The sequence below is a fragment of the Lolium perenne genome, chromosome 5, assembly GCF_019359855.2.
Source record: "Lolium perenne isolate Kyuss_39 chromosome 5, Kyuss_2.0, whole genome shotgun sequence".
Taxonomy (NCBI): domain Eukaryota; kingdom Viridiplantae; phylum Streptophyta; class Magnoliopsida; order Poales; family Poaceae; genus Lolium; species Lolium perenne.
The window spans coordinates 66,618,614-66,690,702 of NC_067248.2; the positions used below are offsets into that span (position 1 = coordinate 66,618,614).

A 72,089-nucleotide genomic window follows, 5' to 3' on the forward strand; every position below is an offset into this window, starting at 1 on the left:
CATCTCACTCTTAAGGCGGTGAAGCCCTTAATAAGAGTCCAGGCTCTGATACCAATTGAAAGTATAGAGATGGTAAACCTAGAGGAGGGGGGGTGAATAGGTTTCTACAAATTTTAATTCTTTCTTTGCAATATTAGGCTTTGCGGAATATAAAGATGAGCCTAATGCAAACTAGGTGAAGCAACCTATATGAGGATACAACTAACTCGAGCACGAAGGCTCTCACAGGCAGTTAAATCACAAGTAAGGAGTTCGGTTAGAGATAACCGATAGCACGCGGAGACGAGGATGTATTCTCGTGTTCCCTTGCTTTGCAACAAGGTACGTCACGTTTGGAGGAATGGAGGTCCCACGAAGGATTCCCCGCGCCACGAAGGCTCACCCTATTCTCCGGAGCCTATCCCACGAAGGAATAGCTCACTCACTTGTGGTAGACTTTGAGGTAGCCTCCAAACCTTCACAATCTTGCCCGGAGCAAATCCACAGCCCGGATGCTTCCGGACTCCTCTTGCCCACCTAGGGTTTCCAAGGAACCCTAGGAAGCAAGCTTCTCAATGAATACAAGGGGGAATGAGATTTGGCTTGGTAGAACGGTAGATCGAGTCCTCCTCTAATGATTCCCCGGAGGGATTTGAGTTTGGGTGGAGGAGGAGGGAGATCTGAGGCTTTTGGTGTTTCTAGCAATGGAGTAAGAGAGAGAGAGCTCAAGAACAGCTTGTAGTATGTTGCCTAACTGTTCAGAGGTAGGAGAAGGCCTATTTATAGTGTTCTTCGAAAAATGGCCGTTGGTCAACTTGCCACATCAGATTTTCTTCGAGGAATCCGGTTGACCGGGTTTGGCGCCGGGCCGGCCGGCGCACAGGCCGGTCAGACCGGGCTCTCGACCGGGCCGGCCGGTTTCAACCGGAGCAGGGACCGGAGCTTGACCGGAGGAGCTTCTGGGCATGCTGGAATGCGCCCGGATGGCACAAGCGCCAAATCCGGTTGGCGCCGGGGCAGCCGGTCGGTAGCCCGGTCCAACCGGGCTGGTGACCGGACGGGCCGGTCCTAACCGGGCTGGTGACCGGGCGGCGACCGGAGGGCTTGCCCCCTTTACTGGATCCTGCCCGGATGGCACAAGCGCCGGAGCCGGTCCTGACCGGGCTGGCCGGTGCCGAGCCGGTCCGGCCAAGACCTTGGCCAGGCGGACACAGAAAATCCTGTTGATTCTTTCGTCGAATTGGGGGGGTCTCCATTGCCTTCTTCTTCCATTGATACACCTTTATACCTCTTTGGCTAATACCTGAGAATCATCTTGTAGCCATGTATTAGTCCAAATACACTAGCACGGTGTCATTGTCACCAAAATAATGGATAAGGGTAAAATACCCTTACAGCGTGCCGATGAGATCCTTGAAGAAGCTATGCAAGAGTTCCACCTTGCCTTCTTGGCTCGTGATTATCTGATCCTCTTTTACAAGGGTGAGCACCATCTTTTTACGCCTTTTGGCAGATGCTTTTGAGTGGAAAAAACTTGTATTTGCGTCGCCTTCCTTGATCCAGTTTAGACGTGCTCTCTATCGCCAATGTGAACGTTGTAGCACGGCGATACCCAACAGGTTGAGTTTGAGCATGTTTCTGAACTGCCGCTCCTGTGCAGTCAAACTTCTACTGTCCATTGCCCTGTCCAGACAGCCAATAAGCTCACTGGTTACTGCTCCTCGAATCTTCAGATCGCCAATTGTACGGCTGCTCCATCTGGTCAGATCTCGGACGAGTCTTGTGAGCTTGCAGTGCAAGATGAGGAAAGGATCATGGCACGGTGTCGGTTGACTCCAGGAAGCGACTACGGTGTCCTGGAAGTCGTCAAAGCCCAGCCAGTAGTTTTCGAAACGAAAATGGCGTGGAGAGTTGCACACAGCGTCCGTAGAGAGCAGCAACGGACAATGGTCCGACAGGTCTGATGATAGGGCCTGAAGGATACAGTTTGGGTGGTCATTGCTCCATCTTTCATTCATGAGTACCCTGTCGAGCTTAACCTTGATTGCATCAGCTTGTTCGCTTGACCAAGTGTACCATCGCCCATGCAAATATAGGTCTTCCAGCTCGAGGTCATTGGTGAACCTTCTGAACGCGGCCATGGTTCTTCTGTTGTAGTTGTTAGTGCTCTTATCGGAAGACTGGAGTATCAGGTTGAAATCGCCAAGCACAGGTGAAGGGGTGTCTGTCGGGCAGTGTGGTCTTAGGTCCTGTAGAAACTGCAACTTCTCCGGGACTGTTTGAGGCCCATAAACCACAGCAAGGTTGAAACGCTCCTCTGATGTTCTCCAACAACAGCTGGCTGCCAGGAAGGAGGGAGCGATAATCGGCTGTCCCACATCAACTTCATCGGGGTTCCAAGCAAGAATAATGCCACCTCTTGTACCGGCTGCCGGCGTGTACCAGAATTCAGACAACATCGGCCCACAGCAGTCTCTGAGAATAACTTGATCAACGACAGCCAATTTAGATTCTTGAAAGCAAACTACAGCAGGGCGATACATTTGGACTACACCTCGAATGACAGTGCGTCGTGCCGGGCTGTTTAGGCCACGCACGATTCCAGACTAAGATATTGTAGCTAGGCATGGAAACTTGATCGACAGGACTGCGGGCGCGGAACTACATCACCCGTCCGGAGCGCCCGTTCTTCTTGCCGTGCCCCGCTTTGGCCAGGGCAGGGCTTCAATCTTGTCGTTGTTCAGCGGGGTGTCGAAAGCTCTAGAGTACTCCTCCAGAGCCTCTTCCTCTTCCTCGTCTCCGGGCTCGGCGAGCGCGAGGCCCTTCTTGCTGATGATGAGCCGGCGGGCGAGCTTCATTGTGTTTCACCCGCCGCCCGTCATCGACTTCTTGGCGCACTTGGCCTAGACGCGGTGGCTGTGTCGAGTGGCAGTAGCAGGGGAGCGCCGTCTCCTTGGCCGTCGTGGAGGTGCCGGCGCAGGAGCGGTCAGCAGCGGTGGAGAAATAGGCTCGCAGACTCGGCCCAGCAGCGAGTCAATGGGGGTGGGCGCAGGAACCGCCTCCGCAGGCCCAACAAGACAAGGCCCAAGGTCTGCGCCGTGGGTGGCCGTGGGCAGCACGTTGGCGACAGAGGGCGTGGGCCATGCCGCCGCAGCAACCGGGCCATCGGGCCCCACCTGATGCAGGTCAGCATGGGGCAGGATGGCAGGAGAAGGTGGAAGACCGTTGTCCACATCCGCTGTCACCTCCTGCGGCTCCAGCGGCCCCGTGCCTCGTGGCTCCAGGAAGGTAGGGGAGGCCGGGACCTCGTCCGTGGTGCCCAACCCTGCAGTGGTCAGCACCAACCCTTTCGGGACATCCTCGGGGAAGGGAGCAGCTTCGTTGACCCGGCCGCTATCGGCCGAAGGAGCGAGCTCCAAAGGGGAGCAGGCAGCTGTCGTGATGTCGTCGTTGCACTTGTCTGTAGCCTGGGCGACGTAGGTGGCCCCTGGCTCCTGGGTGGGCCCCATGTCCCGTGGAGCGCCGCCGCCAGAACTGTCCCGCTCAAGCGGCAAAGGCACGGCGGCGAAGCCCGCCGGAAGCAGCCCGCGTCTATGGCCACCGGAGCCCCTCCGGCCCGAGGGACGGTGCTGGCCGGCCGCCGCTCCAGAGGCGGGCATTATGTTGTTAAATTATTTTCTCTCAAGATTTGCCGGGCATTATTTATCTTTTCTTGTGTTTGGGTAGTTTATCCTGGTGTAATTTTGCAAGTACACAGTATGCCTACTTCGAATCATTCAGTTATCTTGATCAGGATAGGGTTGTAACACCAAAATAAGGAGGAACAACTTGATTGTTCATTTCTAGCCGGATCGGCCTACTTGGTTGCGGCCACCTCTAAACCTAGCCTGTTTTTTTTTTTTCCTGATTTTCGCATCGATTGATGGATGATCTTTCCTTATTTGTGCAAATAATGCGGCGTTCAAGTGAATGGGTTATGAAGTGCAGAGGTGCTCAAATACTTTGGCTTCTCAGTTCAATTGTCAAGTGTGTACCCAAAATATCATTTGCATTTATGAGGCCACCAAAAAGCGTATAGATCGAAAATAAATGACAGTAGCAAAGGACGGCGTGGCAACGCACGCCAGGTCCTTTTAGTTCATCTGTACGTGTTAGAGCATATCCACAGGCGCTCCCGACAGCGGCTCCCGATAGCGATTTAGGGGCCGGGAGTGAAAATGGGCTCTCACCAGTGCGCCTCAAACAGCGCCGGCCAATTTTAGAGTCTAATAGAATCGCCGGTAACCCCGTGTCGGCTCCTTCACCAAGGCGCGAATCAGGCGCGCCGGCGCCTTGCTAGGATGAAAATTTTGGGCGTGGGAGCCTCCTGTCAGTAACGCCAGGCGCCGTGCGGGATATTTTACCGCCACGACGCCTGGCCGAAAACTCTCCCGCCATGGTGCCGCGCGGGAAAGTCTCCCGCCACGACACCATGCGGGATGTTTCCCGTCTCGCCGGCGGTCTATATTATCCCTCCTCCCCCCATTGCTGCAAAAACCCTAGAAAAAAGCACAATGTGGATTCGTGGGACGAGGTGGCACTAGAGGCGGCCGTAGAAGTGTTGGAGGCGAACCCGCAGCTCGCAGAGTACGAGGCGTCGGAGGAGGTGGCGCTAGCGGCGACCGTAGATGCCTACGACACGGGCGAGCGGCAGCGCCAGGAGGCTGAGCGGCGGGAGCAGATGGAGCACGGGGAGGCGCGGAGATGCAGCTCCGGCTACAGAGGCAAGAGTTGGATCACCGTCGGCGGCGGGAGGAGCTGGAGCAGCAGCTGCGTCAGGAGGCGGTGGCCGCGGATAGAGCCGCCTACTTGACGTTCGTGGCGGAGAGAGCAGCGGTGGATCAACGACGGAGGAGCGGGGTAGAGAGCATGGGAGAGAGCTCCGGTTGATCGTCCACCTCCACAGAGCCGGGTGACCAGTAGGTAGTAAGCTAGAGGCTAGAGATAAGCACGTTTCAAATGTCATCCTGGGTCGAGGAGTGAATAATGTTTTACTCGGATTTATCCGAAAATATTATTCATTCCTCGATCCTGAATGACATTAAAATGAAACTCTAAGCATAATATGTAGCTTGTGTAAAAAATCGGATCGCCTGTTTGGGGGCGCCGATGTGGGAACAGCTCCCCAAATAGAGGATGCAGTACCGACGTTCCACAAACGGAGGTGCCGGCACCCCTGCCGGCGTCTATTTGAGGGCTGCTGGGTGGAGATGCTCTTACAACCACGTGAAGTGTTATATACATCCCACCTGCCCGATGGGTACCCATCGGATATAGGAGTGGCCCTTAGGTTCTTGTTTTCGAGGCTACTAGAGATCCTCTAAGAATAAACATAGCGTGATAGCAAAATTACTCTATGTCACATCGTACCGTTCCAAGAGATTAGGCCATAAAATGTAGAAATGTGGAAACATTGTCACATAATTAAGTTGCATCTTTGATATTCTAAGAACAAAACGAACAAAATTCAAGCCCAAAAAATATTCAGAGAATGTACATGACAACTCTGGCATCAGACGGCGTATACACAACAAAGGCCATATATAAACGTCATATGAAATAATCGTATATTGTCTTTGGCATGATGCTTCTTTGGGAGTTTCTTTTTCTACTTTGCCCACGGTCTCAGTGAGAGGACGATGATGAGTATAGCGAGCAGTAGGATGATGATCCCTATGCAGGCACACTTCCGCGAGTTTTTCTGAAGGATCTTCGCCTTCTGGAGGAGGTTTGTTCCAGTCTGAACATGTTCTGCCGCACCTACAACCTGAGTTGCAGAGAAATGATCAGGGAGTCAGGAAAAAAACTGAAGCTAAGAAATAAGTACTAGGATGCTAAAAATAACATATAGAGCGGTACCAGTCATCCGTACCTGCGCTTCGATGTTGTCCAGGATCTCACCTTGCGCCTCAACCAATACGGACAAGTCGAGGAAAATCTGCATTTGGCAGATACCAGGTGAGTTGATGCCCAGGCTTAAAATTTTCAATTTGGGTACAGTGCTCATCCATTTAGTCATTACCTGCTGCAGCTCAAGGAGTTTTGTCTCAATCTCTTTCACAGTGTCATGCCGCTCCTGGATCTCTTGGAGCGTGTCGAGCACCTGCGAGTGCAGGAAGTTCAGGTTAAACCATGCTTTGTTGTTGATACTAGAATACAAATGGCAGAAGAGTTAGCACCCGTCCACGCCCTTGTTCCTGAATGGCTCTTTGGAAAATTTGTTCACTGTCGCCTGTTTCTATCAGCTTGTCAATTGTCTGCAAACAATGGCATGATGTTAGCAACATAGAATATGTGGATTCGCCTAGCGGTCGTGGGTTGAAGAAATGGTAGATGAGTGCTTTTACCTCTTCATCAGCACGCTCGCCAGTTACTGTTCATTGGAAATTTGCAGAGTGAAGGATCAAGATAAGTCAGTTCAGCAAAAATGTAAAAGGGATGGTACTATGGTGAGAGTTAAGGGCAACAGACCAGTGAAAACACGTCGCTCCACGACTTCCCTGTATTCCGTCTGTATTGCTTCTCTTAGTGTCTGGAAAAATATTTCATTGTAAATGACATGCTTATTTACAACAGGCATGTATTATGCTCTTAATAAACCGCCATTTTGAAGCTCCTTTGATGCGTTATCGGACTAAATGTTGGACAGTCCACAAGTACTAAAGCTGGTTGTGTTTACTTTTTGTCTTTTCAGTACAATGCGGAATATATGCCTTTCCTTTAAAGACACGATCCTACTGTATATTTTATAGCAACAGTTATGATCCATTTGGCAGGTAGATTGTGTGCAAGAATTGATGCAATTTGTACCTGAAAGTCTGATATGCGTTCCCTCAACTTCGTGGTCAATGCACTGCAATAAGATTACAAAGTGGACAATCATGCCAGAACTAGAACAGAGGGATGATAAAGACAAGCCATGAATAACAAGAGGGGCATACGAAGTCTTTGAGGTCCGAGACCGGTCCACAGCTGATCCCTTGCCAAAGCCCTGTTTTTCTCTGTTTGCAAGATTCTTGTTGAAGGAAAAGGAGAAGTGTGTGATTATTTATAGTGAAGAAACAATATATCAAATCTATAAGCAATAGTGCAATACCAAGCTCAGTGCAAATTAACTCACATCTTTATTCAATTTCTGTAGTTTTGATTTTCCGAGCCGTGCAACCTTTGTCACCTCGTTAACATCCTTCTCCATGCGCTTTTTGATCTCTGCAATTCAGAAACAAATAAATGTATATGCAAAATAAAGTTGCAGCAAGGCATTGCCGTGGAATGTTTGAAGAGAACAACCAAAATTACATATGGTACCTTTCATAGCGGCAGACTTAGTGACAACTTTTGATTCATCATTTGAGTTCTACATGAAAAAATTACAATGTTGACTTGGAGGCCATAAAATGTTCAAACAATCATTTGATTAAACAAATTTGGGGGAAATAGCATTGTTTAAACAGAATTATATTTCCATTCCATCTAAAGTAGGTGCATACACTCTGAGTGAAAAAGAAAGAGCACTCAGTTTTTGGAGGGAAAAGTAGTAAACTGAGAATATATTTTCATCTAGGCGATATGCGACAGTTGAAAGTATAGACAGCTACAGACTCTGAAGTACTACTGAGTCTGAACTCCTACAAGAGACCGTAATATTTGAGCATAGGTAAGATCAACAGAACTCCAGTTTGTTATTGCTGCTCACCTGAAGATCTTTCAGTAGCTTTGTCAACGTATCAAGCACCTTCTCGATCTCCCTGACCTGAATGTCGTGATGACACAAATATCAACTCACATGAATAAAATCATGTCTCAGGAATGCTCACAGCAAGAAATTTTACGGCTAGGTTGACAGTGAGAGTCTCGAAACATACACAGAAGGGAAAAGAGGCACCTGTTCAAAGAAGCCGTCGAAACCAGGCTGTGCGGAGCTCGCGGTATGGCCTTGCAAACCCAGCTCAATATCAACATTTCCCCGAGCCCGTTCCTCTATGCTGAGCTCAAATGAATCCTGTTAAATTGGGAAATACGAATAAGGCATTACTTTTCAGTTGTTATAGAGTCAGAGATACAAGAAACCTTTTGTATAAAATCTTAGTGAAGCATTTCAATCTGTACCCATATCTGCAAAGCATGGGGACCTAAGTACAGAAAGAAGGTTTCCTTTTGGATTATATCCACACCGAAAAGAAGAGGTTTTGGGATTGAAATAATGGATATTAATTCCAAATTTATGCTGTCTTGAAAAACATGCTACTAGTGTGTAGTAAGAACTCGCAAACAAAAATTAATAGAGCGGACACTTTTTCTTGACCTTGAAGTCTCGACATCGAGAAACTGAACTTTGCAAAAATAGACATTTACAGAACCAAGCAAACATGACTCAACAGTTCATCTAAGATGAGACACGGTTTATGAAGATCGATCCGAGCAAAACGAACTAATCCCAGGGCCCTCCGAAGAAATCCTGCGGGAACTCGAAGTTGGCAAAAAAATAAAACAACAACCGCCAGACCAGGAACTCTGAATTTCATATTTACCCCCTAAGATCACCACAAGAATCACCGACTAATACGAAGATAAACAGCAGGCGGAGAGATCATACGAACCGAGAGAAGGTTGCGCATCCTGGCGAGCGGCGATCGGCCGGCGAGAACGGCGGAATCACGCCACAAAATCCCGGACTTTTTCTTCGCAGGGGGGCAGAGAGACGGGAGAGGTTCTTGGCGGCGACCGGAATAGATTGGGAGACTGAGAATTTTATCGGAAACTTTTGGTTGGAAATGAAGGTTCGCGCCTGGAAGTGAAGGGAAACAATCAACGGAGAACTCGTCCGAGGTTTGAAGACGGTTTATTGGCTGCGGAAGGAAGGGAGAAGGAAGCCGTGTCAGTCAGAGACTCAGAGTAGCCATTCGCTGCAGTTGTGGAAGGTTCTTTTTTTTTTCCTTTTCTTTTTTCTAGTTTTCTTCTGTCGATAGTGATGGACCTGACCAGAGTAACCAGTTGATTCTTAAATTTTCACTTTCACGATCACATTAAGTTAATTAAAATATAATAGGATACACATGTATACGTTCAACCAGTCAATGCTTATCTAGACGTCACAGCTTACTCACAGGGCGACAACTATTTTTAAGAATACGCACAAGAATTACGTGTCTTCTACATTATAAAAGAGAGAAAACAATTTACAAGACCCAGTTTCAGAGCTAAAATCACAGGTGACAACTATAATAAGTTTGGATTCAGATTCACCAAGTTGCGAAAAATACTTGAAAAGAATGGAGGTGGCTTGTTGGGATGAGGAGAAAGACACGGGAACAGTTGAGCACTCTCTAGCCATGTATTTGCATTGACTGGAGACATAGGTAAGGCTATTGCGATGGATCTTTGAAATTGACCAAAGACAAACGCAAGGATTTAATTTGGGATGTACAGTACATTTGAAATCGTATAGAAGTATTTATTTAGGGACGATAGTGAGTTGAAACTCTTTTATTTAGATGTAACAGCAGAATCAACGGAAAAATAGTGGGAGGATCTAGGCTAGAAACCAAAGTCTAAACTAAATTCAGCTAGCAATGTGAGCACCATTTTCGTCCATTCAGCGGAATACTACTCCCTCCAGCTAAAAATAGGTGTCTCACTTTTGTCTAGATAAGGATATCTAGATGCATTTTAATTAGAGGTCATCTATATTTAATAAAGTTGAGACACTTATTTTTAAACGGAGAGGTGTAGAAAACATTGAAAAGGTAGTAGAGTATTGATATTATATGCACAGAGCTGGCCGCCTCTTGTCAAAGCTGTCCATCATCATGTTGTTATCACGCGCCAAACCAACTCCCGTGCCGTGCGCCGCCACCTCGTTAATTAGTTACAATCTTTGGCGGCATACATGCATACTAAACACGCGAGATGACATGGAGTAGTTAGACCAGACTTTGAAGAAGGAATTCAGCAACCACAACAGTGTGGAAGACCGACCACATGGTGTATGTGGTGAGCAACCTAAACAGTGTGGAAGACCGGCCAAGGAAATCAAACATGAGAAAAGTCATTACACGGTTTCCCCTTCAATTTCTTTCACGTAAAAGTCTTGTAAAATTTGTTGGTACGTACGTGTTCCGTTTTGGGGATTTCCTTAGCGGCGAAGGGAGCACATCGTCTCTAGACAGAATGTGGCTCATCTTTCTTGTTCTAACGCAGCGTGAAGGGGGACACCGAAGCAAGCCTCTCATTTCAAGCTGAACATGATTTTTTTTGTGAGCTAGACCTGCCGTGCGCAAAGGGGAAATAGAGTGCACGAGTTTACTTTAGGTTAATCTTCCATATCCCACTCTCACCTTCATCACTACTAACATCTACATCAATGTGTTTGTTAGGTACCAAGTGTTGTTAGTAACTTTAGTCACACCTCGCTAGCGGGAGGGGCTACGGGCAGATTATAAGGGGAAGTAGCCATCCTTCCATCAAGCTGATCTTTTGGAATGAAAAGGGCTCTTCGCTTGTGGGTTGAGCCGGATGCACCAAACCTCTGGAACGCGATATGCACATTTTTTTCGAAATGGGGATATGCTCCGGCTTCTGCATCATGACGATGCACACGACCATTTATTAAATAGAAATTGAATACGGAATTGTTTACAAATCACGCATTGCCAAGGATTGATACAAAAATCAACCAGCGAAAAAAACAACACATACTATGACTACACATCAACATAGCCTTCTAGTATGTCGCCAACCAGTCTGGCACAAAATATCCTGAGCGACCATCAGGAGCCGTGTGCATCCAGAAGCCATGGCATCCCGCTGTCCCTCCGGCGAGAGGAGGGCCCAAAGCTGAACTCAATGTGAGACCATATGGATAACCTGCAAGAAATGAATATAATTTTTTTAAAGATAATATCATTTCTGACACTCCAAATAGACCAACATAAAGCAGAAACCCTAATCCGGATAAAAGACTTAGATTGTCTATCTACTCCATTCTACCAATTATCAAACATATTAGAAATATTGGTTGGAGGCGAACACAAATATGCCTTAGAATTGTAATGGTACCTGGCAAAGACACAATCGGGTGGTGTGTTTTGGCAAATGTCAAAAAATAACGGTGTCCTGTAGCAAATTTTTCCTAAGTGAAATTAACCGTACGCAAAGGAAGCTTAGCTAAAGGACACTCAATAAAAAAGGTGTTGAATTGTCTCTTGTTCCCCACAGAAAACATATTTTGTACACCCATTCCAATGATGTTTAGCTAAATTATTTTTTGTTGACAAAACCTTATTACTCAAAACCCATCTTTATCTTAAGGGGAACTTTAACATTCTAGAGATACTTTCTCAAAAAAAGAGGTATGGTCACTCATAAGATCCTCATACATAGACTTCACCGTAAACAAACCATTAGATGTCAAATCCCAAACAAAACGATCGTTCTCTTCATTCAAGTTTACCATCATGAGTTTACGACATAGTTGTACCCTTTAAGTCCATTTGTTACCACTCAACACCCGTCGGAAAGTAATATTCAGCGGGGTTTGAGTTAACACATGAGCTACTGTTACATTCTTATGGTGTACAATATTATATAAAGACGGATACTATTGAGTAACCAGGTATCTTCCCAGAAGCGGATACTCATACCATTACCCACTTTGAAAAAACCTCTAGAAAAAAACTCATGCTTGACCCCCATCAATCCTTTCCAAAAATGAGAATCGGTAGGCCTAGCCTGCACCTCAGATAAGATCTTCTGCCTTAGGTATTTATTTTGTAGCAGTTCTTGCCACACCTCGTCTTCATTAAGAAGTTTAAAGAGCCATTTACTCAATAAACATCTATTTTTGATTTCGAGAACCTCAATACCTAAGCCCCTTGATCTTTAGGTCAACAAACGGTGTTCCATTTTGTGAGCCGATATTTTCTTTTATTTTCGTCGGACTGCCACGAACCTAGATATATAGAAGTCCAAATATTTCCTTACCCCAACATGTATTTGTAGGAAAGATAACATAAACATCGGTAAGCTAGTTAACACTGAATTGATAAGGACTAGCCTATCACCATAGGATAGTAATTTCCCTTTTCAGCATCCCAATTTACTCTCAAACCGGGTTTCAACCGGATACCAATCAGAATTCGTAAGTTTTCTGTAATGGATCAGAATACCCAAGTATCTAAAGGGAGTGATCCAGCATCACATCCAAAGATCTGCTTGCACTGGTCCTCCTCCTCCTTGGCCTTTCCAAAACAAAAGATCTCACTTTTATGGAAGTTAATCTTAAGTCCCGATAGCTCTTCAAAGAGACATAAAATTAATTTCATATTAACCGCTTTGTGGAGGTCATGTTCCAAAAAAAGAATTGTATCATCAGCATATTGTAGTATGGAGAGACCTCCCTCAACTAGATGGGGAATAAGCCCTCCGACTTGGCCATCCTCTTTTGCTCATTCAATTAAGATGGAAAGCATGTCAACTACAATATTACAAAGCATTGGTGACAGAGGGTCCCCTTGCCTTAGACCTATTTTTGTCTGAAAATAATGACCAATGTCATCATTTACCTTTACCCCCACACTACCCCCTTGAACAAAATGTTGCACTAATCTACCCCATTATAAAGCAAAGCCCTTCATTCGTAAATTTTGTTGTAAAAAGGGTCATTCACTTTATTGTAAGCTTTTTAGAAATCGATTTTAAATAACACCCCATCCATTTTCTTAGTATGGAGCTCATGGATTGTTTCATGAAGGATGACCACCCCTTCTAAAATATTTCTACCTGGCATAAAGGTTGATTGAGTTGGCTTTATAAATCTTGGGGCAATCCCCGAAATGCGATTTGTACCAGCTTTAGTGAAGATTTTAAAACATACATTTAGCAAACAAATAGGTCTATATTGTTGTATCTGGACCGCATCATCTTTCTTGGGTAATAATGTGATGACGCCAAAATTTAGTTTGTAAAGGGGCAAATCCCCTTTGCTAAACTGTAAAAACAACGCCATCAAATCATCTTTTATTACTTCCCAATTTTTTCGATAAAACTTAGCTAGAAAGCCATCCGGTCCAGGAGCTTTATTAAGTTCCATCTGAGAAATTGCCTCAAAAACCTCCTCTTCCGTAAAAGGAGCTGTAAAAATCTCATTCTCCGCCGATGAAATTTGCGAAATATCATGTATACCTACTATGTGGTATTTCCTGCCATTCCAAGCAAATACTTCATGTGCTACCTTTAAACCTTCAAAATGCTTCTCAATTTGTGTTGATGTTTTATAGCTCATGAGGAAGTATGTGGTGTTTATCTTTCAATCTTGTCATTTACTCCTGACAGACTTTCACAATGGACTAGTGGCACATCCGCTTATCCAATAATTTTGCAAAAAGAGCTGGCGCGGGGTTCCCAGCGCCCAATTAATCAACCTTCATTAATAATTCTCTTCACATGTTTTGCTCTGATTCATCAGTAAGCAACTTAATTTTGCAAATAGACACTCCTTCATGGTATGTGAATGTTGGAAGGCACCCGAGGATTCGGTTAGCCATGGCTTGTGTAAGCAAAAGGTTGGGAGGAGTGTCATCCATAAATAATGAAACTAAAGTACATGTGTAAACAAAAGAGAAGAGGGATGATCTACCTTGCTGGTAGAGATAACGTCCTTCATGGTAGCCGCTCTTGAAAGTCTGGTTGATGAGGTAGTTAGAGTGCCCACTACCATTCGTTGACAACAACAAACACCTCTCAAAATTTTACTTTTATACTCTCTATATGATTTCAAAACTTAAAAATCTCTAGCACATGATTTAATCCCTGCTTCCCTCTGCGAAGGGCCATTCTTTTACTTTATGTTGAGTCAGTTTACCTACTTCCTTCCATCTTAGAAGCAAACACTTGTGTCAACTGTGCATTGATTCTTACATACTTGCTTATTTGCATTCATCATATTACTTTGTGTTGACAATTATCCATGAGATATGCATGTTGAAAGTTGAAAGAAACTGCTGAAACTTAAATCTTCCTCTGTGTTGCTTCAATGCCTTTATTTTGAATTTATTGCTTTATGAGTTAACTCTTATGCAACACTTTTTGATACTTGTCTTGAAAGTACTATTCATGAAAAGTTTTGCTATATGTTATCTATTTGTTAGCAACTATAGATCATTGCCTTGAGTCACTGCATTCATCTCATATGCTTTATAATAGGATGATCAAGATTATGTAAGTAGCATGTCACTACAGAAATTACTCTTTTTATCGTTTACCTACTCGAGGGCGAGCAGGAACTAAGCTTGGGGATGCTGATACGTCTCCAACGTACCTATAATTTCTGATGTTCCATGCTTGTTTTATGACAATACTTACATGTTTTGCTTGCACTTTATAATGTTTTTATGCATTTTCCGGAACTAACCTATTAACAAGATGCCGAAGTGCCAGTTCCTGTTTTCTGTTGTTTTTGGTTCCAGAAAGGCTGTTCGGGCTGTAGAGATTCGTTGCATAGAAAACAAAAAATTTCCTACCGCGAGAACGCAATCCAAGCCAAGATGCAATCTAGAAGACGAGAGCAACGAGGGGATGATCAAGACTCACCCTTGAAGATTTCCAAAGCCTATAAGAGTAGGCTCTTATTGCTGCGGTAGACGATCACTTGCCGCTTGCAAAAGCGCGTAGAAGATCTTGATCACGGTGCCACGATCGGGCAGCACCTCCGTACTCGGTCACACGTTCGGTGTTGATGATGACGTCCTTCTCCCCGTTCCAGCGGGCAGCGGAAGTAGTAGATCCTCCTCGGAATCCCGGCAACACGACGGCGTGGTGGCGGTGTCGATGGAGAACTCCAGCAGGGCTTCGCCTAAGCGTATGCGGGAGAAGTGGTGGAGGAGGAGAGGCTAGGGTTTGGGGAGAGGGGGTGGCTAGGGCGCCGGCCATGGGCAGCCCTAGGTGGTGCGGCCAAGAGTGACTGCCCCCTCCCTCTCCTCCTCATTATATAGGTGGAAATACCCAAGAGTTGTAGTCCAAGTCTTCGAATAAGACCCCAACAACAAAACCTCCCATAGGTGGGAAACCTACTCAAGGGGGGAGTCCTACCCAAGGTGGGACTCCCACCTTTCCCTTAGGTGGGGTGGCCGGCCACCTATGGTGGAGTCCACCTGGGACTCCACCCCTTAGGGTTTGGCTGGCCATGCAAGGTGGAGTCCCTTCGGGACTCCACTTTCCAAGGTGATTTCTTCCGGACTTTTCTAGAACCTTCTAGAACCTGCCATAAATGCACCGGATCATTTCCAAACTTGGAATATGACTTCCTATATATGAATCTTATTCTCCGGACCATTCCGGACCTCCTCGTGATGTCCTGGATCCCATCCGAGACTCCGAACAAAACTTCGAACTCCATTCCTTATTCCATATCTACTTAAACGACATCAAACCTTAAGTGTGTCACCCTACGGTTCGCGAACTATGTAGACATGGTCGAGATCTCTCTCCGACCAATAACCAATAGTGGGATCTGGAGATCCATAATGGCTCCCACATATTCAACGATGACTTAGTGATCGAATGAACCATTCACATATGAAACCAATTCCCTTTGTCACGCGATATTTTACTTGTCCGAGGTTTGATCATCGGTATCACTCTATACCTTGTTCAACCTCGTCTCCTGACAAGTACTCTTTACTCGTACCGTGGTATGTGGTCTCTTATGAACTTATTCATATGCTTGCAAGACATTAGACGACATTCCACCGAGAGGGCCCAGAGTATATCTATCCGTCATCGGGATGGACAAATCCCACTGTTGATCCATATGCCTCAACTCATACTTTCCGGATACTTAATCCCACCTTTATAACCACCCATTTACGCAGTGGCGTTTGATGTAATCAAAGTACCTTTCCGGTATAAGTGATTTATATGATCTCATGGTCATAAGGACTAGGTAACTATGTATCGAAAGCTTATAGCAAATAACTTAATGACGTGATCTTATGCTACGCTTAATTGGGTGTGTCCATTACATCATTCACATAATGATATAACCTTGTTATTAATAACATCCAATGTTCATGATTATGAAACTAATCATCTATTAATCAACAAGCTAGTTAAGAGGCTTTACTAGGGACTCATTGTTGTTTACATAACACACATGTATCAATGTTTCGGTTAATACAATTATAGCATGGTATATAAACATTTATCATAAACATAAAGATATATAATAACCACTTTTATTATTGCCTCTTGGGCATATCTCCAACAGTCTCCCACTTGCACTAGAGTCAATAATCTAGATTACATTGTAATGTACCTAACACCCATGGCATTCTGGTGTTGGTCATACTTTGTCCTAGGGAGAGCTTTAGTCAATGGTTCTGACACACTCAGAAACGTATGTATTTTGCAATTCATTTGCGTCTTCACGCATCACTCATTTTCCAAATGAGTCGGCATTAAATATGTTTGGTCTTCTGGTGGAACCTTAATTCCGCGGTCTGAAATATGTCACTAATATTGTCATACACAATATAGCTTCAAAGTTCTGACACTATCGGAACTACACCAAGTTCTCAAAGAACCTCTTGACTTAACATCCTCAGTCATTGTCAAAACAACGACATATTCTGCCTTCGTTTGTAGAATCCGTCACAACATTTAGAACTCTTCTAAATCTAGCATTGTGCTACCTTTTAAACAACACTTAGCCTAATTTTGAGATTGAAATTTTATTTTTATATGTGACAAAACCAATATCGGTGCAACACCTTACAGCGATTTGTTTGTCATTTCTCCATACAAAACTATTTATATATCCTTGGTTCTTCTAAAGTACACAGGGATATTCTTACTGTTTGTCCAATGATTATCACATGAATCATTCTGGTATATGCTCCTAACATTTTAGAGCACAGGACATCTGATTGTGTACATATTAATTGTGATCTAAATCACTCATGTGTTTTTACTCATTGAGTGTCAGATACACTCAAGTTTTGTTAAAACTTCACATGACAAGAACATTTTCTTAATATTTCTATATTGAACTACTTCAATATCCTTTCTATGTACTTTGACTTAAACTTATTATGTGTTTCAATCTATCTTCATAGATCTTGACACTAAATATGTTTCAGTCCATATCCTTTCATTGAAGTTAATTCTCAATGAAACCTTTTATAATCAAGTATATAATTACATCATTTATAACCAACTATATGTATCTACATAAAGTATTATAAATATGTCTCAGCGCTCCCACTTAATTTCTTGCAAATGCAAGCCTCTTCATCGTTTCTGATGAAATCAAAAACTCTTTGACTATTTCATCCGGTGAAGATTCCAACTCCGTGATACTCACTTTATCCAATTGAAGTTCGTATACCTATCTAGTATTCTAAGGACTAGCAAAACAATTGGTTGTATCTTGTATACACTTCTAATACACACTTCTATTAAGTAGTGTATTTTGCCATCCTACTAGCATATCTCATAAAAGAAATATGTAGTGATTACTAGAATAATCCATATAGACTATAAGCATTGCTACGGAAGATCTAATCTTGTCGTAGTCAACTCTTTGAGCTTTGTCGTAAACAACTTTTCGACAAGTTAAGCTTCTTCAAAGATATTTCATCCAAGTCCATCAATTTTATAGATCCATTTACTTTCAAAAAGTATTCATCTATCATGGATTTCATGGCGTATAGCCATTATAACGGAGTCAGGGCCCATCATAACTTCTTTGTTTGTAGTTGGTTTATCATTGTTCAAAATCAATCCGTTGTCCACAAATCATTTATTTGATCACAAAGTAAACCATACCTGCAAGGTTCAATATGTACTTTGATCTTCATGGCTAAAAACACTTTGTAGTCATGGGAGCCATGATCGTCGTGGTCGCTTCCGGAACCAATTCCGATGCTGCGCTACTCTGATCATTATGCTCAGGTTCATAAACCTTATCAAATTATATTGTCCTCCCACTCAAATACTTCACTAGAAACAATTTCTCGGAAATAAGAAACATTGACAAACACTTTTGTCTTTGTCTCGTGGGAAGAATTCCCAATTAAATCTTTGGGATAACCAACAAAGACATCCATCCGATTTTGGTTGTAAACTCTTAGACCAAAATTTAAAGAAAGGACTATAAGGGTTTATACCTATGCCATAACTCGTATGGTGTCATTTTAACAGATCATGATGATGCTCTATTTAGTGTAAAAGCGGTAGTCACTAAAGCATAATCCATAAAAATATAATAGCATCAATATTTTATCTCATCATTGACCCAACAAGGTTTGGATACATCTCTCGGATACTCCATCATCACTATGATACTCCAAGAAACGTGAGTTGTAGAACAATTTCATAACTCTCTTAGATGTTCGCTAAAACTCGTAATTCAAATATTTCTACCATGATCCAATCATAGATATTTTACTTTTCTATTACGATGATTTCCACCTCATGCTGAAATTTATTTGAATCCATTCAAATGTTTCAAACTTCTTCCTTATCGAATATATCCACATATATATACTCAATTCATTGTTGGAAGTTTTCATGAAGTAGAAGAATCTCCCGCACACAACTATGCCCAGTGAACCACATACATCATCATGTATGTTTCCACTAAGTTAGTTGCCCGTTCAACTCTTGGCCTATGAACGGTATTTCAGTCATTCTCTTTAGAAAAGATTTGCAAGCGCCAAACGATTCAAAAATCGAATGACTCCAAAATCCATTTGCATGGAGTTCCTTCATGCGTTCCTTTCTAACATGACCTAAATGGCGGTTCCACAAATAAGTGGAATTCAAATCATTTGCCTTATGGCATTTTAGCGTCAGTGTTATGTATGTGTGTTTCACCATTAAGATTTATAATAACTTATCCATCGTACATGGAGTAATGTCATAATTTGAACAACTCATTGTTTTCATTTGACCAGAGCAAAATAACAATTATTAAGTTCTTTATTATAAATTCTAAGGGCTAGATAGGATGCCAACGACGAACATAATAACACTTTATTTTTGTTCCAGAAGTGCATTCCTATCATATTCCTTGTCAGTCACTTAGGCCATTGTATTCTTGTATTGCATTGTTTTGTATGACATTTCATACCAACCAATATGGTACTAATACCCAAGAATTTCATTGTGTGACCAAACTAGGAATACAACCATAACATGTATATCATGTATATACACCTGAGCTAGACTTTCTAGTCTTCTCTTTTCTTTCTGCCAAAATATCTTTTGTAGTTTCTCTTTTAGTTTTCCTCATTATTCAGAAAATACTTCACCTTCAATAACTTCTAGGTTTGTTGGTCAAATACCAATAACCTTGAGGTTCTTACTTTGAAGTTGATCATCATATGACAAGTGTTTCAGATTTCACTATTAGTAACTTTGTAATATGATGAACAATTTCACTCATAACTTTATCCATCATATCATGATGACTTTTCCAAGACCATGTCTGTACATGCTAGGCTCGTAAAGTTTAACCTCAGTATTCGCATGTGCAAATCTGGCTTGCACCCGTTGTATGCACACGTAGAATCTATAACACCCGATCATCACGTGATGCTACGAAACGACGAGTCTTAGCATCGGTGCATACTAAGGACGATCACTTCATGGATATGCGAATATCGTTAGTGCCCCAATAGTTGGAGGATTGGGACGCCTTGCGTCTTCAACCTTCCTACATTCCCATAAAACTTATGAGTTTATGTAGTCTCACCAAATTATATTCTATCATCTTGCAATAAGGTCTTAGATATCACATATATCTCATACCTTGATTATTTCTGAAAACAAAATTTTCAGCTCCTTACTTTTCAAACAGATTTGAACTTCAAGTTTCACGGAGACAAGACTTTAGGTACTAATTGAAACCATAGCTCTTTGAATCAACAATGTGAGGTTTACTAAAAGTTTGCAATAGGACTTAAGCATTTCTTGATTCTTTAACAATACGGTACCAGTCCGTAAAGTTTCTTGTCAGATTTTAACAGTATTTCTATCTCAATTACAAGACTAGCGCTTGGTAGAAAACGGATGCCAATACTACAAATTAATTCAAAATACTACTCAGACTATGTTTATGATAATTAGTTCATGTTTTAATCTAATTACTAATGAACTCCCACTTAATACAATATCCCTCATAGTTGTTAAGTGGTACACGATCCACATCCACTACACCAAAACCGATCATCACGTGAGATGATGTAGCTTCAATGGTGAACATCAACATGTTGATCATATCATCCATATGACTCGTGTTCAACCTTTCGGTTTCCGTTGTCCCGAGGCCATGTCTGTACATGCTAGGCTCGTCAAGCAAACCCAAGTATTCCGCGTGTGCAACATGGCTTACACCCGTTGTATGTGAACGTTGAGTTTATCACATCCGATCATCACGAGATGCTTCGAAACGACGAACTGTGCAACGGTGCATACGAGGGAAGAACACTTTATTATCTTGATATTAATGTGAGGGATCATCTTATAATGCTACCGTCGCGATCTAAGAAAAATAAGATGCATAAAGGATTAACATCACATGCAATTCATATGTGATATGATATGGCCCTTTAGTCTTTGCGCCTTCGATCTTCATCTCCAAAGCACGGACATGATCTCCATCATCAACGGGCATGATCTCCATCATCGTCGGCGTAGCGTCAAGGTCCATGGCGCCGTCTTCATGATTGTTCACCTCATGTAGCAACTATTACAACTACTTTGAAATACTACTCAACATGAAATTTAAAGACAACCATAAGGCTCATGCCGGTTGCCACAATACAATAATGATCATCTCATACATATTCATCATCACATCATGGCCATATCACATCACCAAACCCTGCAAAAACAAGTTAGACGCCTCTAATTTGGTTTGCATATTTTACGTGGTTTAGGGTTTTCGAGTAAGATCTAATCTACCTACGAACATGAACCTCAACGGTGATACTAGTGTTGTCAATAGAAAGAGTAAATTGAATCTTCACTATGGTGGGAGAGACAGACACCCGCAAAGCCACTTATGCAATACAAGTTGCATGTCGAACGTGGAGCAAGTCTCATGAACGCGGTCATGTAAAGTTAGCCCGAGCCGCTTCATCTCACCATGCCACAAAGATGCAAAGTACTCGAACTAAAGACAACATAAGCATCAACGCCCACAAAACAATTGTGTTCTACTCATGCAACCATCTATGCATAGACACGGCTCTGATACCACTGTAGAGATTCGTTGCATAGAAAACAAAAAATTTCCTACCGCGAGAACGCAATCCAAGCCAAGATGCAATCTAGAAGACGAGAGCAACGAGGGGATGATCAAGACTCACCCTTGAAGATTTCCAAAGCCTATAAGAGTAGGCTCTTATTGCTGCGGTAGACGATCACTTGCCGCTTGCAAAAGCGCGTAGAAGATCTTGATCACGGTGCCACGATCGGGCAACACCTCCGTACTCGGTCACACGTTCGGTGTTGATGATGACGTCCTTCTCCCCGTTCCAGCGGGCAGCGGAAGTAGTAGATCCTCCTCGGAATCCCGGCAGCACGACGGCGTGGTGGCGGTGTCGATGGAGAACTCCAGCAGGGCTTCGCCTAAGCGTATGCGGGAGAAGTGGTGGAGGAGAAGAGGCTAGGGTTTGGGGAGAGGGGGTGGCTAGGGCGCCGGCCATGGGCAGCCCTAGGTGGTGCGGCCAAGAGTGGCTGCCCCCCTCCCTCTCCTCCTCATTATATAGGTGGAAATCCCCAAGAGTTGTAGTCCAAGTCTTCGAATAAGACCCCAACAACAAAACCTCCCATAGGTGGGAAACTGTAACGGCCCCGGGTAGTACCCATAATAGATTTTGCTTGTTCTTTTCTTTTAGTGCATCATCATAGCATATGCATCATATCATCAACAAGATTTTATTAAATAAAAGTTATTTTTAAATAAAAACTATTTCGGTTTCCCTCTCATATGGTTTTATATTAAACCCTTCCTAGACCTTTTCTTATTTAAGAAAACCCCAAACTAAATATTTATGAGTAATTGAAATGTTGTTTCAATTTAACAATAAAGTTCTTAATAATATTTTCAGACTTTCCTTCCATATATTTTTCTCTTTGCCTCCTATCTTGGACATTTTCTTTATCCTTTCCTCCATATCTTTATCTCTTCCTTTTATTTCTTGCTAATTGGCAAAATACTTGGAAATGGCTGGGCACGCCCTTGTGGCCCAAAAATTTCTCGCTGGCCTCTCCTCCCTGTATCCTTCCCATTGTGCACCAAGCCCATTTTGCTCCACGCTGAGCAGCCCACCAATTTCAGCGTTGCATTCTCCTTCTTCCTGTACGGCAGCAAATCCATACACTGGTACGTCGCTGTCTTCTTGATGGGACGGTCGTCCTTCGCTCGCTCTCCGTATAAAATCCTCGCAGCAGCCCCTGCAGAACCCTAGCTCATCCACCCCTTCCTCCCCGCCGCCGCTCCGTTTCTTTTGTCCATCTCTCTGTGAGCAACTGAGAGGGTTTTTCGCCGCCGTTTCCATCCACCGCGCCGTCGCCATGGACTGCTCCGAGCCCAGCTGAGAACGGGAAAAGAACCTCCGCGACCTCCTCTTCTTCCTGGACGTGGAGCTGGACCTGCTCGAGCTCTACTTCCTCTTCTACGTCCGCGCCGCCGTCTTCTTCCTGGAGTCCGTCGAAGTCGCCACGTCTCCGTTCGTCCTCGAGCCGTTTCGTTTCTTCCGGCAGCCTCCCGGTGAGCAGTCGCCTCGATCCAGCTCTTCCCCTTCCGTCATTCATCATCACAGCGACGACGCCGTCGTCGGCCTTTTCGCACCACCATGGTCGAGGTCACACACGAACACATTTTTTCCGTCGTATCGATGCAAGCAGGTTACCACACTGGTAGAAAAACAGGCTTCCGGTGAGCCCCATAAGTCGCGAATCTGTAGGAGCCGCGACTAATGGGACCTTTAGTCGCGGTTCGGGAGGCGAACCGCGACCAAAGGCCTGGGCCCAGGGCGCTCGGTGGCCAGCCGGTGCACGTGGGGGTTTTTTGTCGGGGTTGGCCTGGCCAACCGCGCATAACGGTGCCCGAAGGCCTTTAGTCGCGGTTGGCCAGGCCAACCGGGACTAAAGACCCCCCCCCCCCTATATATACCCATCCAGCAGCCAACACTTAGCCATTTGGAGCCATTCTCTTCACAAACTTCACAAGTGGGTGTTAGGTTTGCTTTTGGTTCCTCTTATGCACATAAGGTGTTTGATGAAATGCCCAAGAGCATGAAACAAACATGATATGAAGTGTTGGAGCCACACTTGAGCTTTCTCATTTATTTTTTCCTCCTTGATCGCGGTTAGCAACTTGAACCTTTCATGTGTCGTTGATAAAATATGCATGTGTGTGTAGTTCATTGTTTAATTTATATTGTTTGTAGCTAGTTAGTTTAACAAATGCATGATGGTTAATTATATATTTTATATTATAATAATGCAGATGAATCGACAATGGATGTACGGTAACCGACTCTCCGGCGAGTTCAGTACGGGTTTGAAAGATTTCCTCGTAGTGGCTAATGCGAACAAGCAGGGGGGTTTTGTTATCTGTCCATGTGTTAACTGTAAGAATCAGAAGGGTTACTCTTCCTCAAGAGATGTTCACATGCACCTGCTTCGGCACGGTTTCATGCCAAGCTATAATTGTTGGACCAAGCATGGAGAAAGAGGGGTTATAATGGAAGAAGATGAAGAAGGGGATGATTTCATCGATGAAAGCTATCTTGCTCATTTCGGTGATACTTTCATGGAGGATGTTGAAGGTGAAGGGGAAGGTGAGGGGGAAGGTGAAGAAGAGGCACGTGATGATCCCGTTGATGATCTTGGTCGGACCATTGCTGATGCACGGAGACGCTGCGAAACTGAAAAAGAGAGGGAGAATTTGGATCGCATGTTAGAGGATCACAGGAAGGCGCTGTACCCTGGATGCGATGATGGTCTGAAAAAGCTGGGCTGCACACTGGATTTGCTGAAATGGAAGGCACAGGCAGGTGTAGCTGACTCGGCATTTGAAAACTTGCTAAAAATGTTGAAGAATATGTTTCCAAAGAATAACGAGTTGCCCGCCACTACGTACGAAGCAAAGAAGGTTGGCTGCCCTCTAGGTTTAGAGGTTCTGAAGATACATGCATGCATCAACGACTGCATCCTCTACCGCGGTGAATACGAGAATTTGAATGAATGCCCGGTATGCACTGCATTGCGTTATAAGATCAGAGGCGATGACCCTGGTGACGATGTTGAGGGCCAGAAACCCAGGAAGAGGGTTCCCGCCAAGGTGATGTGGTATGCTCCTATAATACCACGGTTGAAACGTCTGTTCAGGAACAAAGAGCATGCCAAGTTGTTGCGATGGCACAAAGAGGACCGTAAGTCGGACGGGGAGTTGAGACACCCCGCAGATGGAACGCAATGGAGAAAGATCGACAGAGAGTTCAAAGATTTTGCAGCTGACGCAAGGAACAGAAGATTTGGTCTAAGTACGGATGGCATGAATCCTTTTGGCGAGCAGAGCTCCAGCCATAGTACCTGGCCCGTGACTCTATGCATCTACAACCTTCCTCCTTGGTTGTGCATGGAGCGGAAGTTCATTATGATGCCAGTGCTCATCCAAGGTCCGAAGCAACCCGGCAACGACATCGATGTGTACCTAAGGCCATTAGTTGATGAACTTTTACAGCTGTGGGGCAGACCTGGTGTCCGTGTGTGGGATGAGCACAAAGAAGAGGAATTTGACCTACGAGCGTTGCTTTTCGTAACCATCAACGATTGGCCTACTCTTAGTAACCTTTCGGGACTGTCAAATAAGGGATACAATGCATGCACGCACTGCTTACATGAGACTGAAAGTGTACATTTGCCAAATTGTAAGAAGAACGTGTACCTTGGGCATCGTCGATTTCTTCCGAAAGGTCATCCAAGAAGAAAGAAAGGCAAGCATTACAACGGCAAGGCAGATCACCGGCCGAAGCTGCGGAACACACCGGTGCTGAGGTATTTGATATGGTCAAGGATTTGAAAGTCATCTTTGGAAAGGGTCCTGGCGGACAATCAGTTCCGAAGGGAGCTGACGGGCACGTAGCCATGTGGAAGAAGAAATCTATATTCGGGAGCTAGAATATTGGAAAGTCCTAGAAGTCCGCTCTCGCAATCGACGTGATGCACGTTACGAAGAATATTTGCGTGAACATCCTAAGCTTCTTGGGCGTGTATGGGAAGTCAAATGATACAAAGGAAGCACGGCAGGACCAGCAAAGTTTGAAAGACCCCGATGACCAGGCATCCGGAACGGTTTCAAGGTCGTGCCAGCTACGCTCGACCAAAGAAGAGAAGGTCATCTTTTTTGAATGCCTGAGCAAGATGAAGGTCCCGTCAGGATTCTCGTCCAATATAAAGGGAATAATAAACATGGCGGAGAAAAAGTTCCAAAACCTGAAGTCTCACGACCGCCACGTGATTATGACGCAATTGCTTCCGATTGCTTTGAGGGCTCTGCCGGAAAATGTTCGAGTAGCCATTGTGAAGCTATGTGCATTCCTCAATGCAATCTCTCGAAGGTAATCAATCCAGAAGTTCTACCACGGTTACGTAACGATGTGATCCAATGTCTTGTCGCTTTCGAGTTGGTGTTCCCGCCATCCTTCTTCAATATTATGACGCACCTCCTGGTTCACCTAGTCGATGAGATTTCCATTCTCGGTCCCGTATTTCTACACAATATGTTCCCCTTCGAGAGGTTCATGGGAATATTAAAGAAATATGTTCGTAACCGTGCTAGGCCAGAAGGAAGCATCGCCAAGGGCTATGGAAATGAGGAGGTAATTGAGTTTTGTGTTGACTTTGTTCCTGACCTTAAGCCGATTGGTCTTCCTCAATCGCGGCACGAGGGGAGACTAAGTGGAAAAGGCACGATCGGAAGGAAATCAACGATATGTATGGATGGCCATTCTCTGACTGAAGCACACCACACAGTTCTGACCAATTCCAGCTTGGTGGCTCCGTACTTTGAGAAACACAAGAATATTTTACGCTCGGACAACCCCGAGAAGCCCGAATCCTGGATTAGGAAGGCCCACATGGAGACTTTCGGCGGTTGGTTGAGAAAACATTTAATGAGTGACGATCATGTTGTAGATCAGTGTACATGTTGGCCAAGACACCATCTTCGACTATAACGACTTTCCAAGGGTACGAGATAAATGGGAATACATTTTACACGATCGCCCAAGATAAAAAGAGCACCAACCAAAACAGTGGTGTCCGCTTTGATGTAGCAACCGAGAATGGGCAAAAGGTCACATATTATGGTTACATAGAGGAGATATGGGAACTTGACTATGGACCCTCCTTTAGGGTCCCTTTGTTCCGGTGCAAATGGTTCAAGCTAACAGGAGGTGGGGTAAAGGTGGACCAGCAATACGGAATGACAATGGTGGATTTCAACAATCTTGGTTACCTTGACGAACCATTCGTCCTAGCGAAAGATGTCGCTCAGGTTTTCTATGTGAAGGACATGAGTAGCAAACCGAGGAAACGGAAAGATAAGAAAACGATCAGTACATCATGCGATGATCCAAAGCGCCACATTGTTCTTTCAGGGAAAAGAAACATCGTGGGAGTGGAGGACAAGACAGACATGTCAGAAGATTATAATATGTTTGCTGAAATTCCGCCCTTCAAAGTGAACACCGACCCAAGCATTAAGTTAAATGATGAGGATGCTCCATGGATACGGCACAATCGTAAGCAAGCAGGGACACAAGGGAAGAAATGATGTGTAATAATTTATTGTACCAATCTTTGTTGAATGAATCATGTGAATTATATTACCCGTGATGTGTTTGGTGTCCATTTTCGAATGATTCAATTGACTCGAGATAGCACTGATGATACATGAAATTTGGAGTGACTAAGTCATACTCCTGCATACATGAAATTTGGAGTGACTAAGTCATACTCCTGCATATAGGAAATTTGGAGTGACTAAGTCATACTCCTGCATACATGAAATTTGGAGTGATTTAGTCATACTCCTGCCTAGGCGTATAATATGCATACTCGTAGTCTTCATAGCCGCCGCCGTTGTACTGGTAGTCGTCGCCTTCTAAGTTGCCGGCATCGCTGCCGCCGTCGTCGTCGCTGTCGTCGGGCAGCGCTCGTGGCTCGAATCGAGGGTAGCGCAGCGGGGGATATCGCCGGCCGTGATGTAGTCCATGACGCTCTGCGAGTCCGGCCGTACCACCATAGCCGACGGCCGGCCTCGTGGAAGTTTCCGGGAGGCGACCGTCCTCCTCATACCTGGCGAGCGCCCTCTCACGCCGATTGATGAAGAAGGCGTCCCAAGTATGCTGGTTATCGGGATGCCAGCGGGGATTCATCCGCTGCTCCGGCGTGAGGTCGAGGTAGTAGTGGTTCGTGATGGCCGCCCGGTGCGCAGTACCCTGAGGGACGGGAGGGACCGGCACGCCGCCGGCGCTTAGGCTCCAAAATGCAGGACGCGGTAGCCCGGAGGGCAAGGGTAGTTCGAGGCGCAAAGCTCCTCCACCTGCTGGTAGGTTAGAGTGGGTGCGGTGGAAGCCATGAGAGAGTGATGAGAGATTGTAGAGATGTGATAATGCTGGCCAAGCCGGGCTACCTATATGTAGTGACAAATGGCGGGAAAAATGGGAGCGGGAAGACAGAAGGCGGGAAGAAAGAGGCGGGGAGAAAGTGGCGGGAAGAAATTGGCGGGAAAAAATTGGCGGGAAGAAAGAGGCCGGAAGAAATTGGCGGGAAACAATTGGCGGCAAGAAAGAGGCGGGAAGACAGGGAAGAAATGGCGGGAAGACGAGGAGGGAAGAGGGGGACGGCGGAAAGAGGCGGGAAGAGGGGGCCAACGAACTTTTGAATTGAATTAGTTTTATTTTTATGAATTTTTGATAATTTGTATTTTTAAAATTTTGAATTGAATTAGTTTTATTTTTCTGAATTTTTTGATATATTATTTGTATTTTTAAGATTTTGAATTGAATTAGTTTTATTTTTATGAATTTTTTGATATATTATATGTATTTTAAACATTTTGAATTGAATTAGTTTTATTTTTCTTAATTTTTTGATATATTATTTGTATTTTTAACATATTGAAATGAATTAGTTTTATTTTTCTGATTTTTTTGATATATTATTTGTATTTTTAAGATTTGGAAATGAATTAGTTTTATTTTCCTGAATTTTTTCATACATTATTTGTATTTTTAACATTTAGAAATGAATTAGTTTTAATTTTCTGAATTTTTTGATATAATATTTGTATTTTTAAGATTTTGAATTGAATTAGTTTTATTTTTCTGAATTTATTGATATATTATATGTATTTTTCAGATTTTGAAATGAATTAGTTTTATTTTTCTTTACTTTTTGATATATTATTTGTAATTTGAAAAAGAAAAGTAATTTGAAAAAGAAAAGTAATTTGAAAAAGAAAAGTAATTCGAAAAAGAAAAGTAATTTGAAAAAGAAAAGTAATTTGAAAAAATACCGCCAACCGCGACTAAAGGGTATTTTTCCGCGGGAAACGAAAACCCGGCGAAAATACCCTTGCCAACCGCGACTAAAGGGTACCCTTTAGTCGCGGGTCGCCTCCCCAACCGCGACTAAAGGGGGGGTTACTATAAATACGCGCGCGGCGGCGAATGGCCAGTTCATCTTCTTCTCCGCGCGCGAACGACGAACTCGACGCTGCAGCGAAGCCCTGCCCGCCGTCGCCGTCGCCTGTCACGCCGTCGTCGCCGTCGCTCCTCACGCCGCCGTCGCCGCGCCCGAGCCGCCACCGAACGCGCGCCGCCCCGGTCTTCGCGCCGCACGTCTCGCCGCTCGCCGCCGTGTTCCCCGCGCGTATCGAGAGCACAGCCGCGCCGTTGCCGGCGCCACCGCGCGCCGCCCCCACTCGCAGCGCCGCCGGCCGCTTGCCCGCCGCCGCCGCCCACCTATACCGCGCGCTGCGCCCGGCCGGGAGAGAGAGAGAGAGGGCGCGGGGAGCGCCTACACGGCCGCCGGCGCCCCTGCCTCTCTCTTTTTTTTTGTTTTTTTAACTTAACTAAAAATTTGTATACTAACAAAATTTTGACTTAACAAAATTTAACAAATATGTAATATGTAACAAAATTTAACAAAAATTTACACATGTAATAGTATAATGTAACTAAAATTTTACTAAAATTTAGACTTAATGTAACTAAAATTTTACTTAACAAAATTTAGACTTAATGTAACTAAAATTTTACTTAACAAAATTTAGACTTAATGATCAAAATTTTACTTAACAAAATTTAGACTTAATGATCAAAATTTTAACTTAAGAAAAATTTTACTTAACAAAATTTAGACTTAATTAATGATCAAAATTTTAACTTAACAAAATTTAGACTTAATGATCAAAATTTTAACTTAAGAAAAATTTTACTTAACAAAATTTAGACTTGATGATCAAAATTTTAACTTAACAAAATTTAGACTTAATGATCAAAATTTTAACTTAAGAAAAATTTTACTTAACAAAATTTAGACTTAATGATCAAAATTTTAACTTAACAAAATTTTATTTGGGATCGAGAGGGGGCGGCGAGGGTTATGTGTCCTCGGCACCGGCACCGCCCTCTCGGTCACCGCCACACCGGTCTCTCGGTCACGCGGTCACTGCGTCCCCCTTTCGCCACCGCCACCGGTCTCTCGGTTGTTAAGTTAAAATTTTGATCATTAAGTCTAAATTTTGTTAAGTAAAATTTTTCTTAAGTTAAAATTTTGATCATTAAGTCTAAATTTTGTTAAGTAAAATTTTGATCATTAAGTCTAAATTTTGTTAAGTAAAATTTTAACTTAACAAAATTTTATTTGGGATCGAGAGGGGGCGGCGAGGGTTATGTGTCCTCGGCACCGCCACCGCCCTCTCGGTCACCGCCACACCGGTCTCTCGGTCACGCGGTCACTGCGTCCCCCTTTCGCCACCGCCACCGGTCTCTCGGTCACGCGGTCACTGCGTCCCCCCTTTCGCCACCACCACCGTTCTCTCTGTCACGCGATCACTGCGTCCCCCCTCTCGCCTCCCTCGTCGCCCTCTCTCTTTATATGTAGAAGAGATATGATAATGCCGGCATATACACAATTAATTTGTTTTGACTACATGTTTTCAGGACTGACATATGGCGGACGATAGAGCTGACCCGATTCTGGACAACTATGATCCGGACGCTGAAGACCATATGTTCGGCATCATAAAAGGCGATATTCTATATGTGCCGACCGGAGAAGAAGAAGATGATATCTCTTCTTATCTGAACCTTGAGGGTGAAGATGAAGGGCGCCGTCAGCAAGATGATGCCGAAGAAACGTCGATAAACGACGATCTTCAATTGGAAGTAGCAACCACCTCCGGCGCCGAGGTATATATATATACATATTGAGCGTCTGGTGATACAAACTAACTGATTTGAATAAATGTGTGTACTAACGCGCGCGACTCTCTTTCTTATTTTAGCCCTCGGCCGGATCGTCGAAAAAATCGAGTACGTCGTCAAAGCGTGGCGCAACCAAGACGATGAAACCAAACGAAACATGCACCATCGAGGTTGTCGATGAAGAAACCGGCAGGCCGGAGCCCAAGAAGAACGCCACCAAGTTTATCAGCCAATGCGGAGCCGTTGTTAGAGACAACGTCTCGATCACCGTCCAGGAGTGGAATGAGCCAAAGAAGGCACGTCTTGGTTTCACTTTTGTCGATAAGAGAACAAAAAAAGATTGCTTCAACAAGCTTATGGAACATTTCGTTCTACCTCCGGAATACCGCAAATACGATGAGGCGGGTAACAAGATTCAGGAAAACAAGGAGAGGTGCAAGCTAGTCAAACAGTTCGCTCTTTCTAAGATGGCCAACGCATTCCGGAAATACAAGCAAAATCTAGCCCATGACTTTGTCAAGCAGGGCAAGACTCCAGATTTCAAAGGACAATATGAGAAACTGCAACATGATTGGCCAGAATTTGTGAAGCAAAAGAAATCGGAGCAGTTCCTTGAAATATCGAAAAAAAATAAGGAGAATGCGGCCAAGAAGGAGTACAATCATATTATGGGGCCAGGAGGGTATCGCTTTTGGCAGCCTAAGTGGGAGAAGATGGAGAACGAGCCGAGGGCGCGAGGAATCCGTCTGTGCACGGAGGGATGGGACCCAAGGGCCAAAAGCTGGTGGTACGGGCATGGGGGATCGCTGAACCCGGAGACAGGGGAGTGTGTTTATCGGGGCAAAATAATTACACCCACCCAAAAGCTTATTGAGGCAATGAGGGATGCTCAAGAGGGAGGATCAAGTTCAACAGAGAGAACGACGCCCGACAAAAGCCCTCGGGAATCCCGAACACGGAGGACGTGTACGAGGCATGGGGCCCATTCCGTGGAAAGTAGGGTTCCCCGTAACGATGACCCGTACGGTTACGAAGCCGTAAGAGAAAGATGGATCGGGATGCAGATGTTGTGGCGAAGTTGGTAACGGAAATGGATGTGATGAAGAAAACCGTGAGTGTACTAGTCGCCGAAAGAGATGCAGCTCGGGCGCAGCATGAAGATCATCCAATGGATCTCGGAAGCCAGCAGCGGAGAAGAAGCAGCGTGGCTTCCACGGAGGCCTCACCGGCTGGTGCACCGACGATCGAAATTACTGCACCGGAGCCTCTGGTGGTCGAAATTACTGCACCGGAGCCTCCTCGCTACCCCGTGGACGATATAAAGGAGATGAAAGCATGTCATCTCGTATTATCCTATCGGGAACATGTCCATGAAGGTAGCCATCGGCAGTGCTTTACCACTGGAGCACTCCACCACAACAACCCCATTCAAGATGGCTATGCTCGTGTCACGGTGGAGGAGATAGTCCAAGGGTTTGAGGACCTGGACATTGACATTGCTACACCCGAAGGGGTGAAAAGACTTGGAGATGTCAAGCGCCGCTCATTCTATGGCAGAAGAAATTTATCAAGTTTCCAGGCGAGGCGCCAACAAGTCCACCCCCCTACGGTGGTGGTGGTGGCGGTGGCGGTGGCGGTGGCGGTGGCGGTGACGGTGGCGGTGGCGGTGGTGGTGGTGGTGCTTCACCTACACCTCCTTCACGTCAGCCGACGCCGCCCCCCAATTCACCTCCGGCGGGTAAGCAGACGCCGCCCCCGATCCTCGTCCGGCGGGTGATCGACACCGCCCCCAATCCACCTCCGGCGAAGAAGCGAGGCAGTCCCTGGGTTATTAACCCGGACCCTTATGTACCTAGAACCACAAAGATACCGAGCCATCACCGAAGCCTCTCCCCACAAGGCCTTGGGAACGTAGTGCCGAGGAAGTCGACGCACACGCGGCTGCTGAATATGAGAAATGGAAGGCGGACTGCAAGAAGAAAAAGAGAGCCCGAGCCCAAGCAAGTATTTTCTCGACAAGGAAAAGAGCTGGGCTAAGTCATTTTTGAACACACCGTCCCAAGCCGCGAAGAATCGCACGACGACTATTTACGTGAACTTCGTAGGCAAGCACTCGCGTTCAAGAGGAACCAAGAGTTGGCGGAGAAGAAAGCCTTGGAGGAGGCCGAGAAAAACTTAGAAAGGGGGAAAGAAGTTGCCCAGCTCGGGGAACAAAGTAAACAATCGATCGCCCCGCTCATAGTGCAAGCCGCCGGTCCGGATGCCCCGATATCATAGCAGCTGCGGCAGCACATGGATTGACTGTAACGAGTGCCAGAGAACAAGCAGCCGACTTAGGTATCACTCTTCGTGCACTGTTAGGCCTTGATGAGGCGCCAATGAAGGACGTAGTATTTACATATGTGAAGAATGGCCCTCTCGTCGAGCCTGCGCAGGAAGAGGATCTACCTCGACAAATGAAAGGTCTGCTAAATTGGTACAAGGGTTACATAAAACATAAAAACGCCAAAGACTATATCTATGCGAAAGTTAGATATGAGCATCACTTCAAATATTACTATGTACAAATTCATCTGAGTGAATTGTTCCAGCTGTTCAATCTGCGCGACCTCGACAAATCTATCATCAGTTGCTACGTTCTGTAAGTGATTTATTAATTTCTACCCCATCTCGTTCATTGCCTGCACTATATATATATATATTGTCCTAACTATCTTGTTGTGTACGCTATTATGCAGAATGAAGAAGCGGGAAATGCGAATAAGGAACATCCATGATGTTGGGTTCATTGACCCACAAATCATTAATTCATATGTGTTAGAACACCACCCCGCCGACGTGGAGGATGACCTGTGGCGGTTTATTAGAAAACAGACACTCAAAAGTGATATTCTATTTCCTTACCATTTTGGGTGAGTGTTTCTGTCTTGAGCACATTCTCTTTTGTTTACTCCATGCATGGTATGTGGCTAATCGATGAGTTATGCATGACTGTGCATGTATCGTGTCCGCAGGTTCCACTGGATTCTTATGGTAATTCAAGTTCAGACCTCCTCAGTTCTCGTCCACGACTCTCTGAATATGGATCCGGCGCTTTGGGCCGACATGAGAAAAATGATGCAAAAGTAATTATTTTCATTCATTTGCGCTCTATATCGATCGGCCTATTTCGTTCCTCATTTCCTAATATCTAGTAACTAATTAATAACTCTCTTGTTCATTTAATTTTCTTTGCCTCGTAGGGTTTGGAGACGGTTCGTAGATACCAAGGTTTGGTGAATTCAAAAAAGAGCTACATTTTAAAATGGCAGTGCGGACGACTGGGGATATTCAGCCACCGGGGACCAATCTATGTGGATACTATGTTTGTGAGAGGATCCGGAGATACTGCAATGAGCGGGACCAGAAGTGTGAGAACAACATCCTGAGGAATAACCTCCGGAAGACGCTTAGTCCAGAAGCTCGCTTCCGACCACTTCAAGAGGAACTAGCTGGATGGTTGGCGAGGGAAGTCATCGATCCTAGAGGAGAACACCATTACGATGACGTAGAACTTTATATGCACTAAATTATGGATGGAAACTTGTTCAAAATTGTATATGGTCATCCGATATTGAATATATATTGTATATGGTCATCCGATATTGAATATATATTGTATATTCCTCTTGAATTCTTTTTGGTTCTAATTTCAAATTTGTTTGAAATTGTACATTCATATGCATGTATGTAGTACCGTGGAATATGTGAAACTCCTTCAAAATTAAAACCCAAAAGAAATAAAACAATACAAATTAAAAAGAAACCAGATTTAGGGGAGGGGGGGCTAAACCCTAAACCCTGCGGAGGCCTTTAGTCGCGGTTGGCCAGAAGAACCGCGACTAAAGGTCCTCCGCCCTGGCGCTCTCCTGCGGCCCACGTGGACGGGCCTTTAGTCGCGGTTCGTAAGGGGGGGCCTTTAGTCGTGCTACTTTGGTCGCGGTTGCGCAACCGCGACTAATGGCAGTTGCGAACCGCGACTAAAGCCCCTTTTTCCACCAGTGCCAGTATCAGTTCGTGTCGAGGCGTGGGAACTCCCTGAGTCCCTGCGTCCTCTTCTCCATCACGGAAGCCCAGCCAGAACGTGTTCACCGTCAACGACATCTCCGTCGCACGGCTGTGTCCGTCGCGTACGCTGTCTAAAGTTCTCCAGTTAAACTCTGCCATTCTTCAGTTAACACGATGCACACTTCATGTTAATCCAGATCTTTGTCATACCAAATGTCTGCTAGCACTCTGCTGGTTCCGATTCATGTTTTTGACCGTCACATGTGAGAAGATCAGACGAGATCGAAAAAGAAACGAGAAAAGGCTGCTCTTTTGATCTGATTCACGGTGCCATCTTTCGGTGTAGATCATCGCCGGCACAGGTCGCCCCAGCACGAGCTTCTTGCTTAGCTAGATGCACAACATCACCAGCTATCTACTGGTCCTTGAATCACCCAAAACGGAGCAGTAACGACGACGCCATCTTCTTCCAAAATCAGGTCCAGAAACAGATGTTTTCCAGTTTCAGTTTTGCTGTTTCGTCGGCCCAACTTCCGGCGAGCTTTTCCGGCGATATCGTGTACCGTTTCCATCCATGCCGATCTGTTTCGAATCTTGGCACATCCATCTTGATCCACCTCCTTTGTTTCACTCAAATCGGTGCCCAGATTCATCTCGGCGAGCGCTTTAAATACCGTGCACTTTCGCTATCTACAGGACCTCGCGCTGTCACGTTTTCAGTTCGCAGTGTCACTTCTTCAGCTAATTGGAGAGATGCTTTACCTAGCCTGAATCCCGTCCCATATCAAAACCGATCCAGCAGCACATTGGCACCACCTCTGATCCTTACCTGCACGGCCTGAGTTCGAATCCCCGCGGGAGCGCAGTAAAACCAACCTTTTTGCCTTGTGCCACGCTGGAGCTGACGTGGCTCAAGGACCCACCTGTCAACGACTCTTGCTAGCTTCCAGCACGGTGTAAACCGTTTCCCGCTCAAATTCCAATTCCAGTTTTCAGCAATTTGCAATCAGATGGTTTTCAAATTGTTCATAATTGCACTTTTACAAATCCAAATCAAACAAACTTTATGTCCATTTTGATCAGAAAAATGTGCTGAACATGATTATGCCATCCATTCATCTGTTTGCATCTCGCATCATGTCGTGTCATGATAGTTCGTGTATGTTCACCTAACATATACCCGGAGTATTTCGGACACCGACTAAGGTTTCCCCGCTCCGATTAATTTTGATGTAGCGCACCCCTGCCATGTCTTTCCATGCTAATCAACACTTAACTTTGTCGGTAGAAAATGCAACTCCAACATAACTTGCTTGTCCGGGGTTCCGACTCCGATTAAATTGGATAAGTTGCATTGCACCATATCTGCCATGTCATGCATATCATCTTGATCATGCTGGATCTTCTTTATCTGTAGTTGTAAGATTTGCATCCGTTGTTTGTCCAGCATTTGCTTCTTCCCGGATAGGATCACGAAGTGTTGATGTGAGATACGACGAGTTCTTGGACAAGTTCTTCTACAGCTTTTCACAGGCGAGCCCACCCCTTCACCTATTTTACTTTTACATGCTCTTTTGATCTATTGCTATCCTTATGTTGCGATTCTGTTGTGTCACGTGTCCTATCCACCTGTTACCTATATGTCCGAGATACACCTCCTCGCCCTACCTATTGTTTGTTGTTTGCCAGCTTTGCGAGTCGTAGGCGTGTTTAGGCTCTGTTGTTTATCTCGATCTGATATCGGGATATGTTGGGTTGTTGGGAGGTTTTCACATGATATATCATTTGTTGGAGATAATCACACTTTACTTTATTGTTAACAACTAAAATTGTAAGCAGAGGCATCTGTGAGCCCCTTTGCGAAAGCATCGGAACTTTGACTTGCTAATGTCCCCTAGGACCCGAGTTCTTGTTATCTGTTCCGAGATTGAGCGCTCTACCCATACGTGGGGGAATGGGACCCCCATCACCCACTACCTTTCCTCGAGTCTGTTTATTGGGAGCCACAACCTTGGTTTTATTTGCCCATATGCACGATGCACGATTTACTTCCTGTTGCCTTCGGGTGTTTATTCTTTATCTTTGTACTCATAACGCGGATAGACTTATCTTGTGCCTGGTCGTAAGTGCCCGCCTGGACTATGTCGCAAACCTCTGGGTCCGTATCGGAGTACGGCCGAACTTCGTCACGGGTAGCTTAGTTGGGTGGCTCCCATTAAACTTTCTCTTGCATTGGGAACGGTCTTGTTGTGAGACTCCACCTGTAGTAAGTGGGTTCGAGCATGCGTATGGTTACATTTGGGCAACCCCTGCAGGGTGTACATCTTATCGATAAGCCGTGTCCGCGGTTATGGACGACTTGGAATTGTATAGCTTGATCATAGAACAACTTACACCTTATTTCCTGTTGCTAATAATTTGCTAATAAAACTTTTTCAAAAAGTGTGTGTGCCTTTGCCAGTACCTCTTTGCGAAGGGGGATCACATCGGCTGTGTTATGTTTGCAGAGTATAGAACTGTTACCTTGTGCGCTCTCTTATCTTCTCTGAGTAGACGGATGTTGTAGCGTGTCTCTATTGGATAGTAGCTTTGCTGCCGCTAAACTCCACATATAGCCGGGTGAAGTTTATACCGCCCACCAGCGAGCATAGATGGTCTTGTCTCGCAAGTACGTGCCAATGGTACTTACCCTCGCCTTCCTTTCTTTTTGTCTCCTCCCCCTTTTGTCGGCAACCGATGGCCCGACTTTGACAGGTACGAGATGACGACGTTAGCAAGGTTACCCTTCCGGCTTGGCCTGGGCAGGGTTATGGACGCCACTGGTTATCTTCAGGACTCTTAGTCCAATTTGTATCTTGTCCGTACTCGGATGTATTTGATCTTCTGTATGATTTGGATCTTTGTATTGTATATTTGTATCTTGACTCGTTGGAGTCGTTGTTGTAATATATGTATCTTGTGGGCTCTATTGTAATCCTGTTAAATGTTACCGCTCGTGTTAATTCCTCTGGCATCACGTGTGTGATTCGTCCCGCACGTCGTGTCGGAGGGCGTCTCCGAATCGATATCGTGCGGATTTCGGCGGGATCGCTGGAATCCTCAGGATACCGGTTTGGGGGCGTCACAGAAACCTACTCAAGGGGGAAGTCCTACCCAAGGTGGGACTCCCACCTTTCCCTTAGGTGGGGTGGCCGGCCACCTATGGTGGAGTCCACCTGGGACTCCACCCCTTAGGGTTTGGCTGGCCATGCAAGGTGGAGTCCCTCCACTTTCCATGGTGATTTCTTCCGGACTTTTCTAGAACCTTCTAGAACCTGCCATAAATGCACCGGATCATTTCCAAACTTGGAATATGACTTCCTATATATGAATCTTATTCTCCGGACCATTCCGGACCTCCTCGTGATGTCCTGGATCCCATCCGAGACTCCGAACAAAACTTCGAACTCCATTCCTTATTCCATATCTACTTAAACGACATCAAACCTTAAGTGTGTCACCCTACGGTTCGCGAACTATGTAGCCATGGTCGAGATCTCTCTCCGACCAATAACCAATAGTGGGATCTGGAGATCCATAATGGCTCCCACATATTCAACGATGACTTAGTGATCGAATGAACCATTCACATACGATACCAATTCCCTTTGTCACGCGATATTTTACTTGTCCGAGGTTTGATCATCGGTATCACTCTATACCTTGTTCAACCTCGTCTCTCCTGACAAGTACTCTTTACTCGTACCGTGGTATGTGGTCTCTTATGAACTTATTCATATGCTTGCAAGACATTAGACGACATTCCACCGAGAGGGCCCAGAGTATATCTAGCCGTCATCGGGATGGACAAATCCCACTGTTGATCCATATGCCTCAACTCATACTTTCCGGATACTTAATCCCACCTTTATAACCACCCATTTACGCAGTGGCGTTTGATGTAATCAAAGTACCTTTCCGGTATAAGTGATTTATATGATCTCATGGTCATAAGGACTAGGTAACTATGTATCGAAAGCTTATAGCAAATAACTTAATGACGTGATCTTATGCTACGCTTAATTGGGTGTGTCCATTACATCATTCACATAATGATATAACCTTGTTATTAATAACATCCAATGTTCATGATTATGAAACTAATCATCTATTAATCAACAAGCTAGTTAAGAGGCTTTACTAGGGACTCATTGTTGTTTACATAACACACATGTATCAATGTTTCGGTTAATACAATTATAGCATGGTATATAAACATTTATCATAAACATAAAGATATATAGAGAGTGGATTTGGTGATCAGGTGGGTACGTGTGCATGCGTCTATCACCGTTGGATCAAGTGATGCACCGTTGGATCCTGCCATCCTAAGATTGTCAATTGACGGCCACCACACGGTTCGATTAACTTTCCGTTTGTCCTTCATTTTGTTGCCTAGCGACAGCACCATGTGCGTGTGTGGCCCACCTCAAAAAGTAGCCTGTCTAATGATTCGATTTTTCTCTCGGATGGGACTACCCGGCGCGGATAGGCCTCCTATGCGGCGGATGCAGAACCGAACAGGCCGTGAAACGTTTCTGTCTCCTAATCACGTCTGGACAAAATACATGCACTGGCAACCACGGCACTTGGGGATAAAATATGTGCTGCATGTCCGTTGCATGGCTACAAAAAAATGGAACGATCTGAAAAGTACTTCCTCTAAAATACCGAGAGTTGCTAATTGCAGTATTAATTAGGCCTATTTTCCAGTTTAGTAGTAGTAATTACAAGAAACCGGACTCCTCATCGCACGCGACGCGGGCAGACTCGTGCACACGGCGAGAGCCTCCTCGTGCTCGACTCGGCAGCCTTCTCGGCGGACTCCCGGCTGCAAGCTTGACGGTGCCTTCATGCTTCATGCTCGTCGGTGGTGACCTCTCGCGTCGTTGGCGGCGATGTTGATAGGCGCTGCTGCTCTGCGCTGCTCGGCGGCGGCAGACTCCCCGCTGCTCCGTTCTCGGTGGCCTCCCCTTCTGCTTCGAGCTCGACGGCGGGCGGCTGCCTCCGCCGCTTCTTCATGCCGGCACGGCGGCGGTGGACTCCCCGCTGCTCCGTTCTCGGCGGCCTCGCCTGCTACTTCAAGCTCGGCAGCAGCTGCGTCCCCCGCTTCATCGTGCCCGCCCGTACGGCGGCGATGGCCTAAGCTGGTGCTGCATGCTGTTGTGGAACGAGCTGGAGGAGAAGCGGAGCATGCCGGCAGTGGCGAAGAGCTAGAGGATGGCCACAGGAGGCTGCAAGAGGAGAAGGCCGCGATGCGTACGGAGACGGCAAAGTACTGGAGGGCATGGAGGAGCTGAACGCGTACGGCCGCCGCGGTGCAGGAGCTCAATGCTGAGGTCGAGAAGTGCAGGGCGGAGCTCAGGGACAGGCGGCCGACGAGATCCCACGGGCGCTACCTCCTGGGAAGGGCCTCCCCATGGCCGGGCGTCGTGGACGGCGCCGGCAGCGTCCGCCCGAGCCCCGCCATGGCCGTGTGGCCGAGCAGGGAGAGCGCAAGAGCGGTGGAGAGGATAAGGGGAAAACTCGTTCTGACTTGCCGCTCCATCCGTGCGAGCTGTGTGTGCTGGTCCCTGCGCTTGCTTTTCACTGCTGGGCATAGAGATAGGAATCTGGGTACAGTACAAGAGTCTGGCTTTGCTTTGCTTCCGTGACGATAACCTCTTAACGTTTTACAAACGTCTGTTAGACACGTGTCAGACATTTACAGCGTGCTCACATACCCACCTGATCACCGGGGTTCTTTCGAAGATATATAATAACCACTTTTATTATTGCCTCTTGGGCATATCTCCAACACGGGCAATATTCTCGGAATTCGACGAAACGAAGACCAAACATCATAATTCACCGAGACGGACCAGGACACCGAAGGAGACCCGGAGAGGAGGCCCAGGGGCCCCACACCATAGGGCCGCACGGGCAGGCCCCTGGCCGCGCCGGCCTATGGGGAGGGCGCCCTGGTGCCCCTCCTGCGCCGCCTCTTCGCCTATAAGACCCCTTTCGACCTAAAAACGCGAGACAGATTGACGAAACTCCAGAAAGACTCCAGGGGCGCCGCCACCATCGCGAAACTCCAATTCGGGGGACAGAATCTCTGTTCCGGCACCCTGCCGGGACGGGGAAGTGCCCCCGGAAGCCATCTCCATCGACGCCACCGCCTCCATCATGCTCCGTGAGTAGTTCCCCCATGGACTACGGGTTCTAGCTGTAGCTAGTTGGTATTCTCTCCCCCATGTACTTCAATGCAATGATCTCATGAGCTGCCTTACATGATTGAGATTCATCTTATGTAATCGGTGTTGTGTTTGTTGAGATCCGATGGATTGTTACATTATGATTAGTCTATCTATAAAGTTTGTGAAGTTATTGTTGCTGCAATCTTGTTGTGTTTAATGCTTGTCACTAGGGCCCGAGTGGCATGATCTTAGATTTAAGCTCTATACTTATTGCTTAGATTGTATCTACAAGTTGTATGCACATGTCTATGTCCGGAACCAAAGGCCCCAAAGTGACAGAAATTGGGACAACTGGAGGGGAAGGCTTAGATATGAGGATCACATGTTTTCACGGAGTGTTAATGCTTTGCTCCGGTGCTCTATTAAAAGGAGTACCTTAATTTCCAGTAGATTCCCTAGAGGCCCGGCTGCCACCGGCTGGTAGGACAAAAGATGTTGTACAAGTTTCTCATTGCGAGCACGTATGACTATATATGGAAACATGCCTACATGATTAATAATCTTGATGTTCTGTCTTAATGCTATTTCAATCCTATCAATTTCCCAACTGTAATTTGTTCACCCAACACTTGTTATTGGAGAGTTACCACTAGTGTAGATAGCTGGGAACCCCGGTCCATCTTTCATCATCATATACTCGTTCTACATGACATTGGAAGTAGTATCAACTATTTTCTGGTGCCATTGCTCTCATATTACTGCTACTGCTGCTGTGTTACTGTTACTACTGCTCTCATATTACTGCTGCTTTCACATCACCCCTGTTACTAGTGCTTTTCCAGGTGCAGCTGAATTGACAACTCAGTTGTTAAGGCTTATAAGTATTCTTTACCTCCCCTTGTGTCGAATCAATAAATTTGGGTTTTACTTCCCTCGAAGACTGTTGCGATCCCCTATACTTGTGGGTCATCACCCTTTCATTCACATTCAAGTGATTTGTTTCCTCTTTGAAATCTAATTGATCAATGATGTTTAACAATCTCTTTTTTTATATACTTTCCACTTTGATTTTTTGCCCATCTCTTTAGAAATCTTCGTATATGTCTTAGCTTATTCAACCAAACCTCCATGGGACTCGTTCCCCCCAAAACTGATTTCCACTCCTTTACTATCATATCAAAAAAAAAACTTCTTGTCGCAACCAGTGTAGCTCAAAAGAGAATTTTGACTGATTACCTAGATGTTCTTTCACACCTGAATCAATAAGTATTGGAGTATGATCAGAATCAGATCTTGTTAATGCTCGTACAGGTACCAATGGAAAATTTTGTTCCCAAGAGATGGATGCTAGTACTCTATCTAGCTTCTCATATATAGGTTCTTCTCGCCGACTTGCCCACGTAAATTGTCTTCCAGTTAGTGCAATTTCACGCAAATTTAAATGCTCAATGATTGCATTAAAGACAAAGGGCCAAATGCGATATGCACATGTGAAGCTGGGTCTGGGACGCTAACAATTTTGATCCGTGATTTACCTCTACACGTGAAATTATTGCATGGATGAGGTAATTTTTATTCTCATAACCAATTCCAAGTTTTGTTGATTGTAGCTCTCTAATTTTTGTTTAGACTAATTGAAATCAACTTCGTTGAATTCATCGCATACAGCTGGTCTTTCCAAAATTGTATTCCAGAAGGAGCTTTGTCTCGTTGTTCCACCTAGTTTTCATGTTGTAAGTTTCGTGCTTCAACATAGCCAAAGTGGCTATTAGCTCTTTATTGAATAGATGAATTACATCTCGTTTTATCCATGTATCTCTCTCTCTCTCACGTTGCTCTTCTTGATTTTTTTTTGGAACCATGCAAGAGAGAGCTGCATGTTTATATTAAGGAGAGAAAGCCATCAAGATGGCAAGGTACAAGAAAAGTTACAAGAGGATTGCACAACCTCGACCAAGACGACCTAGTCCAAAGCAAACAAGCAAAAACACAAAAAACCGTGGAAAGAAGCACAGCCGAACGACCCCTATAACCATCTGAAAATGTGTTGCTATCCTTGATTCTCTTCTCTTTGAGTCAGGTGCTTCTGTCTTACTTTAGAGAAGTATTACTTAATAGAAGGCACTTATGGTTAGGGGAATGCCCCCCCACACGGTAATCGGCCTATGGCCTCATACCTCCCCCTTTCTCCTACTTCCCGCCTACGGCTGGTACGAAAGAAGGATATATTTACTACTCAAATGTTGGGCTTGATCTACCCCCACCCCTATCAAGGGGCTCCAACAAGGATATTATACCTCAGTGAATCGTAAGTCTTATCTACCCCAACCCCTATCAAGGGGCTTAGCTAATACTGGAGCAGAATAAACAAGACAAAAAGATAAACAAAGAAGAACATGAATGAAGAGACTATTTTAGAAGAAATGAATGGCTTGCCTCTATACATTTGCTTTAGTCTTCCGCTCCCGATCCTATCCTCTGTTCAAGCAGCTCACTTAAAGGTACATGCCTCTCATCCTCCTTTTGGCCTCCCATAAGTCGGCCTTGCTGCGGTCACTCCTTTTATGTTGTATCAGCGTTGAGTTCAGCTGGTGTGGTGCGACAGGATGAGTTCCGGTCTTCCGGAGTGCGAGAAATGTTTGGTTTTCCTGCTGTTGTTGACACGATCCATGCCGAAGCCCTCACATGGTTGTTGATAGAATCCTACTCGTTGGTTCTCGTCAAGTTTCTCAAATCTAGGGATCTAAGAAAGGGCGGCTAATATACTGATCCTAGCTGGAATCCAAGATCTGATTATTGTCTTCTCCTATTGTACTATGAACCTTGTAAATCGGATGACTAACTTTGCTCCATATATTTACACAAAAAAGGTGCCTTGCCTAGAGACTAGCTTTTTTTAGGTCCGTACTCCACCTGTCTGACATAATATAATAAACCTAATTAAAATTAAAATCTCACAGTATAAACAAAAATAGTCGGAATGATTGAAAGAAAGACAAGTACGCACGCGGCAAAACCCACGACATGAAAAGACCCAGTGAAAGTGGATGGAGCCCCATGTTCGACTTTTGTAATAATGATCAACAATCCCTATGAACTAATTTTTCCATTTCATTCAAAAAATTTGAAGGGTCTTTCCATAGGCAAAGTTTGCAGATCATATGTTGGGTTAAGGTTGAAATAAGAATAAAACAAAAGAAAATTTAGTTTTTGTGTGGATCTCAAAGGAAGCCATGCTCTTTTTGTGTGTTATAGGTTCAAGTTCTTCAGAGTTTGATTACAAGAAAAGTATTCAAGATGTGGCTCTAAATCAATGTTATGATGGACTTATGAGTTCAGATATAGTTGACCAAGACTTAGAAGGTGCAATCAAGTAAACAATTCTTTCTGCATCTCAAGAAACTTTGATAAAGCATAATAAGATATAAGGTTAACGAAGATTAAATGAAGATAGTGAATTCAAGTTGGCCAACATTACAAAGTACTAGAAGGATATGCGAGCTTTGCAGCGCCGTCTGCTCCACGTTGTCTCACGGCCTGGGCCGCGGGGCGGACGTTTTGATAGGCTGGTTGCGTCTGCTGGTTTGCTCTGGATTATCTTGTGAAGATAACACAAATTTTCTTCACTCAGTACACTAGCAGAGCACCTAGCAAAAAGCTCCTAGCTAGCTAGCTCCCTTTTGCAGTTCTCTCTTTTTGTCAGAATACACGCATATGCCATATAGCAAACTTATGGCAGCTAGTTAGTTCTCTGGAAATGCACAATGCACATGTAGAACAACGCATAATCAAAACGAAATTACAATATATAGTCTATACAGAGATAAGGAATATTGATGAAAAACTTAGCATTCATAAACAGCCAGGAAAGGATGAAAAAATGAATAGTCTATACAGAGCTAAAGAATATTGATGAAAACTTAGCATTCATAAACCCTTGTTCAGTTAGGAAGCGAAGAAGAAAACTAAAGCAAATAGTACTACTTATCTAGAACCCGAAAGCAATAGATAGTAAGAAGCGAGAAAGAGGAAAAGCAGTTGTTTCATGCTTGTTTGAGTAATAGCAAGGAGATTCCCCAAAATCATGCTAAGAATAGCTAGGATTTCCAGAAGAAGATGCCATTCGTTTGATGAGAACTTTGTGTAACTCTTCTACTTCTAGTAAAAATTCTGGTGTCCTTGCCCGATAATAAGCACTAGCAGGTTGGTGAGGTCGTCGATCTTTTAGCTCCTTATCGACGTGGAGGAAAAATAGGGCTATATTCTCGGTTTCATTGTAGGAATAAGATGTCAGAATTGGATCAAATTGTACAAGTAGGTCAGACTGAACACTTTAGAAATCTGGATTTGACACAAAACACCTCTCTTGATACTCATATCGAGAATATGAAATGAACAGGATCTGGTTGGAATCTTAAAGTATCGTAGAAAGAACTACATATAGTTTTTTCTACGACACAGCAGAGCTAAAGATTAAGTTGTTGGTACATTTAGTTAAGCCTACCATATTTATGTTTTGTGTGATTAAAATACATATTACTTTAATTCTGCATGTATTCAAGCCAAACTATAATTTTTTTTTGAAACGAGGCAAAAGCTTTGCCATTCATTGATATAGAATAAAAGAGTTGCCCGTTTATGAGGAAAACTGGCAGAAAAACCATTACAACACGACACCACACGCCAGCCCCGAGGCTGCGCTCCACACGGGTCGACGACTAACCAGGTCGACACCACACCTCAACGCAACAGGCGGAGGCGAAAGACCGGAGCCACCGCTCCAACTACCACGCCGACCCCGAGGTCACGCTCCGCCTGGCCGAAGACGAACCCGCCTCCGCCGAACCACCAAAACACCCCACAAGTCTCTCTGTCCGGTGGACGTCCAAAGCGAGGCCCCAAGAGGCAAAGCGACACAACAGTGCCGCCCACGCCCGATCCAGCGAAGGATCTAGGGTTTTCCCCCGGAGAGCCCGGGCGGAGATCAAGAAACACCCGCTTCGACGACGCCTTCAAGAAGGATGCGGCGCCCACGGGCGTCACCGTCATCGGTCCTGGCTGGCCGCCAAGACAAAGCTTTCACCTAGCAAAGAGTCCCGAAACCTCGCGCCCGCCTAATAAGGACCGGCACAGACCACCACCTGCATCCGCCGCATCGCGACCCCCGGAGAGCCGCCGCACGCACCCCGCCCCGCAGCCTCAAACGCTCATCTTCAAACCTCAAGCCGCCGCCGTGCTGCACAGCCTGTAGCAAATGAAGTACCGCCGAGGAGCACCGTGGGCGCCACCGGAACGCCACATAGAGGGGGCGCCGACCAACACCAACACGGGGCTTGAGGACGAACGCCGAGGACCGCAGACATGAGCTCCAAACACACCCGCAGGGACGCCGCCCCGCCATCCAGCACCGCGCCCTCCCTAGCAGAAGGGCATCGCCTCAGCCCCAGCATCCATGGGCCGAGCCAGCACGACCTGGGGCAATCCCGAGCCGGCCCGCCGGAGCACAACTGGGCCTGAGCGCGTGCCGCCAGGCCCCGCCATTCTTGCACCAGGTGACGCCGCCAGCGAGAGCACCCAGGCCCGACCAAGTCCAGATGGGCCCAGCAGGGCCCAGATCTGGGCCAGCGGAACCTGGCCGCCGTCACAACACCGCAACGCCCCGCCGCTCCGGCGCCATCGCGACACGACTCTGCCACACCGCGCAACATCCGCCGCCTCCGCTGCCAGCCGCCACGAAGCACCGCCGTCGAGGGAAAGGTCCGCCGAGCACCGCCGCCTGACCGCCAGCCCCGCCTGGGGAGGACCTGCGCCGGGAAGAGGAAGAGCCACCGCCGCCGGCACCGCCCGGGCTTTGCCCGGCGGCCCCCGCCGGCGGCAGCAGCGAGGGGAGGGTGGAGGAGGACTGATACGTCTCAAACGTATCTATATATTCTTATGTTCCATGCTACTTTTATGATGATACTCACATGTTTTATACACATTATATGTCATTATTATGCATTTTCCGGCACTAACCTATTGACGAGATGCCGAAGAGCCAGTTGCTGTTTTCCGCTGTTTTTGGTTTCAGAAATCCTACAAAGGAAATATTCTCGGAATTGGACAAAATCAACGCCCAGGGGATTATTTTTCCACGAAGCTTCCAGAAGACCGAGGGAGAAACGAAGTGGGGCCACGGGGCACCGCCACACTAGGGCGGGGCGGCCTAAGGGGGGCCCGCGCGGCCCTAGCGTGTGGGGCCCCCGTGACTCCTCCGACTCCGCCCTTCCGCCTACTTAAAGCCTTCGTCGCGAAACCCTCTGTACCGAGAGCCACGATACGGAAAACCTTCCAGAGACGCAGCCGCCGCCAATCCCATCTCGGGGGATTCAGGAGATCGCCTCCGGCACCCTGCCGGAGAGAGGAATCATCTCCCGGAGGGCTCTTCATCGCCATGATCGCCTCCGGACCGATGTGTGAGTAGTTCACCCCTGGACTATGGGTCCATAGCAATAGCTAGATGGTCGTCTTCTCCTCATTGTGCTATCATGTTAGATCTTATGAGCTGCCTATCATGATCAAGATCATCTATTTGTAATGCTACATGTTGTGTTTGTTGGGATCCGATGAATATTGAATACTATGTCAAGTTGATTATCAATCTACCATATATGTTGTTTATGATCTTGCATGCTCTCCGTTGCTAGTAGAAGCTCTGGCCAAGTTGATACTTGTAACTCCAAGAGGGAGTATTTATGCTCGATAGTGGGTTCATGCCTCCATTAAATGCAGGACAAGGATGAAAGTTCTAAGGTTGTGGATGTGCTGTTGCTACTAGGGATAAAACATCGATGATTTGTCTAAGGATATTTGTGTTGATTACATTACGCACCATACTTAATGCAATTGTCTGTTGTTTACAACTTAATACCGGAAGGGGTACGGATGATAACCTGAAAGTGGACTATTTAGGAATAGATGCATGCTGGATAGCGGTCTATGTACTTTGTCGTAATGCCCTGATTAAATCTCATAGTACTCATCATGATATATGTATGTGCATTGTTATGCCTTCTTTATTTGTCAATTGCCCAACTGTAATTTGTTCACCCAACATGCTATTTATCTTATGGGAGAGACACCACTAGTGAACTGTGGACCCCGGTCCATTCTTTACATCTGAAATACAATCTACTGCAATTGTTTTTTACTGTTCTTCGCAAATAATCATCATCTTCCACACAATACGTTTAATCCTTTGTTTTCAGCAAGCCGGTGAGATTGACAACCTCACTGTTACGTTGGGGCAAAGTACTTTGATTGTGTTGTGCAGGTTCCACGTTGGCACGGAATCCCTGGTGTTGCGCCGCACTACACTTCGCCGCCATCAACCTTCAACGTGCTTCTTGGCTCCTCCTGGTTCGATAAACCTTGGTTTCTTTCTGAGGGAAAACTTGCTACTGTACGCATCACACCTTCCTCTTGGGGTTCCCAACGGACGTGTTTTAACTTCACGCATCAAGCACTTTTTCTGACGCCGTTGCCGGGGAGATCAAGACACGTTGCAAGGGGAGTCTCCACATCCAATCTCTTTACTTTGTTTTTGTCTTGCTTTATTTTATTTACTACTTTGTTTGCTGCACTAAAACAAAACACAAAAAAATTAGTTGCTAGTTTTACTTTATTTACTATCTTGTTTGCGTTCTCCATATCAAGAACACAAAAAATTAGTTACTTGCATTTACTTTGTTTTGTTATCATGTCTAGCTCTGAACCTTCAATGTGGGACCCTACTATTAAAGTTATTATTGGTGGTGAAACTTTTCATGCCCATTGTGATATTATGTCTGAATTTTGCCTTATGCCTAAGAGTTTTTATGAATCTTTGACACTTTGGGGACTCGTTGAAGGGGGAGAAGGAGTAACTCTTATTGATAACTCTGTTATAATTCCTAAGGGAATAGCCGAGTGTGTGCACACAACCATTCTTGAAAGAACGGTATCCACTGATTATCTTGTTATTGAATGTGTAGGAACGGGACAAATCACACTTGGAAGATCCCTGCTGAAACTATTGGGAGCAATCATAGATGTGGGAGAAGGCACCCTAAAATTCACCTCTACACCGGGAGGCAGACACGTATTCCCTAAACCAAAGAGTAAGAAAAAGAGTAAGAAGGGTAGGCGTAAAGCCCGAGGTAATAATGTTGATGTTTCATCTCTTGATAATACTTGATTCACACTTTCTGCGTCTAGCTGAAAGGCGTTAAAGAAAAGCGCTTATGGGAGACAACCCATGATTTTACTATAGTACTTTTGTTTTATATTTGAGTCTTGGAAGTTGTTACTACTGTAGCAACCTCTCCTTATCTTTATTTTATTGCATTGTTGTGCCAAGTAAAGTCTTTGATAGTAAAGTCAATACTAGATTTGGATTACTGCGCAGAAACAGATTTCTATCTGTCACGAATTTGGGCAGGGTTCTCTGTAGGTAACTCAGAAAAATCTTCCAATTTACGTGCGTGATCCTCAGATATGTACGCAACTTTCATTCAATTTGAGCATTTTCATCTGAGCAAGTTAAGTGCCCCTGGAAAATTCGTCTTTACGGACTGTTCTGTTTTGACAGATTCTGCCTTTTATTTCGCATTGCCTGTTTTGCTATGTTTGATGGATTTCTTTGTTCCATTAACTTTCAGTAGCTTTGTGCAATGTCCAGAAGTGTTAAGAATGATTATGTCACCTCTGAATGTATGAATTTTCAATTATGCACTAACCCTCTAATGAGTTTGTTTTGAGTTTGGTGTGGAGGAAGTTTTCAAGGGTCAAGAGAGGAGGATGATACAATATGATCAAGAAGAGTGAAAAGTCTAAGCTTGGGGATGCCCAAGGCATCCCCTTCTTCATCGACAACTTATCAGGTCACCTCTAGTGAAACTATATTTTTATTCAGTCACATCTTATGTGCTTTGCTTGGAGCGTCTGTTTGTTTATTTTTGTTTTTGTTTGAATAAAATCGGATCCTAGCATTCTTTATGTGGGAGAGAGACATGCTCCGCTGTTGCATATGAACACATATGTTCTTAGCTTTATTCTTAATGTTCATTGCGAAGGTTGAACTACCTCGTTCATTGATATATGGTTGGAAACGGAAAATGCCGCATGTGGTAAATGGTATAATGTCTTGAATAATTTGATACTTGGCAATTGTTGTGCTCATATAGATCATGTTTAAGCTCTTGCATCATGTACCTTGCACCTATTAATGAAGAACTACATAGAGCTTGTTAAAATTTGGTTTGCATGATTGGTCTCTCTAAGTCTAGATATTTTCTGGTTGAGGTGTTTGAACAACAAGGAGACGATGTAAAGTCTTATAATGCTTACAATATGTTCATATGTGAGTCTTGCTGCACCATTTCATACTTGAGTTTGCTTCAAACAACCTTGCTAGCCTAGCCTTGTATTGAGAGGGATTCTTCTCGTGCATCCAAATCCTTGAGCCAAAATCCATGTCATTTGTGTCCACCATACCTACCTACCTACCACATGGTATTTCTCTGCCATTCCAAAGTACATTACTTCAGTGCTACCTTTAATCTTCTATTCTTTGCCTTTACAATACATAGCTCATGGGAAAATAGCCTTAAAAACTATTGTGGTGAAGAATATATACTTATGTATCTTATTTCTTAATAAGTTGCTTGTTGAGCGGTAACCATGTTTCTGGGGATGCCATCAACTTTTACCTTTGTTGAATATCATGTGAGTTGCTATGCATGTTCGTCTTGTCTAAAGTAAGGGCGATTTTCATGATCAAATGGTTTGAGTATGCATATTGTTATAGAAGAACATTGGGCCGCTAACTAAAGCCATGAATCATGGTGGAAGTTTCAGTTTGGACACAAAACCTCAATCTCTTATGAGAATATTATCTGTTGTTGAATGCTTAAGCATTAAAAGAGGAGTCCATTATCTGTTGTCTATGTTGTCTCGGTATGGGTGTCTAAGTTGAGAATGATCAAAAGCGAGAAATCCAATGCGAACCTTCTCCTTAGACCCTTGTACAGGCGGCATAGAGGTACCCCTTGAAACATATGTTATGCAATGATAATCCGTGTTAATCCAAGCTAATTAGGACAAGGTGCGGTCACTATTAGTATTCTATGCATGAGGCTTGCAACTTATAAGATATCTTATACATAACACATATGATTTATTACTACCGTTGACAAAATTGGTTCTATGTTTTCAAAATGAAAAGCTCTAGCACAAAAATAGTAATCCATGCTTCCCTCTGCGAAGGGCCATTCTTCTACTTTATTGTTGAGTCAGTTTACCCATTCTTTCTATATTAGAAGCAAACACTTGTGTCAACTGTGTGCATTGATTCTTACATGTTTACCTATTGCACTTGTTATATTACTTTCTGTTGACAATTATCCATGAGATATACATGTTGAAGTTGAAAGCAACCGCTGAAACTTATATCTTCCTTTGTGTTGTTTCAAAGCTTTCTACTAAGAATTTATTGCTTATGAGTTAACTGTTATGCAAGTCTTATTGATGCTTGTCTTGAAAGTACTATTCATGAAAAGTCTTTGCTATATGATTCATTTGTTTACTCATTGTCTTCATCATTGCTTCGAATCGCTGCATTCATCTTATGTGCTTTACAATAGTATTGATCAAGATTATGATAGCATGTCACTTCAGAAATTATCTTTGTTACCGTTTACCTACTCGAGGGCGAGTAGGAACTAAGCTTGGGGATGCTTGATACGTCTCAAACGTATCTATAATTTCTTATGTTCCATGCTACTTTTATGATGATACTCACATGTTTTATACACATTATATGTCATTATTATGCATTTTCCGGCACTAACCTATTGACGAGATGCCGAAGAGCCAGTTGCTATTTTCTGTTGTTTTTGGTTTCAGAAATCGTACAAAGCAAATATTCTCGGAATTGGACGAAATCAACGCCGAGGGGCTTATTTTTCCACGAAGCTTCCAGAAGACCGAGGGAGAAACGAAGTGGGGCCACGGGGCGCCGCCACACTAGGGCGGCGCGGCCTAAGGGGGGCCCGCGTGGCCCTAGCGTGTGGGGCTCCCGTGACTCCTCCGACTCCGCCCTTCCGCCTACTTAAAGCCTTCGTCGCGAAACCCTCTGTACCGAGAGCCACGATACGGAAAACCTTCCAGAGACGCAGCCGCTGCCAATCCCATCTCGGGGGATTCAGGAGATCGCCTCCGGCACCCTGCCGGAGAGAGGAATCATCTCCCGGAGGGCTGTTCATCGCCATGATCACCTCCGGATCGATGTGTGAGTAGTTCACCCCTGGACTAATGGTCCATAGCAGTAGCTAGATGGTCGTCTTCTCCTCATTGTGCTATCATGTTAGATCTTGTGAGCTGCCTATCATGATCAAGATCATCTATTTGTAATGCTACATGTTGTGTTTGTTGGGATCCGATGAATATCGAATACTATGTCAAGTTGATTATCAATCTATCATATATGTTGTTTATGATCTTGCATGCTCTCCGTTACTAGTAGAGGCTCTGGCCAAGTTGATACTTGTAACTCCAAGAGGGAGTATTTATGCTCGATAGTGGGTTCATGCCTCCATTAAATCTGGGACAGTGACAAAAAGTTCTAAGGTTGTGGATGTGCTGTTGCTACTAGGGATAAAACATCGATGCTTTGTCTAAGGATATTTGTGTTGATTACATTACGCACCATACTTAATGCAATTGTCTGTTGTTTACAACTTAATACCGGAAGGGGTTCGGATGATAACCTGAAAGTGGACTATTTAGGCATAGATGCATGATGGATAGCGGTCTATGTACTTTGTCGTAATGCCCTGATTAAATCTCATAGTACTCATCATGATACATGTATGTGCATTGTTATGCCTTCTTTATTTGTCAATTGCCCAACTATAATTTGTTCACCCAACATGCTATTTATCTTATGGGAGAGACACCACTAGTGAACTGTGGACCCCAGTCCATTCTTTACATCTGAAATACAATCTACTGCAATTGTTCTTTACTGTTCTTCGCAAACAATCATCATCTTCCACACAATACGTTTAATCCTTTGTTTTCAGCAAGCCGGTGAGATTTGTTGGGGGGATGACCCCCGGTATGCCAAAAGCATGCCAAAACGGATGGTTTGAGCCATCAAGATACCGGCTTGATATTCATTCCGGAGAACAAAGTTAAGCGCTTGGCTAAGTAAATCTGTACCGGTATCCCCAAAGAGAGGTATACCGGTATGGGCTAAGAAGACACCGGACTGCCGGTAAGAAGTGCACTGTAGCACGTCGGCAGGACTGGTCAAAGATTCCCTCAGGAGCTAGAGGACAAGGATGACCTAAGCAAAGTAGCTTTAAACGAAGCCATGACGTAAAAGATGAGGGTGACGCCTAAAGCAACCGGAGGACATCAGCCTCCCTGGTTAAAGAAGATACCGGCGTCACCTATGATTAAAGTAGCTTTGTAAATTAGCTTTGTAAAGTAGTTTGTCTGTTCAAAGATGCCATTAGGGTTTCTTCCCCTGTAAGCCACCCTCTCCCCTATATAAGGAGAGGGGGCAGCCCTCTTCGAGGGCACGACGACGTTCATGTACGATACCACCTGTAACATTGTTCATGGAATAGAGACGATCTAGAATGGAGTTCATCTTTGTGTATTTCTTCTTCTACCTCTGGCTTAGGCCAAGTTCTTGAGGAAAGCACCCGGAAGTTCATCCAATCTAATCCAAAAACCCTCCCCCAAATCCTCTAGCGTCCAACTCGGCCCCAACTTAAGCCATCCCATGGCATCTGTCTGTTCACCACGACGACAGTTGGCGCCCACCGTGGGGCAGAGAGAGGCGCTTGCTGGAGTTCACATTCGGGCGGGCCTCCTCGATGTTGCAGGCGAGCGTACGGTGTCCGCGCTCGTGCAGCGCATCTACGCCATGGACTTCATCAATGACAACGCGGGCTGCTTCGCCAACGGCGGTAAGTTCCCCAAAAACGGCCGCATCATCGAGTTCGGTAGCCACCGCGTCTACTTCGGCACCGTCCCTGTGCGCCAGTGCCTCTCGCCGGTGCTGGTGGCACCGGATCTGCCAAGGTGGCTATGTGCTGGCCGCGCCGCTGGCAGCGTGGAGGTCATGATGGCTGGCGTGGCCGGCGCCGGCAAGGACGTTGTGGAGGAAGGTGCAGGCCGTGCGGCATCGACCCGTGCGGCCAAGCCTCCGCTGGAGCGCGATGCAGGCGCTGCGGGAGCATCTTCAGCACCACCGGAAACGCCACTCCAAGCGGCGATGAACGTGCTGGCGACGCCCATCGCGCAGAACATCGACCCGGCAAAGGCTCAGGCGGAGCTGGAGGCTACGCGCAAGGCGCTGCTTACCGGCGGCGCAAACATCATCCAGGCGCAGCGCGAGCTGAACCTAACCCTACGTGAGTATAACGCTGCCCATGGCTTTGCTTCAGTTAGCGCTCATGCTGCTAGGATGCCGGAAAACCGGCTTAAGGATCGCAATCTAGATCAGGATTTGCGTAGAGAAATTCTTGCCGGCAAAAGTACTTCTGCATCTGTGATCATCGTAGAGAAACCTAAGTACAGTAGTCCAGATAAAACTATAAAAGCTGCTAAGGCCGCTATGGAAATGTGTGACTCGTTAGCCGGCGATGCTTTAGCTAAGCAACAAGATCGTGTTAGAGAATTGCTTGATGAGATACAGTCACAAAATGATGAGCTTGCTAAAATGAACAAAGCAGCGCTCCAGTCAAAATCGATCCGGTCGGCGCAAGTTGCTGGCAGCAAGTCCCAGGGGCAGGCATCGTCCCCCCATCCGGATAAAAGAAGGGAAAAAGAAATGAATGCGCGGCAGATGACCGTGTATGATCCGGTTCTTGCCGGAAAACAAAAAGCCGGGCCACAACATGCCGGAGAAAAAAGCTATGGAGCAGGTCGCGGCTATGCCGGAAATGGCTATGCGCGAAATGATTATGCCGGAAACAATCATGCCGGTAGACACGAAACCGGGCAAAATTATCGAGCTGCAAGGGCAGCGTATGCTGAAGAAGAAATGCGACCACCAAGGTACCGGCAGGCAAGAGCCGCGGAACCAGAGAGATATGAAGAAGCAAATTCCGAGGTGGAAAGGGTCAGAGCCTACCGGAACCCTTTGGGGGAACGTGTGGGGGAAAGATGCTTGCCAGGCCAGGATGCGAGGCACAGGCTGGACAGAGTGCATCTTTCCGAGATAATCGAATCTGAGGGTCCTCCTGGCCCGAAATGCTTTGGCCCACGGATCATGGGAGAAGAGCCACCGGTACGCAATTTCCAATTGAACAGAGACACAAAAACGTATGATGGCACGACCAAGCCGGAAGATTGGCTGGCAGACTATGTCACAGCTGTTTATGTGGCTGGTGGCGGAGTAAACCGGCGTTGGGCTGTAAGAATCATACCGTCCTACCTAGTAGTGCCTGCACGTATTTGGCTTAACAACTTGCCGGCAGGAAGCATAAATGGATGGTTGGACTTTGAGGAAGCCTTTGCGAGCAACTTCAGCAGTACTTACAAGAGGCCAAACAGGCCTCAGCAGCTCGCTTTATGCCAGCAGCGTTCGAATGAAACAGACCGGGACTACCTTACCCGGTGGAACTCAACGAGAAACACGTGTGAAGGAGTGATAGAAGCACAAGCGATTGCTTGGTTCAGTCAGGGATGCCGTAGAGGATCACCGCTGTAGCAAAGGCTACAAAGAAACATGCCAAGCACATTGGCTGAAATGATGCGGGTGGCGGAAAACTATGCGTTGGGAGATCCAATGCAACCAGCAGTACACGCTGAACCGGCGCAAACAAGCCAACCCCGGCAAGATCAACACCGGGATAACCGGCACAACAAAAGAAGGGAAGACTTTCCGGACCGAAGGTACGGACCGCAGCAAGTAGCCGCGGTGCAGGAAAATTCTGGCCCCAGCGGAAACCAGAGGCAAAAAAATGGATCGCAGCCATGGGCGGGTCCTACGAAAAAATGGGTTGAAAAGGAAAAATGGGGACAGAAAAAAGATTGGTAAGAGCATATGAGATACACCATGGAAACGGCAATGGACATGCCGTGCAAGCTGCACACTCCACACCCATCGAAGCCGGCGAACTGATGTCTACGGGTGCTTCTATTCTTGTAGACAGTGTTGGGCCTCCAAGAGCAGAGGTTTGTAGAATAGCAGCAAGTTTCCCTTAAGTGGATCACCCAAGGTTTATCGAACTCAGGGAGGAAGAGGTCAAAGATATCCCTCTCATGTAACCCTGCAACCACAAAGCAAGAAGTCTCTTGTGTCCCCAACACACCTAATAGGTGCACTAGTTCGGCGAAGAGATAGTGAAATACAAGTGGTATGAATGAATAGGAGCAGTAGTAACGGCGCCAGAAAAGTGCTTGCTGGCGTGCAGTTGATGGTAGTAATATTGCAGGAAGTAAACAAGCAGTAAAACAGTAAACAAGTAGTGATAGCAGTATTTAGGAACAAGGCCTAGGGATCATACTTTCACTAGTGGACACTCTCAACATTGATCACATAACAGAATAAATAGATAGATGCTAGACTCTACACCCTCTTGTTGGATGATGAACACCACTAACTGTGTAGGATTACACGAACCCTCAATGCCGGAGTTAACAAGCTCCACAATATTCAATGTTCATATTTAAATAACCTTAGAGTGCATAACAGATCAACATAACCAAACCAAGTACTAACATAGCATGCACACTGTCACCTTCACACTACGAAAGGAGGAATAGATCACATCAATACTATCATAGCAATAGTTAACTTCATAATCTACAAGAGATCACAATCATAGCCTACGCCAAGTACTACACGATGCACACACTGTCACCATTACACCGTGCAGGAGGAATAAACTACTTTAATAACATCACTAGAGTAGCACACAGATAAATTGTGATACAAAACACATTGCAATCATAAAGAGATATAAATAAGCACTTCACTATGCCATTCATAACAGTGAATAAGTATTCTGTGAAATATAGCCTAAGAGACCCACACGGTGCACACACTGTCACCTTTACACACGTGGGACAAGGAGTCTCCGGAGATCACATAAGTAAAATCCACTTGACTAGCATAATGACATCTAGATTACAAGCATCATCATATGAATCTCAATCATGTAAGGCAGCTCATGAGATTATTGTATTGAAGCACATAGGAGAGAGATGAACCACATAGCTACCGGTACAGCCCCGAGCCTCGATGGAGAACTACTCCCTCCTCATGGGAGACAACAGCGTTGATGAAGATGGCGGTGGTGTCGATGGAGAAGCCTTCCGGGGGCACTTCCCCGTCCCGGCGGCGTGCCGGAACAGAGACTCCTGTCCCCCAGATCTTGGCTTCGCGATGGCGGCGGCTCTGGAAGGTTTTCTCTGGTTTCGTCGAACGTATCGTGGTTTTTAGGTCAGGGACCTTTATATAGGCGAAGAGGCGGAGTCGGAAGGGCGACGAGGCGGCGACACACTAGGGGGCGCCCCCCCCGTGGGCCCAGTGGCCCCCCTCTGGCGACTCTCGGGTGTTCTGGAAGCTTCGTGGAAAAATAGGATGCTGGGCGTTGATTTCGTCCGATTCCGAGAATATTTCCTTACTAGGATTTCTGGAACCAAAAACAGCAGAAAACAGGAACTGACCCTTCGGCATCTCGTCAATAGGTTAGTTCCGGAAAACGCATAATAATGACATAAAGCATGCATAAAACATGTAGATATCATCAATAATGTGGCATGGAACATAAGAAATTATCGATACGTCGGAGACGTATAAGCATCCCCAAGCTTAGTTCCTGCTCGTCCCGAGCAGGTAAACGATAACAATGATAATTTCTTAAGTGACATGCTACCAACATAATCTTGATCAATACTATTGTAAAGCATATGAAGTGAATGAAGTGATAGTAAAGATAATGACTAAGCAACTGAATCATATAGCAAAGACTTTTCATGAATAGTACTTTCAAGACAAGCATCAATAAGTCTTGCATAACAGTTAACTCATAAGCAATAATTTCTTAGTAGAAGGCATTGAAGCAACACAAAGGTAGATTAAGTTTCAGCAATTGCTTTCAACTTGTAACATGTATATCTCATGGATAATTGTCAACATAAAGCAATATAACAAGTGCAATAGGTAAACATGTAAGAATCAATGCACACAGTTGACACAAGTGTTTGCTTCTAAGATAGAAAGAAGTGGGTAAACTGACTCAACATAAAGTAAAAGAATGGCCCTTCGCAGAGGGAAGCAGGGATTAAATCATGTGCTAGAGCTTTTTAAGTTTTGAAATCATATATAGAGCATAAAAGTAAAGTTTTGAGAGGTGTTTGTTGTTGTCAACGAATGGTAATGGGTACTCTAACTACCTCGTCAACCAGACTTTCAAGAGCGGCTCCCATGAAGGACGTTATCTCTACCAGCAAGGTAGATCATCCCTCTTCTCTTTTGTTTACACATGTACTTTAGTTTAGTTTTTATTTATTTATGGATGACACTCCTCCCAACCTTTGCTTTCTCAAGCCATGGCTAACCGAATCCTCGGGTGCCTTCCAACATTTCACATACCATGGAGGAGTGTCTATTTGCAAAATTAAGTTGCTTACTGATAGATCAGGGCAAAACATGTGAAGAGAATTATTAATGCAAGTTAATTAATTGGGGCTGGGAACCCCATTGCCAGCTCTTTTTGCAAAATTATTGGATAAGCGGATGAAGCCACTAGTCCATTGTGAAAGTCTGTCAAAAGTAAATGACAAGATCGAAAGATAAACACCACATACTTCCTCATGAGCTATAAAACATTGACACAAATAAGAGATAATATATTTTGAATTGTTTAAAGGTAGCACATGAAGTATTTGCTTGGAATGGCAGAGAAATACCATGTAGTAGGTAGGTATGGTGGACACAAATGGCATAGTGTTTTGGCTCAAGGATTTGGATGCACGAGAAGAATTCCTCTCAATACAAGGCTAGGCTAGCAAGGTTGTTTGAAGCAAACTCAAGTATAAAACGGTGCAGCAAGACTCACATATGAACATATTGTAAGCATTATAAGACTTTACATCGTCTTCCTTGTTGTTCAAACACCTTAACCAGAAAATATCTAGACTTAGAGAGAACAATCATGCAAACCAAATTTTAACATGATCTATGTAGTTATTCATTAATGGGTACAAGGTACATGATGCAAGAGCTTAAACAAGATCTATATGAGCACAACAATTGCCAAGTATCACATTATTCAAGACATTTTAGAATTACTACATGTAGCATTTCCCGATTCCAACAATATAACAATGAACGAAGCAGTTTCAGCCTTCGCCATGAACATTAAAAGCTAAGAACACATGTGTTCATACGAACCAGCGGAGCGTGTCTCTCTCCCACACAAGGATTTATTCAAACAAACACAGAAACAAAAACAAACAGACGCTCCAAGTAAAGTACATAAGATGTGACCGAATAAAAATATAGTTTCAAGAGAAGAAACCTGATAAGTTGTCGATGAAGAAGGGGATGCCTTGGGCATCCCCAAGCTTAGATGCTTGAGTCTTCTTGAAATATGCAGGGATGAACCACGGGGGCATCCCCAAGCTTAGACTTTTCACTCTTCTTGATCATAGTATATCATCCTCCTCTCTTGACCCTTGAAAACTTCCTCCACACCAAACTTAAAACAAACTCATTAGAGGGTTAGTGCATAATCAAAAATTCACATGTTCAGAGGTGACACAATCATTCTTAACACTTCTGGACATTGCCCAAAGCTACTGGAAGTCAATGGAACAAAGAAATCCATCCGACACAGCAAAAGAGGCAATGCGAAATAAAAGGCAGAATCTATCAAAACAGAACAGTCCGTAAAGACGAATTTTAAAGTGGCACCAGACTTGCTCAGATGAAAATGCGCAAATTGAATGAAAGTTGCGTACATATCTGAGGATCACGCACGTAAATTGGAAGATTTTTCTGAGTTACCTACAGAGAACCCTGCCCAAATTCGTGACAGACAGAAATCTGTTTCTGCGCAGTAATCCAAATCTAGTATCAACATTACTATCAAAGACTTTACTTGGCACAACAATGTAATAAAATAAAGATAAGGAGAGGTTGCTACAGTAGTAACAACTTCCAAGACTCAAATATAAAAAAAAATTGCTGTAGTAAAATAAACACATGGGTTATCTCCCAAGAAGTTCTTTCTTTATAGCCATTAAGATGGGCTCAACAATTTTAATGTTGCACTCGCAAGAAATAGTATTTGAAGCAAAAGAGAGCATCAAGAGGCAAATTCAAAACAAATTTAAGTCTAACATGCTTCCTATGAAAAGGAATCTTGTAAATAAACAAATTCATGAAGAGCAAAGTAACAAGCATTGGAAGATAGAACAAGTGTAGCTTCAAAAATTTCAGCACATAGAGAGGTGTTTTAGTAACATGAAAATTTCTACAACCATATTTTCCTCTCTCATAATAATTTTCAGAGGCATCATGAACAAATTCAACAATATAAGTATCACATAAAGCATTCTTATTCACATGCATAAAAGTATCATTACTCTCCACATAAGCATAATCAATTTTATTAGTTGTAGTGGGAGCAAATTCAACAAAGTAGCTATCATTATTATTCTCATCAAGTGTAGGAGGCATAGTGTAATCATAATTAAACTTATCCTCCATAATAGGCGGCACCAAAAGACCACTATCATTATAATCATCATATATAGGAGGCAAAGTATCATCAAAGTAAATTTTCTCCTCAATGCTTGGGGGACTAAAAATATCATGCTCATCAAAGCCAGCTTCCCCAAGCTTAGAATTTTCCATATCATTAGCAACAATGGTGTTCAAAGCGTTCATACTAATATGTTCCATGGGTTTTTTAATTTTCGCATCAAACCATCCATGTCTTAAATCAGGAAATAGAATAAGAAGCTCACTGTTGTCCATTATGCCAAACTAGTGTAAACAAGAAACAAAAAGATGCAATTGCAGGATCTAAAGGAAATAGCTTCGAGCAAACACACCACGGTAACAGAAAAGTACTTAGTACCTGGGACCGGAGTATGAGTGGCTTTTACCTTTCCTCCCCGGCAACGGCGCCAGAAAAGTGCTTGATGTCTACGGGTGCTTCTATTCTTGTAGACAGTGTTGGGCCTCCAAGAGCAGAGGTTTGTAGAACAGCAGCAAGTTTACCTTAAGTGGGTCACCCAAGGTTTATCGAACTCAGGGAGGAAGAGGTCAAAGATATCCCTCTCATGCAACCCTGCAACCACAAAGCAAGAAGTCTCTTGCGTCCCCAACACACCTAATAGGTGCACTAGTTCGGCGAAGAGATAGTGAAATACAAGTGGTATGAATGAATAGGAGCAGTAGTAACGGCGCCAGAAAAGTGCTTGCTGGCGTGCAGTTGATGGTAGTAATATTGCAGGAAGTAAACAAGCAGTAAAACAGTAAACAAGCAGTGATATCAGTATTTAGGAACAAGGCCTAGGGATCATACTTTCACTAGTGGACACTCTCAACATTGATCACATAACAGAATAAATAGATAGATGCTAGACTCTACACCCTCTTGTTGGATGATGAACACCACTAACTGTGTAGGATTACACGAACCCTCAATGCCGGAGTTAACAAGCTCCACAATATTCAATGTTCATATTTAAATAACCTTAGAGTGCATAACAGATCAACATAACCAAACCAAGTACTAACATAGCATGCACACTTTCACCTTCACACTACGAAAGGAGGAATAGATCACATCAATACTATCATAGCAATAGTTAACTTCATAATCTACAAGAGATCACAATCATAGCCTACGCCAAGTACTACACGATGCACACACTGTCACCATTACACCGTGCAGGAGGAATAAACTACTTTAATAACATCACTAGAGTAGCACACACATATATTGTGATACAAAACACATTGCAATCATAAAGAGATATAAATAAGCACTTCACTATGCCATTCATAATAGTGAATAAGTATTCTGTGAAATATAGCCTAAGAGACCCACACGGTGCACACACTGTCACCTTTACACACGTGGGACAAGGAGTCTCCGGAGATCACATAAGTAAAGTCCACTTGACTAGCATAATGACATCTAGATTACAAGCATCATCATATGAATCTCAATCATGTAAGGCAGCTCATGAGATTATTGTATTGAAGCACATAGGAGAGAGATGAACCACATAGCTACCGGTACAGCCCCGAGCCTCGATGGAGAACTACTCCCTCCTCATGGGAGGCAGCAGCGTTGATGAAGATGGCGGTGGTGTCGATGGAGAAGCCTTCCGGGGGCACTTACCCATCCCGGCGGCGTGCCGGAACAGAGACTCCTGTCCCCCAGATCTTGGCTTCGCGATGGCGGCGGCTCTGGAAGGTTTTCTCTGGTTTCGTCGAACGTATCGTGGTTTTTAGGTCAGGGACCTTTATATAGGCGAAGAGGCGGAGTCGGAAGGGCGAAGAGGCGGCGACACACTAGGGGGCGCCCCCCCCTGGGCCGCGCCGCCCTATCATCTGGGGGCCCAGTGGCCCCCCTCTGGCGACTCTCGGGTGTTCTGGAAGCTTCGTGGAAAAATAGGATGCTGGGCGTTGATTTCGTCCGATGCCGAGAATATTTCCTTACTAGGATTTCTGGAACCAAAAACAGCAAAAAACAGGAACTGACCCTTCGGCATCTCGTCAATAGGTTAGTTCCGGAAAACGCATAATAATGACATAAAGCATGCATAAAACATGTAGATATCATCAATAATGTGGCATGGAACATAAGAAATTATCGATACGTCGGAGACGTATCACGAACCATTTGACAAAAGATTGTTCCTGGATAAAGCACTTGATGCTGAGAGGTGCGGCAAAAGATGCGCAAGCAGATGGTTGTTCCACAATACTGCCACCCTCACATGACATGCTGCACCAACACCCATTACCACCACCACCACCGCTTACTGGAGCCAATACCATACCGGTACAACAATACCAGCAAGTTAACCGGGTGGAGGAAAATCATGATCAACCACCTCCACCGGCACCTTTAGGCCGGAATGTTTACGAGGACCCACATTTGTGTTGTGTTGTCTTTGTCACAGAGCCAACAGACCGGCAAAGCATGCATCGCCGCTCCATGGAAGTGAACGCCGTGATGCCAGCAATTCCCAAGTACATGCTGTGGTCAGATCAGGAAATCACCTGGTCGTTCAAGGATCACCCCAAGATCATGCCGAATCCGGTGGTTATGCTCTTGTTGTGGACCCAATCATGCGAGGGCCAGAAACTCGGGTCAAGTTCAGCAAAGTGCTGATAGACAATGGAAGCAGCATAAACATCATGTACAAGCATACGATGCACACGCTGGGGATAACAGAAAACATGCTCCAGCCAACTCACACAACGTTCCATGGAATCTTTCCGGGACTGTCCTATGCACCGGTAGGAAAAGTCCGGGTGGATGTGTCTTTTGGAGGACGTGACAACTGCCGGGTGGAAAACATTTTGTTTGAGGTGGTGGACTTAGACAGTCCCTACCATGCACTGCTGGGAAGACCGACATTGGCGGCTTTCATGGCCTCAACTCAAACGGCTTACCTCAAGATGAAGATGCCGGCACCTCGTGGACCCTTGACTGTGGTAGGGAACTACAAAGTCTCACTGGAAACAGCATCTGCCGGATCAAACCTAGCGGACTCGCTGGTGATCGCAGAGGAAAAAAGAAGGATGCAAACCTCAGTTGCGCTAGCTCAGTCCTCGCAGTTGAGCTTAGCGGCAATGAGTGGAAACTTGGGCGCACTGGCATTCAAGACGACAAATGAAACAAAGGACATTGTGCTGGATCCGGCTTACCCAGACCGCACCGTTCGTATCGGTGCCGGCCTGAACCAAGCGTAGGAAAGCGCGCTCGTCAGCTTTCTCCGTGAGAATCGGAATATCTTTGCCTGGTCTACTGATGACTTGGTGGGTGTTCCGAGGGAGCTGGCTGAGCACTCTCTAAACGTCCGGAAGGATGCCAAGCCGGTGCGACAACCTTTGCGCCGGTTCGCTGAAGATAGGAGGAAGATCATTGGAGAAGAAGTAACAAAGCTGTTGGTTGCTGGTTTCATCGTGGAGGTAACGCATACTGAGTGGCTGGCTAATCCGGTGCTGGTCGAGAAGAAAAAAGAAGAAAACCTGGAGGCAAAAGCTCCAAAGGTGTGGCGCATGTGCATCGACTACACCAACCTCAACAAAGCTTGCCCAAAAGATCCCTTCCCTCTGCCCCGGATCGATCAGGTGATTGATTCTACTGCTGGGTGTGAGTTGTTGTCTTTCCTTGATGCTTATTCCGGTTTCCACCAAATTCCCCTGAAAAAGGAAGATCAAATAAAAACTGCGTTCATTACCCCGCACGGGGCTTATTGCTATGTCACTATGCCTTTTGGTTTGCGCAACGCTTGTGCAACGTACCAGCGCTGTATGCAAAAATGCTTGTTTGATCAAATTGGAAAAAATGTGCAAGTATATGTGGACGATGTCGTGATAAAGGTAAAAGACACCCTAATTGACGATATTCGGCAAACATTCGATAACTTAAGAAGGTTCCGGATGAAACTCAATCCGGCAAAATGCACTTTCGGTGTCCCTGCCGGCAAACTGCTTGGTTTCCTTGTATCAAGCCGGGGCATTGAAGTGAATCCGGTAAAAATCCGGGAAATAGAAAGAATGACTATCCCGCAGGAACTAAAGGATGTGCAAAAATTTACCGGAAGCTTGGCATCGCTAAGCCGATTCATAAGCAGGTTGGGAGAAAAGGCTCTGCCGCTCTATGCCTTAATGAAAAAATCCGATACCTTCGTCTGGACCCCACAGGCAGACGCAGCGTTCAAAGAGCTGAAAAAGATGCTAGCCACAACACCGGTGTTGGCCTCGCCTTTGGAGAGGGAGCCCATGTTGTTGTACATAGCAGCAACTAACCGGGTTGTGAGCGTTGTGGTTGTGGTAGAAAGAGAAGAAGAAGAAAAAATCGTGCAGAGGCCGGTATACTACCTGAGCGAGGTGCTCTCCCTCTCAAAACAAAACTACCCCCACTTCCAAAAGATGACATACGGCGTGTACATGGCCGCCACCAAGCTCAAGCACTATTTCGAGGAGCACCCCATGAAAGTGGTGAGTGAAGCACCCATTTCAGATATCATGGGCAACAAAGATGCCAGCGGCAGAATTGCAAAATGGGCAATTCGATTGTCACCATACGTGCCGGTATACGAAAGAAGAGATGCCATAAAATCACAAGCCTTGGCTGATTTCCTGGTTGATTGGGCGGAAATGCAATACAAGCCGCCGGAACACAAAATAGAATACTGGAAGATGCACTTTGACGGGTCCAAGCTCAAAGAGGGGCTAGGTGCCGGTGTGGTACTTACCTCACCGAAGGGAGACCACCTCCGGTATGTTTTGCAAGTACATTTCAGGGCATCAAACAATGTCGCTGAGTATGAGGCTCTGATCCATGGGCTTAAGGTCACAAAAGAAATTGGTGCACACCGGATCATTTGCTATGGCGATTCGGATCTTGTGGTGCAGCAGTGTTCCGGAGATTGGGATGCAAAAGATGCCAACATGGCCTCATACCGGTTTCATGTGCAAAAGATTGCCGGTTTCTTCGAAGGGTGTGAGTTTCACCATGTGCCGCGGGCTGAAAATGAAGCCGCGGATGCTTTGTCTAAGCTAGGTTCATCCAGGCAAGAAATTCCTCCCGGAATAGCCTTAGCACACTTAAGAATTCCATCAATCAAGCCAAGTCCGGAGTCGGAATCAATTTTCGTACCGGAATCACATGTGGTGCCAATGGATATGGATGAAGGAAACCCGGGGACTGTTCCGGCACACTCGGGGACTGTTCCGGTAAACCCGGGGACTGGTCCGGTAAGCTCGGGGACTGCGACGCCCATACCGGAAGAAGCGATGCTTGTGGACAGCATGGAGATAGATGTGCCAGTATTTGTGGTTAGAGAAGCACCATCTTGGGTTAAACCTATTAAGGAATTCCTGATCAACGACACCTTGCCGGCTGATGAAACTGAGTCAAGGAGGATCCAGCGGAGAGCCAAAGCTTACACCTTCATCAATGGTGAGGTGTACAAGAGAAGTGTTACCGGAGTCCTTCAAAGATGTGTGGAGCCAGAAGAGGGAAAAGAGATGCTTAAGGAGATTCACCAAGGAGAGTGTGGGCACCACGCTTCATCAAGGGCGCTGGTGGCAAAAGTGTTCCGGCATGGGTTCTACTGGCCCACTGCTTTGGAAAATGCTGAGGATTTGGTAAGAAAGTGTAATGGCTGCCAGAGGTACGCCAAGCAAAATCATACCCCGGCATCCGGCCTGAAAACTATACCGCTAACATGGCCATTTGCTGTTTGGTGCCTAGACATGGTTGGCCCATTCAAAACCGCAAGGGGAAACATGACCCATATCTTGGTGATGGTGGATAAATTCACCAAATGGCTGGAAGTGAAGCCTATCGCAAAGTGTGATGACCACACATCAGTGAAGTTCCTAAAAGATGTCATCCTGCGGTATGGATACCCGCATAGCATCATAACTGACAATGGCTCAAACTTTGCCCAAGGAGAATTCAAGCGATTCTGTGAGAACAACAACATCCGGCTAGATATGTGCTCAGTGGCGCACCCGCAAGGCAATGGCCAAGTTGAAAGAATCAATGCACTGGTGCTTTCCGGTATAAAACCAAGGCTGATTGAACCACTCAAAAAGACACTGGGATGTTGGCTCGATTATCTACCATCAGTGCTATGGAGCATAAGAACGACTCCAAACCGGTCTACCGGATACACTCCATTCTTCATGGTTTACGGAGCAGAAGCGGTCATACCAACCGACATTCTCCATGACTCACCAAGGGTACAACTCTATACCGAAAAAGAGGTAAAAGAGGCCCGAGAAAACGATGTGGACTTGATGGAAGAAGCAAGAGAGCTGGCGTTGGCAAGAATAGCCATTTACCAGCAAAACCTCAGACGCTATCACAGCCGGAGGGTTAACCCGAGGGTGTTCCGGGAAGGTGACTTGGTGTTACGCTTAGTGCAACGCACTGAAGGCCGGCACAAGCTTTCACCCCCATGGGAAGGACCTTTCATTGTGAGCAAAGCTCTCCACAATGATGCCTACTACCTAATCGATGCACAGGAATGGAAAGAAGGAAAGGCGGACAGGTCCGTAGATGAAACCAAACGTCCATGGAACATAGCTTTGTTGCGTCCTTTCTACTCCTGAAGTTGTGGTGTAAGAAGTTCCTTTTTTGTACCTTATTTGCTATGAATAAAAGATGTCAGAACCTCGAATGAATCTCGGGGACTACCCCTACTAAGTTTGCATGCAATATGTCTATTTTTTCAGTTTACCGGTTGCTTGTGAACATTTTTTCTTTCCGGTTTAGTAGCGTGCTAAACCTACCGGAGTCTTCGACTCTGCTGCTGTCCGCAACCCGGCTTCATGGCAAGCAAGATAAACCGGTAGGAATAAAGCACGCGAACTACAAAAAGAGGGGGTGGGAACGAACAATCCGGAAAAATTTAACTAACCCCGGCTAAACCGGTTTTCTGCGAAAATTTCGAGTTATTTCTAAGTTCAAGAAAGTGCTTGCCTGGTAATAGAACTTTGTGCCTCATACGCCAAAACACCCAAAAGAGGTAGGCAGAGCCAAAGCAAAAGAGCCAAGTGTGCATCGGATTGGATGCGGAAACAATTCCGGAATCTTTGCAGTGCAAGATCAAAGCAAACAATAAAGAAAATGCTAAGTCAAACAGATAAGCATAACTTAATAAGCTATCGGTATAACATACCGGCAGATAACATAGTAGCATACCCAAAAGGATAAGTTATATTTTTACATCATAAGACCCCGACATACCGGGGTAGAGTTTAACAAACATTGTTTTTGAAGCTCAGATACAGCAAAGGCAAGTAAACATATCACAGTAAGTGTTTAAACAGCGGGGGCTTCGGGAGGAGTGATACGTCCCAAACGTATCTATAATTTCTTATGTTCCATGCTACTTTTATGATGATACTCACATGTTTTATACACATTATATGTCGTTATTATGCATTTTCTGGCACTAACCTATTGACGAGATGCCGAAGAGCCGATTCTTTGTTTCTGCTGTTTTTGGTTTCAGAAATCCTAGTAAGGAAATATTCTCGGAATTGGACGAAATCAACGCCCAGGGTCCTATTTTTCCACAAAGCTTCCAGAAGTCCGAAAGGGAAACGAAGTGGGGCGACGAGGCGACGCCACACTAGGGCGGCGAGGCCCAGGTGCTGGCCGCGCGGCCCTGTTGTGTGGGCCCCTCGTGATGCCCCTTGACCTGCCCTTCCGCCTACATATAGTCTTCGTCGCGAAACCCCCAGTACCGAGAGCCACGATACGGAAAACCTTCCAGAGACGCCACCGCTGCCAATCCCATCTCGAGGGATTCAGGAGATCGCCTCCGGCACCCTGCCGGAGAGGGGAATCATCTCCCGGAGGTCTCTTCATCGCCATGATCGCCTCCGGATTGATGTGTGAGTAGTTCACCCCTGGACTATGGGTCCATAGCAGTAGCTAGATGGTCATCTTATCCTAATTGTGCTATCATGCTCGATCTTGTGAGCTGCCTATCATGATCAAGATCGTTTCTTTGTAATCTTACATGTTGTGTTTGTTGGGATCCGATGGATATTGAATACTATGTCAAGTTGATTATCAATCTATCATATATGAGTTGTTTATGTTCTTGCATGCTCTCCGTTGCTAGTAGAGGCTCTGGCCAAGTTGATACTTGTGACTCCAAGAGGGAGTATTTATGCTCGATAGTGGGTTCATGCCTCCATTAAATCTGGGACAGTGACAGAAAGTTCTAAGGTTGTGGATGTGCTGTTGCCACTAGGGATAAAACATCGATGCTTTGTCTAAGGATATTTGTGTTGATTACATTACGCACCATACTTAATGCAATTGTCTGTTGCTTGCAACTTAATACTGGAAGGGGTTCGGATGATAACCTGAAAGTGGACTTTTTAGGCATAGATGCATGCTGGATGGCGGTCTATGTACTTTGTCGTAATGCCCTGATTAAATCTCATAGTACTCATCATGATATTTGTATGTGCATTGTTATGCCTTCTTTATTTGTCAATTGCCCAACTGTAATTCGTTCACCCAACATGCTATTTATCTTATGGGAGAGACACCGCTAGTGAACTGTGGACCCCGGTCTATTCTTTTACATCTGAAATACAATCTACTGCAATACTTGTTCTTTACTGTTCTTTGCAAACAATCATCTTCCACACAATACGGTTAATCCTTTGTTCACAGCAAGCCGGTGAGATTGACAACCTCACTGTTACGTTGGGGCAAAGTACTTTGGTTGTGTTGTGCAGGTTCCACGTTGGCGCCGGAATCCCTGGTGTTGCGCCGCACTATACTTCGCCGCCATCAACCTTCAACGTGCTTCTTGGCTCCTCCTGGTTCGATAAACCTTGGTTTCTTTCTGAGGGAAAACTTGCTACTGTCTGCATCACACCTTCCTCTTGGGGTTCCCAACGGACGTGTGTCAACTGCACGCATCAAGGAGCGTCACCGGCCTCTGGACCTTCCGGAACGGCGTCACCTTCTCCGGCGTCCTCATCTTCCTCATCTTCTCCTTCCTCTTCATCGCTGAGGAAGTCCTTGATGTCGGAAGGAGGGGCGATGAAGGTGTGGACCGGCGCGTACTCAGCAATCCGATAGGCGCGATCCTGCCGCTTCGCGGTGAGGATCGGATCCGTATCGGTGGGAGCACCTTCGCGCACGCCGTGGAGGGCGTCCAAGTCCAGATCTGGGTACTAGGAGCACGCGACGCGCAGCGCTGCATCAGCTCCGGCACGAGCTGCGGAGCATTGCCACTCCCGGATTCTCCTTCCGGCACCCTTCAGGCAGTCGGAGGTAAACGTTAGGCTCGCTGGTACCTGCTCTTTAGGCCATAGCACCTTGAAGAGCTGGATCGCCAAGTCAGGCAGATCCGTTCCGGTCCACCGCACGCATGTGGGCGACCCGCGCAGAAAGTGCGACCAGATGGTCATAAGGGTCCCAGGCCGCTTCAAGGTTCTTGAAGGATTGTTGAACCCGGCGCTCGGTCACCTTCTTCTGCGCGTGAGGCTGCGAACCCGGAAAGAGCCGTGCGAGGCAAAGGAAAAAGATAAAGACATGCTACCGGAAAAATATAAGCTTGTAAGCGAAAACCGTAAAAGAAAAGAGAAAAAACTTATGGAGGGCAAGCGCGTCAGTTTGCATGACCAGTTGGTCATACTCCTTCTGCTCTGCTTCTAGGCGCGCGGCCTGATCCTCGGCTGCTTGCCGTGCCTTGGCTCCCTCTTCAAGCTCGGTCCGCAGCACCACGGTGGAGTTGTTGGCGTCCTCCAGAGCTTCTTTCAGCTTGGTCTCAGCGGCAGCTTGGGCGGCCTTCATCGCCTCACTGTGCTTGAGCCCGAGCTGGATCAGCTGGTCCTTCAGCCCCTTGGCATAAAGCTCCTGGGCGTCCAGAGCCTTGCGATGCTCCTTGATAAGTTGCTCTTTTTCATCTAGAGCCCGGAAAGGAAAAGTTAACAAAATTGCATCTGGTAAAATGAAGAGAGACAAGTCAACCGGAAAAGAAGAGGCGGTACCTTGGGCTGCGGCGAGCTGGATCTTGAGGGCTTCAATGGAAGCTTCCGGGATAGCTGTCATGTAAAAGATTATAAGTGCTAGAAGAGAAAAGTTGCCGGTAAGAAGATACCGGAGGCAGGAAGACTCACCTTGGCATTTGCTATGTGCCTCAGAAAGGTCCCGGTGCTCCCATAGAAGCTCCTCGAAGAGGCGCTTCCGGGCGTCCACGGTGCTCTATTCAAAGAAAAGTAATTATGAGAAACATGCCGGTTTCGAAAATTTGGAGAAAGTTTCGCGCTCAGAGCTGCGCTCTAAACCCAAAACTCGGGGACTGGGAGAATATATATAAATCCGGAAAGAATAGAACCGGCATCAACAGAAAAGTTGCAAAGAGTTTGGTGAAACTTACCACCACGTTGCTGGTGGCGTCATGCCACGCGTTGTCGAATTTCTTCACTGCACGCTTAAGTCGCATGAAGTGTTCTTCGGTGCACCGGGGGCCGGTCGGGTCAATGGCAGGAAGCCGGTCCTTTCCCAGGCCGCGCGTAGCCGCGGACACATCTGCCTGATTCCACTTCTCAGCGTAATCAAGCAGGTGCCCCAGCTCTTTGCCCTCGCGCTTCAGCTCCGTGATCCGGCCAAGCAGGCCGGTAGCTTTTTCACCATCTACGGTAGCAGCGGGGGCGACGTGCAGCACCAAGGACTGCGGGCCGGCAGCGGAGGTGCCGGAAGCCGTGGCCTTCCCCTTGAAGGGTTCAGACACGCGGAGCTTGGCGCCTTCTGGCGGCGGCGTCGGCTTGGCCGCAGAAGGTCCTTGGGCTGGCGGTGGCGTTGGCGCGACCCCGGTGGGCTTGGTGACAGGAGCTTCCGGCGGAGGCGCAGGCGTGGTCTTGGGCGGCGAATGGGCCTCAGGAGCGTCCTGGCCCGGAGTAGAACTTGCCGGCGCGTAAGAATCCGGCACGGGCTTGGAGGGGGAAGAGCGTGAAGTATTCTTCTTCTTCTTATTTTTCTGGACGGGAGGAACCTGAGGTTCCGCCCGCCCGGCAGCTTCAGTGTCGGCGCCGATGTTGCTGGCGCCGGTATCTTGCGTGTTTGGAGGGGGGACGAGGTCCTCCTCCGCACGGTGATCAGAAGTTGTAGGGGTCGCGCTCCCCGCACTTGGAGTGCCTCCCAGAGGGGAGTCAGAAGAGTTGTCGGCACCTAGGTGTACCGGGCTTGAACGAGGAGGGGACGAGGTCCTGGCCGTTCCCTCGGAGCTTCCCGGCATCGTACCGGTAGCGCCCTTGGAGAGCGTGAGCGCAGGGCTGAAGAAGGATAAGAGAGAGGATAAGAAAAAACAACCGGAAGGAAAAGTTTATAAAACCAAACAAGTAGAAAGACAAAAACTCACCCGGAAGAGACAGGCATTGTCTTCTTTTTGTAGCGCCTCTTGCCTACTTCCTTCCCTCCAAGGATTTCCGTCCGGGGGCGTTTGGCGGGAGGGGCCTGGCTTGAACCGGCATCTGGTGTCGGGGCCTTGTTCTTCTTGCTCC

At 45.6% G+C, this 72,089-nt stretch overlaps 1 protein-coding gene and 1 long non-coding RNA gene across 2 annotated transcripts; one reads left to right on the forward strand and one right to left on the reverse strand.

The window, feature by feature from the left end:
- Positions 1-5,439: 5,439 nt before the first annotated feature.
- On the reverse strand, positions 5,440-8,895 carry LOC127299405 (syntaxin-132). The gene is made up of 13 exons (XM_051329366.2): positions 8,619-8,895; positions 7,904-8,020; positions 7,715-7,771; positions 7,327-7,375; positions 7,139-7,227; positions 6,960-7,033; positions 6,829-6,871; positions 6,490-6,550; positions 6,366-6,391; positions 6,198-6,275; positions 6,041-6,121; positions 5,891-5,956; positions 5,440-5,785 (listed from the first exon to the last, which is right to left on the reverse strand). The coding sequence occupies exons 1-13, from the start codon at positions 8,634-8,636 to the stop codon at positions 5,627-5,629; spliced, it is 918 nt and encodes a 305-aa protein (XP_051185326.1). The 5' UTR covers positions 8,637-8,895; the 3' UTR covers positions 5,440-5,626.
- A 13,480-nt stretch (positions 8,896-22,375) lies between these two features.
- On the forward strand, positions 22,376-37,566 carry LOC139831007 (uncharacterized). Its single transcript, XR_011744833.1, has 3 exons — positions 22,376-22,795; positions 36,025-36,110; positions 37,332-37,566. It is a non-coding gene; the product is annotated as an uncharacterized lncRNA (long non-coding RNA).
- The last annotated feature ends 34,523 nt before the right edge of the window (positions 37,567-72,089 follow it).

What these genes read in the sequence shown, in the direction of transcription:
- LOC127299405 (XM_051329366.2), bottom strand. An exon ending in AGCTACTGAAAGATCTTCAG is followed by an intron (nt 7,376 to 7,714) that starts GTGAGCAGCAAT and finishes TTTTTCATGTAG; the next exon opens with AACTCAAATGATGAATCAAA. An exon ending in TAAGTCTGCCGCTATGAAAG is followed by an intron (nt 7,228 to 7,326) that starts GTACCATATGTA and finishes TCTGAATTGCAG; the next exon opens with AGATCAAAAAGCGCATGGAG.